Source organism: Scleropages formosus, chromosome 15, assembly GCF_900964775.1.
Source record: "Scleropages formosus chromosome 15, fSclFor1.1, whole genome shotgun sequence".
NCBI lineage: Eukaryota > Metazoa > Chordata > Actinopteri > Osteoglossiformes > Osteoglossidae > Scleropages > Scleropages formosus.
Window position 1 is genome coordinate 7,833,812 of NC_041820.1, and position 62,158 is coordinate 7,895,969.

At 42.4% G+C, this 62,158-nt stretch overlaps 5 protein-coding genes across 7 annotated transcripts; 1 reads left to right on the forward strand and 4 right to left on the reverse strand.

Annotated features, from left to right (window-relative positions):
* Window positions 1-2,617: 2,617 nt before the first annotated feature.
* On the reverse strand, window positions 2,618-18,877 carry coq8ab (coenzyme Q8A, genome duplicate b). Its single transcript, XM_018765086.2, has 15 exons — window positions 18,774-18,877; window positions 17,322-17,472; window positions 15,830-16,186; window positions 15,316-15,382; window positions 13,290-13,364; window positions 12,721-12,843; window positions 9,407-9,492; window positions 8,999-9,139; window positions 7,948-8,029; window positions 7,209-7,302; window positions 4,891-5,032; window positions 4,546-4,653; window positions 4,394-4,459; window positions 3,595-3,681; window positions 2,618-2,911 (listed from the first exon to the last, which is right to left on the reverse strand). The coding sequence occupies exons 2-15, from the start codon at window positions 17,463-17,465 to the stop codon at window positions 2,618-2,620; spliced, it is 1,866 nt and encodes a 621-aa protein (XP_018620602.1). The 5' UTR covers window positions 17,466-17,472; window positions 18,774-18,877.
* Window positions 18,878-19,631: 754 nt separating this feature from the next.
* LOC108921224 (putative deoxyribonuclease TATDN3) lies at window positions 19,632-23,811 on the reverse strand. Of its 3 annotated transcripts, none has more exons than XM_018730592.2 (10): window positions 23,554-23,811; window positions 23,327-23,359; window positions 22,671-22,744; window positions 22,483-22,567; window positions 21,622-21,684; window positions 21,404-21,510; window positions 21,155-21,210; window positions 20,948-21,060; window positions 20,704-20,784; window positions 19,632-20,312 (listed from the first exon to the last, which is right to left on the reverse strand). In XM_018730592.2, the coding sequence occupies exons 1-10, from the start codon at window positions 23,608-23,610 to the stop codon at window positions 20,175-20,177; spliced, it is 807 nt and encodes a 268-aa protein (XP_018586108.1). In that variant the 5' UTR covers window positions 23,611-23,811; the 3' UTR covers window positions 19,632-20,174. The 3 variants fall into 3 exon arrangements, with proteins under 3 accessions (XP_018586108.1, XP_018586101.1, XP_018586094.1); XM_018730585.2 differs by having other exon boundaries at window positions 20,704-20,781; window positions 21,401-21,510; XM_018730578.2 differs by having other exon boundaries at window positions 21,401-21,510.
* Window positions 23,812-25,280: 1,469 nt separating this feature from the next.
* Window positions 25,281-30,780, reverse strand: fuca2 (alpha-L-fucosidase 2). The gene is made up of 7 exons (XM_018730500.2): window positions 30,501-30,780; window positions 30,057-30,244; window positions 28,479-28,818; window positions 27,741-27,951; window positions 27,161-27,351; window positions 26,106-26,214; window positions 25,281-25,828 (listed from the first exon to the last, which is right to left on the reverse strand). The coding sequence occupies exons 1-7, from the start codon at window positions 30,695-30,697 to the stop codon at window positions 25,688-25,690; spliced, it is 1,377 nt and encodes a 458-aa protein (XP_018586016.1). The 5' UTR covers window positions 30,698-30,780; the 3' UTR covers window positions 25,281-25,687.
* A 10,172-nt stretch (window positions 30,781-40,952) lies between these two features.
* hivep2b (HIVEP zinc finger 2b) lies at window positions 40,953-58,372 on the forward strand. Its single transcript, XM_018749699.2, has 7 exons — window positions 40,953-41,128; window positions 47,776-52,801; window positions 53,016-53,167; window positions 54,197-54,372; window positions 54,490-54,591; window positions 54,985-55,817; window positions 56,398-58,372. The coding sequence occupies exons 2-7, from the start codon at window positions 48,086-48,088 to the stop codon at window positions 56,920-56,922; spliced, it is 6,504 nt and encodes a 2,167-aa protein (XP_018605215.2). The 5' UTR covers window positions 40,953-41,128; window positions 47,776-48,085; the 3' UTR covers window positions 56,923-58,372.
* An 840-nt stretch (window positions 58,373-59,212) lies between these two features.
* LOC108921719 (gap junction epsilon-1 protein) lies at window positions 59,213-60,560 on the reverse strand. Its single transcript, XM_018731362.1, has 3 exons — window positions 60,522-60,560; window positions 59,973-60,155; window positions 59,213-59,608 (listed from the first exon to the last, which is right to left on the reverse strand). The coding sequence occupies exons 1-3, from the start codon at window positions 60,558-60,560 to the stop codon at window positions 59,213-59,215; spliced, it is 618 nt and encodes a 205-aa protein (XP_018586878.1).
* Window positions 60,561-62,158: the final 1,598 nt, after the last annotated feature.

Sequence of the window (62,158 nt, forward strand, 5' to 3'; positions counted from 1 at the left end):
CAGTGGAACAGCACTCCAGCACCAAGCCAAGAGCTGAGAAAGGAGGCTGCGCAAGAACAGGCTGCAGTTCATATTCCTCTAGGTACATTGCAGCACATCATCTCCGGAGCTCTCACAGCCCCGACTGTCACACTGACACTGACACTGCAATGTCAGTCACGCATCATGGAGCATGTTCTGGGTTAACAGTTTCTGGCAGTTTAAGTTGAATTTCAGAATCCATAAACAAAAGTGATTTCACTGGGAGGCACATGGTGGAGGAAGAGACGCCCTCCCAAGACCTAGCAAAAAAGAGCTCTTTGGATTCCTTACTAGGTCTTCAACGAAGTTATTGAAACCCCACCCCCAAACATATGGTATCATTTTAATGCACAGAATATCATCTATATGCTACATTAATGCTCAGCATTGTAGGACATGCTTATTGGGAGATCTGGCTGAAAACGTGTCCACCTGGAGTGGACAGAAATAAATGGCTGGGTCTCAGGAGGACGTAACGGCAAGTGTGCTTTTGGGTCTAATTTATTAACAACTAATTCTATGAAAATCTGTTAAAAAAAATTGCATTTCAAACATGAATTCTGTTCTTTTTTGTTGTATATATGGTCAGACTTGCTGAAGGATTAAACGTACCAAATGCCAATATCCCCCTCTCTGGTATCATTACAAACACTTACGTTTTCTGATTCTTGTGCTCAATGTATTGCAGGATAAGGAGGATAAACCCTCAGGTTAATCAACAGGCATTAAATATATATTAGGGCATGTGTACTGTGACAACACTAAAATGTAAGAATACACAGCAGCATGTCCGTTATAATAGTGAGCTCTACTCTTTCTACCACATATGGAAGACAAAGAATAAACTGTAATGTTTACTTTATTAGAGCAAAGAAAACACATATGGTCAGCATAACTTGCAAAGAGAATGTACATGTTTCATAGGTGAGAACAAATCACAACGATACTGTTTTCTGTTTAGCTTTTAAAGTAATGTATAGTGTGTTTAATGTATACATAGGTGGGAGATGAAAAAGGGAAGGAGAGGTAAAATTTACTTGCGTATTAACTGCTGTTTATGACCTTTTACCTTTATTACAAGTTTACTAGCTGTTAGCTGTCCCACTCACCATCGGTAGCATGAAATCCTTGATGAGAACTCTAATCTTTCCAGAAACAGAAATGAGGTAGTTATTCCGGCCAAAAAAACTGAAAATCAGGTACATTTGCATGACAACATTTATTGATGATGCACAAACATTTCATTAAAGAAAGAATAATTTAAATGTGTCACGCATGAATGTAAAACTTTTATCATTTGGATTTCTTATTACAATTTATATAAAGAATTATAAATGAAAAGACACTGAAATAACAGGTAGTATCACTGATGGTATAAATGCATGAAAACAACTAGTATTTTCCATTTAACTGATTTAATTGCTGAAAAAAACCCAACAAAAACAGACAACCTTAACAACAGGTAATATACCTCACCATGGTCAATATCTCACTACTTTCAATCAGATTAGCAAGACTTTTCTTACAATGCAGAAAAGTTTCACCTTAAAGCTTAATGCGAACACAAAGAAAAATGGAAACGCGCAAAAAATAATGAGTTTCTTGAAAATGAAAAGAGGCGCAGGTCCTCCCTTGGCCCAAGTGACTTCACTGCTCCATCACGGCACACCTGTGACCAGTTTTATATGGAGCAAGTCGCAGGAATACTAAAATCTGCTCTCTCTCCGAACAGCCCATACTGGCGTTATACTGGCGTTTGAGCACTTTTGGTTTTCTCAAACCAAATCAGAAGCCATGCATTAGCTTTCCTTTTTTATACTCTCTATTTAATGTATTACATGATAGAACTGTCAAAAAATGCCAACTATCGAGCTCAGTATCTATATTTTGTTCTTTTCTCATTACACCGTAGAAAATATATGCAAAATGTTCTATTAAACATTAGGAAAAAGCTTGCTGTGCTTTAGTAAACTGGCATAATCATAAATAGAACTTCTCAAAAATAAACATCGTTTAGAGAGACCAAGGGGAGCATAAAACATATTCAAATGAGGTGGCGTTACAAAGCTGTCCCACTGGGGAAAAAGAACAAACACAATTATAGAAAAATTTCGAATCTTACAAAAGACCAGTCAAAAGTCATTAGTCATAACCCTCACAGCTTGCGGAAAGTTGCCGTCTTTGTTTACACCCTCTGCGTGACGCTGGAGCGGAGCCAGCGAGAAGTGGCGCACCCGCACTTCTCGGAAAAGGAAGCTGAAGTTCTCCCTCCCGCTTGGTCTGCTGTGCGTGCACGGCGTCAAACCGAAGGCTACGATACGGATTAAATTTTTTTCCCCATATGAAATTTTTTCGCCGCCAGCCATCAGGTCAGATTCCTGCAAACGTGTCATGAGCTTAAACAATCCGCAGCCCCGCTGAGTCGCATGTTTTTACACGCCAACCTCAAAATGTTCCTATGAATAAATCTGTCAGCACCGTCCTGCGAAGTCTAGCTCAGAACGTGCGTTTAGGAAGGATGGCATCCCACACAAATAAATCCCAGCAGAGAAGGCTGGGTGAGCTAGAACAATCCTTCAAGCCCCAAATGTCGGTCTCATTTGGTGAGATCTGCCTGCCGATCGCTCCAGTACTTGGCGTAGGCCTCCTGGAACATGGCTTTGCAGGAGATCTTGGCTTTAAGGCGGGAGCAGATGAGGAAGGAGCCACCCATCTTGCGGTGCAGGGAGTAAGTCTCCTCGGGCGGAGGCGTGAGGCGGTGCTTCAGCATCACGGGGATCAGGCCGTGGATGCGTTCCGTGGTACTCTGGCTGCTGAAGTCGAAGGGCTTGTCGGACGCGAAGGCCTCGCCCAGGATCATCACGGCGTCCACATGGGCGCTCTCCATGACCTGGAAGAAGAGCCCCTGATCTCAGAGCTCCTCAGCGTTACGTCTATAATACTCCACAAGCCATTTCTCCAAAATGGGTCCAGAAACATAATCTAGATTACATTCGTTTGCCAGAAGTGCTATTAATATCCGTCTTTTCAGGCCATTGAGGAGCGAATGGGATTTGGAGAACTGGTGCTCATGACCAAAGAGCCAGAGACCTTTTTATACATGACAAAAATAAGACAATGATGCATACACAGGAAAATATGAACAGCATGACCAGGTGACATGAACATGGCTGGATGACAACATGTCAGATCGAAACCAGATACATGTCAGATGGTCAACAGGTAGGAGTAATAGCAACTTCCTGGAACTGGAAAAGGTTAAAATGCTTGGAATAGCTAAAAATAATAGTGTTGTTACATTATAGTAATAATGCTTTCATTTTCCATCCATTGTCAACAACCACTTATCCTGAGCAGGGTCACGGTGAACTGGAGCCTAACCTGGCAACACAAGGTGTAAAGCTGAAGAGGGAGGGGACGCACCCAGGACAGGATGCCAGTCCATCACGAGGCACCCCAAGCAGGACTCGAACCCCAGACCAACCACAGAGCAGGCGCCAGCCAATCCCACCGTGCCACCGCACATCCCACGCTGTTCTTTCCTTCCTGCCCTAAATGCACCAGGTGTCTCACCTTTGACTCATAGCCCGTGAGGAACTTCATCTCTATTGACCGCTTCCGCACACCTTCTCTGTTTCCATCTGCAGCGGCTTTGATGATCTGAGAGAACACACACACACACACACACACACACACACACACACACACACACACACACACACAACAGGAGCAGAAACTGTATTATTCCTTATTAGTTGAGGTTCTTCTCCAACTTAATTTACAATACAAGGTTTTCATTCTGAGATTTTTACAGTTTTTGCCCATGTACACATCTGGGTAATTTGTACTGTAATTCAGGCTAAGTACCTTGCTCAATGGTACCGTAGCAGGGATTCAAACCTAGGTCTTTCAAAAGCAAGGAGACAACTCTAACCACTGCACCACCCGCTGTCCAAACTTGAACATGGTACTGGTGGTAATACATGGTAATAATTATTATTAACAATTATTTTTATGATGTCTTTGTCCAAGACACCTTACAATGTTAGGTTTTTACACTAAGTTACTTACAATGATTTACCCATTTGTACAGCTGGGTAATTTTACTTTACGAATTCAGGGTAAGTACCTTGATTGGGGGTAACCCAGAGGGCAGCATGGATCTGAACCCAGAACCCACCCAGTGCAAGCCAATCACTATGTCACCCATGTCCTCCAAAATCTCGACAAAACATATGCAAAACAAGCCATTTGAGGTTAAAAAAAAATTCAGCAAAAAAGAAATAAATAAACAGTGGATTATCCACTTTATTTCTGGTCTCTGACTGTGTCTGAAAGTGATTTCACTCATCCTCGGGATAAACTGCTTTACCTCAATATAGGTGTCTGTGAAACTCCGGTCAAAACCTCTAGTGGCACCGAAGTCCAACAGCGCAACCTAAAGGCAAAGGGAGGAAGTTAAGGGATAAGAAAAACGCAAAACACATTCAGTCCATGCGGTTATGGTCATTCCTGCAGACGTACCCTATGAGTTTGTGGGTCATAGAAGAAGTTGGACCAGTTGGGGTCTGTCTGCATGTATCTGAACTCAAAGAGCTCCCTGAGACAGAGGACCAGGATGTTCTCGCAGATCTGCAGCCATATTCAGAAATAGGACTTTTAGTCCTCAGTTTCCCTAAGGACTTAGTTCAGGACGGTTGCGAGAGTCGAGAGTTATTTTAAGTGCAGTGGAAGAAAACAGGAACAACAATAAGAGCCATAATCAAATCACAGGCAAAGCCCGAACGTGAAGACCTTCTCTTGAGGAGCACTGAGAACAGAGAAGATCAGGAATGAGTGATGAGGTGGAGCGCAGAGTTTTGCTCTTACTTCATTCTTGAGCTCCTGAGAGAGGTTGTCGGCCTTGTCCAGAGGGAACCCGGGTACCAGTACCGTGGTGAAGACGTGCTGGCTGCTGAGCTCATCGACCACGTCGGGAACGTAGAGGAAAGGGTGGCCTTTCAGGAGCTCTCTGTTGATGCAGCAGAACACAGTAGAGCTTTATAACTCCTCATAACACACAGCTGTAATATAAAACTGACACTGTGCGCTGGATCAGTGGAGTCGATCTACATGCCGAACCTCCGGGACAACAAGAGCAGTCCTGATGTCATTTTGTGTCACAATTTTTTTCTGCCCTGAGATTATCTGGTGTCCCATCCACAGTAGAACCTGCGTCACACCCCGTGCTTCCGGAATAGACTCGGGATCACCATGATCTTGCACTGGACAAGCAGTTATTTATAATGGATAGATGGGGGGATGATTGTTTTGGCTTTTATTATTATTATTATTATTATTATTATTATTATTATTATTAGCAACTTCAAATGAACTCTTATGTAGTGTTATCAGCCCACACACCTTATTCACCAAGGTGACTTACACTGCTAGATACACTACTTGCACTGGGTCACTCATCCATACATCAGTGGAACACACACACTCTCTGTCACTCACACAGTATGGGGGAACCTGAACAGCATGTCTTTGGAGTGTGGGAGGAAACCAGAGCACCTGGAGGAGACCCACGCAGACACGGGGAGAACATGCAAACTCCACATAGACTGAGCAGGGATTGAACCCACGTCCCCTAGCACCACCCAGGTGCTGTGAAACAGCAGTGCTAATTATTATTTAATTTCATAACAGAACACAGCTGAGTTACAAGAACAAAGAGAAAATCAGTATTACAAAAACAGAACCACATAGAGCTAAAAGTAAAAACAGCACAAGGGCAAGGGGTGAGGTGGTCAAATAGCACTATCTAGAAGTTCTGGAAAGGTGAACAAATCTTTGAAAATTTATTACAATTATGACACAGGTCAATTTAGATACTTGGTCCAACCATATATTTGTGGATTGACCTTCCATATCAATAGAATACATTTGCGATATATCACCAATATTTTTTGTCATAATTAAATTATTATCTCCTTTACTCATTTCTCTCCAGTGGCTTCCTATAGCTGTCAGAATCAAATTCAAAACCCTGGTTATTGTCTACAAATGCATCAACAGAACTGCTCCCAGATATTTACAGGACTTGATCAACTGCTACACCCCAACCAGACCCCTTCGCTCGTCTACTTCTGCTCGCTTGGTGGCCCCACGCACGAAAAGTAAAGCACGGAGGTTCTCGGTTCCGGCTCCGTTGCGGTTGAATGACCTTCCCTTCTCACTCAGAACTGCTGAAACTGTCTATATTCAAGAAGTGTCCGAAAACTCATCTTTTCCGGATCCACTTCGCCCGAGATCTCTCCAGCTCATTTACGGTGTAATTGTTCACACATCGTAACTTCATGAGCATCTCCGATACAACCTTTGTTCAGCCACTAGGCCGGCATTGTACTCGCTTATTTGTGTATCTTAGAATATTTAAAAAAAAGAAGAAAATTGGTGGGAGGCTATCGGGATTTGTCTACCCTGTGTCTTATGCACCTACTCGAACAATGAACCTCGGTGCAGCGAGTGGTAGGGAACAAACTAGGTTTGCTTGAGTCACATGTCTGCAGCTATGACTCTTTCTCTTAATGCAATGCATAAATTGTACTTTTGCTGAGATGTGCGTCGCTTCGGACAAAAGCGTCTGCTAAATGAATAAACGTAAATGTAAAATGTGCAAAACTTGCGCTGTTCTCATTTTGAACAGTAAATTGGCTTGAAAAGCTATACCGACACATCGCACTGACACCGATGACCATCTTCCGAAGAAAACAATCCCTGCTTTCGTATAAACCCACGGCATTTTGGAGCACTCTTCTAATTTCATCGGAAGTCGCAGGAGGTCTCTAAAGCCGCTTCGGAGCGAACAAACTCGTCCCTCTTAGCCTCCAGCTGCATCTCCTGCAAAACTAATGGAGCAGGATGGCCTCAGAGTGCAGGCATTTCATCTTCGGCGATTAAAGTTTATTTTGGGGACGACCAGCTGCGGCCGCAGAGAAAGCTATGTGATGGATGCGCTGGGAAGGCTGACCTCACGCCGCACGCCGCGCTCTCTACAAACAGCCCTTAATAACGCGGATGCCTCCGAGGGGCGACGCTCCAGGAGCAGCACAGAATCCCCTTTTCATATTCATTTCCAAGCGACCCTTTCAACACACACAAATTTTTTACCCCCCCCCCCCTTTTTCCATCACCTCACTCACTTGAATTTCTTGGCACACTGGGCCTCTCTTATATAATCGCATTCCAGCGCCAGCTCGCGGCTCATGACCTCGATCAAGTGCTCAGGAAACAGACCTGCAAACAGGAAGCAAAGATCCCATTTTTACACATTTCACCATCATACCTGCAATAAACAGAACGTGTTTTTTTTTTTTTTCTGCCAGCATAAGAAACAAAATTAAAGACGAAATCTGTAGCAGTAATTTTTACATCTGATCTCATATTACTGGCATCATTATTATTGCAGAACATATTTTCCGCATGCTTCTGGGATAGACCCTGGACCCCATGACCTCTGAATTCATGAAGCGGTTATTTGTAACTGATGAAAACATCCTCCGGTTACCTTTATACTACTTTACTTTTTCAGACTGCTAGAACTTTACTCGCTACTACCCACGTTATTATCAGTATTCGGAAGTAACTCTAATTCTAGTTAATTCTACATATGTTCTTATTGTTACTCTTGAATTAAGCTTTATTATTATTTATGATTTAGCTCCTGTGGGCACAATAAGAATTTCTCATAGGAATCCTATCATTCTAAAGGTAAATGGAGTGCTTTCAAGGTAATTTCCCAGTGTGATCATCTGCTAGTGCAGAGGAAGAGGGCGAGATACACATTTTATGATTTGGGCAAATCTGCGAGACTTTTCATTAAAACTGACAAAGGAGCAGCAGAGAAGCTCCAGTCTCCTGTTTACAGAGTGTGTCCCCTACCTTCGGGTAAGGCATTGCTCATGCTGAGGACAGTCATCAGGTTATTTACATCGCTGCTGATGCTTTGTGCCACTCCAGGATACTGGGAACAAACAAAGACAGTGAGCTGTAGTATAATGAGCCTCAGTATTAATAGCAATAACATTCCCGATCTTCAGAAACATGGCAAGCAAAGCAAACGTTTGCTTGAAACTTTTTTAGTGATTATTTATGCTTTTAAATATATAATCATACAACAAAAAAGCCAATTTTAAATGAAACTGGTGCATATTTCAAAGGAATGATCACTCAAAGTAAACTTATATAAATTAGAATTGTGTGTTATTGAAAAAACTGTTTTTGTTGCTGGTGTTATCCTAGCATGGGCTTCTATGCAATTCGTAAACACAATACACAATATAGGGGGTGTGGTGGTGCAGTGGGTTGGACCGGGTCCTGCTCTCCGGTGGGTCTGGGGTTCGAGTCCTGCTTGGGGTGCCTTTTGATGGACTGGCATCCTGTCCTGGGTGTGTCCCCTCCCCCTCCAGACTTACACCCTGTGTTGCCGGGTTAGGCTCTGGCTCCCCGCGACCCCGAATGGGACAAGTAGTTCAGACTATGTGTGTGTGAATACACAATACACACGCACCCAGTCTGAAACCGCTTGGGACAGGGGGGTTGTGGCAAGCTGGAGCCTAACCTGGCAATACAGGGCACAAGGTTGGAGGGGGAGGGGAGACACCCAGGACAGGATGCCAGTCCATCACAAGGCACCCCAAGCAGGACTCAAACCCCAGACCCACTGGAGAGCAGGTCCCGGTCAAGTCTGCTGCACCACCATGCCCCCCTTGTGAGCACAACAAATAATTAGTTTCTAGGTGTAGTTTGTTTGCCCTCAAAATGTCTCTAAGCTGAGAAATAAATTTTTGTTCTGAAAGAAATTTTCACTAAATTATCCTATTCATATTTGTGATGTCTGAGAGCTGCCCTAGGTAGGTCTGCCTTGTATATGGAATTTCATAAGAAGTTCAACCAAAACCATGTGAGCGGTGCAGTTTCCCCATCATGCCACCTGGATCTTCATGGCCACCTCCCTGCCATCCTTCATCCTGGCTAGGTGCACCTGGCCGATGGAGGCCGCGGCGAAGGGCCTCTCCTCAAAGAACTCCAGCTTGCCCCTCCAGTCTGGGCCCAGATCATTGTTTATGGTTTTCTGAAAATTATTATTATTTGGCTTAAATACTGTTAATTACTGAATCATTACAAAGTTTAACTTTGAGCCTTCAAAGATTATTTGGACATTACTGTTATTATACACTGAAACTGTACTGGACTAGAATAAATCCTAGTTGTGCTACTTTTCAAATACAATTAAATAACACTAAATTTTGGAGAATTTGTGAAAATAAATATGAAACGTGTTTGAAACAGGACAAACTAATACAGAGATACAGTTTTGGAAACAAAGACCATACCATACCATCATCTGCTTCATTGGCATGAAGTCTGCACTCTGTCTGACCCTCTCAAAGATCTTAGCAAGCTGAGGATTGATGAAGGCATCATCTAAACATGAAAATGGAAAAAGAAGGACCAAAAATTGCACAGGTGTTACGACGGGTCTTGTTTCATTATTTACAATAGTAGTTACAGCACTGATGCAGTTACCGTTCAGTGTTACTGCAGTATATTTAGGGGGCAGTAGGTGGCGTAGTGGTTAGAGATGACACCTTGCACTTGAAGGACCCAGACTTATATTCAACCTCCTGCTTTAGTACAAGGTACTAACACTGAATTTATACAGTAAAAATTACCCAGCAGCATAAAAGAATAAATCAATGTACTTCAGAGAAAAAGTGTCACTTAAATTAGAATAATGCTGTTATATGGTAAAAAATGTAATACTTACATTTTCACACAGACTCCAAAGGTCAGTGAAAATTAACTGAAAGTAAAGCTACAGTACACAGCCCATCCATTCAGCATCCACACTAGGGAAACAGTTTCTACTATACACTACAACTGACCACAACCTGGACGCATCACTTGTTCACATTCTCCATTTCTGGCTTTCAAAATCAGAGCGGAGCACAAAGAATGCACCTTTGTCAGTCAAACCTAGAGTTTCCATGGACAAATTTAAGACCTGCTGTTTTGTAATGCGACGCGACACGGCAACTTGGCAACAGAATTTGAACTTCACAGGTTACCGATCAAATGTCAGGGAGCCTATTTTTGGCACTGGCATTTCCCAAGTTGTCGCTGGTCTTCAAGGAATGGTGCTTGTTGCCTGTCACTCAGCCGGACAATGACAGTGCGGGTTCGGTGCCTGGCACTCGCAAACACGTTTAATATACGGCGTCATTCTACGCACCTTCCAAACCAGCCATTTCAGTCTGATCTGGCAAAAAACCCAGTTTCACTCAACAGGAGTAAGAGCAAATTGTCCTTGCGCGAATCCGGCTTTAAAGCACTTTGGCTCCGTCACACATCCATTCCGATCAACGTAATTCTCCGTGGAGTGAGAACGAGAGAGGGGCACGGGCGCCCGGTGTTTTACATGCCGACAGACATCTAACAGCAGTAACCCAGAGGGGGATGCCTGCTTCCAGATGGAGTCAAGGTCAAAATCAAGGGCAACTTCTGGAAGGCAGTTGGCTGGCAGGGGTGGTGAAAGCAAGCTATAAAAATGACACTTAAGAACAGCAGTGTCAGGATGATCTGCGGTGGGAAGAATATGGATGAAATGGGACATAAAATGCAATGAGTGAGGGTGAAATAAACCAATGATGGCTCACTGGTTAAGTATACCATGAAGGTCAAATGGCTGATTCCCTAGGATACACTATCATAGTACTGCTTCTGGACACTCCACTATGAGCATGATACCTGGATGTGTAACAGGAAGACAAAGAAACTTATATTTCAGGTCTTGAACTCCATAAAAACTTACATACAGTACAAAAAAGTATGAGCACACTTGCTTTTTTCTCAAGGTCTTGGGTTGATAAGGCCGCTCAGAAAATCAGGTCTATCCAGCTTCCCATGTGTTTCAAGCTTGAGTCAAGACACGATGAGCACACTGCTTTTGTACTTTGTAATCATCAGTATTATAATTATAATTCTATAATTATAATATATATAATTATAATTATAATATATATAATTATAATTTATGCAGCTGCTCGTGTGATGAAGATTGGTGCATATGGTGGAAAGAAACAAAGAGTACCTTTCATGCCCTCCACCTCCGCGCAACAGAGAACACCTGCGACTGATCACGAGACGCGCACATAAAAAGGAGCTTGGAGCCCAGCAAGATGCGGAACCTTAGTTCAGCCTTATTACTCGCCTGTTGTATCTGCTCCCTTGTTCACCCCTCTTCCCCATTCCCCATTCCCCATTCCCCTTCTCCTGGTCCTCAAACCCTTCTCCCTCGCTCTACGCCTTCCTGGATTTCCTCGACCTGCTGCCTATCTTTACGGATTACACCTTTCAGATTTCCCCTTTGCTTACGTTTGCGCCTCGGCGACACCTGCCTGTCCTTTGATGACGAGTTTTGGATTTCCCTTTAATAAAACCAGCCTGTGTTCCGCACTTGGGTCCGACGTCCGCCTTCCGGGAGGATATCATGACAGTGCTTAAGAATCACACGTCTGCAACTATGTCTCTCTTTCTCCTAATGTCATGCAGACATTGTATTTTCTACGAGATGCGTGTCGCTTTGGAGAAAAACATCTGCTAAATGAGTAAATGTATAAAGATTGTTACACAGTCAAAAGTGCTCAATAGTGCAAGATTTCACTGGCTGAGATGTAGTTTTCCTCACAAGGTATTTGGTGAACAAGTTTGATCAGGAAAATGAGCTCACATGTCTTTCAAGCTCTTCTGCTGCACTTCCAAGAGATGTAGGACACGTGTAGGACATCTGTCAAGATCACCTTTGGATTTCATATAAGACTCAATTAATTCTGTGTGCGCTTACTCATGTGATGAGCCTTGACAGAAACAGCGGTACTGGACAAACTCAGTGTGTTTGACAGTCGTGTGTCTACATCTAAAAATTGCCTGTTGGTTTGGGTTTGGAAAATGTTAAATGAATTCATGTAAACGTGAGGACGGCCAACTCCTGGAGATGTCTAGGCAACGAATCATCTGAATGAACTGGATCGAACCCAGAAACTCACTTCTCTAAGCTTTCAGTGGTGCAAGAACAGGAAAAAAAGGGCCATTCCGAGGCCACAGTTGAACAGGCTGGTTTGAAAAGACACCAGAGGGTTAAAACACAAAGTTCAAACACATGGACATGAACCTGTAACCACAAGATGACCAGTTCAACCCCAACTCCCACACATAGCAGTCTTCGACAAGGTTCTTACCCTTTATTACCCTGTAAGGATACCCCCACACATACTTTCTGAACCGCTTGTCCCAGTCGGGGGTAACGGGGAGCCAGAGCCTAACCTGACAACACAGGGTGCAAGGCTGGAGGGGGAGGGGACAGACCCAGGACAGGATGCCAGTCCATCGCAAGGCACCCCAAGCAGGACTCAAACCCCAGACCCACCAGAGAGCAGGACCTGGTCCAACCCACCGTGCCACCACACCCCATAAGGATACCCTGTTCTATAAATGGGTCAAACACTGTAGGCTGCTTTGGATATATCCAACACCCAAGAAAAAACTGAAAATAATGAAATAAAGGAAGCAACATTGTTTATATATATTTTCATATGGAGAGAAACAGAGGTGACGTGTGATGAAGAGGTGAACGTGGCTCGGTGATGTTCTTACCCTGAATGCTCAGCATCTGCCCCAGCTTGAGGGCAGCGCCTCGCACCTTGCACAGCGTCCGAACAATCCTCTCCACGTTTGCCTCCGACAGGAACGGGCTGTCCAGAACGGCCTTTCTCCCTCCTGGAACGTAAACGGATCTACTAAAGCCTCTGGCTGCAGCTCACCGACTCCAATAAAGCTGCGTTATCCTTTCCAGGGTCCAGTGAAATGGGACCATCTTTGTCTTCATTGAAACCCCGTGTAGCTCTTAAACAGAGGTTCTTAACCTTTTCTACGCAACAGACCCGTTTAAGAACGGGGTGGCAACTAAGGACCTCCTTCCAGAGAAAAATCCATAAAGTCAGAGGAAAAATGCACTCAATTTATTGCCTTGAAAATTACCTTCAGTTAGAATTATGTGACATATACAAATATCATATTAATATTATTGTTTCATTTCTACCTTCTCTCAGATGATTTCCTTTTTAGCGCAAGCTGCTGCTTCTCAGACCCCCTGAAGCCTATCCAGGGACCCCCACAGGGCCCACGAACCCCAGGTTAAGAATCACCGCTCTGAAAGAACTTACCTGTTCGGTCCTCTGACTTAAGACTCTGTTTGGCCACTTCAGCCAGTGCCCCAATGCCAAGACCCACTGCCAAACCTGAAGGACAGTTAATTTAGATCAGCTTCATATTAATGATATGCATTTTCTGTTTGCCAGAGATACGTGTTGAAGGTATTTTGAAAAATTCCACGTTTTGACCTTATTATTCCCCAACTACAACAGTGTAAAGTTGAATAAGAAAAATTAATCATGACATATTTGATCTGTAAATTAAAAAAATATATATATATTTCTTAGTTATTCACAAGGTTAACAGGGCTTAAGATTTCGAGGAAAACTGTTCTTTTTTGTTTGTTTATTTAGTATTTATTTTGTAACTTATTTATTTTTTTGTTGGTATAAGTGCACTTTCTTACGTGTTAGGAGTGGTGGCAGAGGGTAGCGTAACCGTTAGACCCTTTGGACCCACAGGTTTGAGCCTCACCTCCAGCTGTAGTACCCCTGAACAAGGTACTTATGCTAAATTGCTCCAGTAAAATTACCCAGCTGCATAAATGGGTAAATAGCTGTAAGTCACTTTGGAGAAAAGTATCCGCTAAACGTGTCACGTCCGCTATGCGTCATATTGAGCTGCTGAGAATGAATTTCCCTGCAGGGTTTGATGAAGTATTATCCTATGAAGTTAGTCTGCTATATATATATGTATAAGGAGTAGTTGACGCTCAGCATCTCTTGGTGTGGCGTGCACCACACCAAGAGATGCTGAGCGTCAACTACTCCTTATTCAGCGTCAGTTACTAGCAGTGCTGTGGACACACGGGTCCTGTTGGAGACACTGGGAAGGCAGACAGTTGACAGCCCCGTCCCCGGGAGCCCAAGAGGGCAAGCGGCGATCCTGTCTCTGTAAGGCTGTGCCGCAAACAGGTGCACATTCTGCACAGCTGACACACTGTTGTTGTGCACCAGCAATGCCGCACACATGGGTCCCCAGAGCAACAATATGCAGCGGGATGTAAATCTCTGCAGCTGACCAGCTGGCACTAGAGCTGGGGGGACACCGGAGAGATTTAGTATAAAAAAATTTGCTTGTCAGGAAAATAACCGTGTTTTTCTGCCGTAGCCCGTTTTTCTTCCAATTTACTTACAGCTGATAATCCAGTTATTAGTTCGCCACCTCGGAGGAGAACAATAACGCCGTCTAGAGAGATGCACATGCAGACACACATCTCCTCACCACATAGGGCTAATGGAATGGTTAAGATTTTAACCGCACCATCATAGGGAAAATTAAACGTTTCCAAGCTGTCACATTAACAGCTGTTTTTTTCTGTTTCACAGGTGTTACTGTTAAAAGGTTAATTATTAGAAATTTTGCTAATTCATATGTGCCATCTGTAGATAAACAGGAAGAAATCCAGTTTCCTGCCTGAAATGTTTGTGAAATATTTTTTTTTTTTTGAATAAGTGACATCCTACATGAGTTATAAACATCAGAGTCTCCTTTTCATATCTACTTTTTGATGTCGGTTTCAAGCACATAAGATCCAAAATCAAAAGCACAAAGTTTTTGGTTCTGGTTCTGATGTGGTGGATTGACTTCCCGTTTCACTCAGAACTGCTGAATCTCTCTCTACATTTAAGAAGGGTCACAAAACTCACCTTTTCCGGACTTACTTCTCCCCTGATCCCTTAATTGCTCGATAAATATGTACACATTTGTTACATTTAATAATCTTTTTAATAAAAATTTGTTAAAGAATAGAAAATCCTATATACAGCGACTTGTGTGGTATATATCGGTTTATATGGTGGAATGTGACAAGTTGACTGCATTCAGAAATCACGTCTGCATCCAAACCTTTCCTTCTGTAGATGCAATGCACTCATTGTATTGTTCTCTGAAATATACTTCGCTGTGGACAAACACATCTGCTAAATAAATAAATACGAATGTAAATGTAATATTCATTGGAACAAATAATGTGTCTTTTTTTATGTCATGTCTCACATCAGTTGTCTAATCAAAATACGTGTGTACAAACTTTACCTCCAAAATTGGCAAGCCTCCCAATCCTTGTGACTGGCACTTTTCGCTCCCGAGAGCGTTCGCTTAACTAAAACCAAAGAGAAAAATGAGAAAAGAAGGCAAAAATCAAACACATTTCCCAATTGTCGCTTTCCTGTCAATTTAATACAGGAAAACCTCCAGTCATTCATTTGTTATCAATAACTAATTGTCCAGTGGAGAGTCATAGTGGTCCAGAGCCTAGCCTGGAAAAAAAGGGTGTGAGCCAGTTCACCGCACCACAATCATACACACTCATTCACTAACAGAGATGCACTGTGGAGTTTAGCCACCAGTTCATCTGAAACACATGATTTTGGAGTGTGGGAGGAAACCAGAGCACTCGGAAAAAACCCGCACAAACGCAGGGAACACGCAAACTCTGCACGGACTGAGCCGGATTCAAACTCACGCCCGAATCCAGGAGATATGAGGCACTAGCGCTACCCATGCTGCCCCAGGAAAGCTCTGGCGAACTGAACAAAGACAGATATACCACTTGTTTGTGCTGTTTAGCGTTGCTCCCTTTGGCGTCCTGGGGTTTGTCAACTTCCTCCTCGGCAATCCCATCAACCTGCGAGTGGTCTTGGTGGAGTGAGCAGGTCTGTCTCAAAAGCGGCCCGCATGGGTCCCAGAGGCGTTCGGCAAACTTCGCTGAAGATTTCCCCAAGATGCGAGTACGTGTCCCAGGCCTCAAACCCGGAGCTCGTTCCAGGGGAAAGTTAGTGTCCCTCAGAGAGTCGCCATCGTTTCTTATTAAACCAGCACCGGCTTCGTCAGCGGTGCACAGATCGCACGGCGAGTCCCCAGCTATTCTGGAATTAGAATCGCTCCTCTTCTGGCAGCCAAAGTCCTTCCACAAACAGAAAGTACAGTTAACTCAGAATACATGAGAGGCATGAAATAACAGAACATGACGGAACAAAATTCCCATCTGCGTTTCCCCCAAAATATTTGATCCGGGGAACTTCGGACTGCAAAGTAAGAATTGCAACCCCTCCCCCGACACACACTTTGAATTTTTTCCCAGGTCATGAAACACTTCATATTCCTGAACATCATCTGCAGCAAAAAAAACAAGACCGAAAAACCACAGGCACAAAATATCTGCTCCCCTTCCCATGCCTTTGTGACTGGTATATTTATAGCAGGAATGAGTGATGATTAAACATGTCATAACACGATATCTATGCAGTTTATATTCAAAAATGGCAAAAAATGGCACAATGAATTGGCTGCAGACATTCTTTTGTACCCGTCATGCTTCAAGATAATTCAAAAATTTTACTTATGCCACAGTATGTCTGCTCAGTGAAACAGCAGCACATTTGGATTGTTTTCCCTTTTCAAGAAATTTCCTTTCCTAAAGCCAGGCATTTTTGTAGCGTTGGTCACAGGTTTAAAAAAACTTTTCTGAACAAGAACAAGAAACAAACTGGGACATTATTACATAATAATAATAATAATAATAATTTTATAAATAGGAGCAACTAATGATTTTTCTGAAACTAACATGGAGCAAAACAAGCATCTTGAATTGAATACGGCTACTGCTATTCAGTTTTCCAGTGCTTTGGTCTTCAACATGTAGCTCTTTAGGCACGCTGCACTTTAGTCACTGGCATCTGCCTACGTGGGGGACAACACGGGCGTATGAAAATTGATAATTCCACTTGACTGGATGAGTAGAAAAGGGGGATGAATGATCCTTTCAGCCACTGCCTGGAGCATGCCATAGGTCCTTGTCTCATTGACAGGGGCAGCAGGTTCCAATGTGGTCAAGATTGCAGACATGGAACTGAAAACCTGGCAACCTAGGTACTGCTGGGAACACTGCTGTTGTACCCTAAAGTGATGCTCTCAACTGAGTAGTCAACCATATAGATGAATGAAGCTGTTATGTTGCTTTAGATAAAAGCATAAGCTTAGAAATGAAGAAGTTACATAGGAAATAACAGAAAAACATGGAAAATACCATCGTCACCAACCTGTGGCTTTTGCACCGAGACGTTCAAACCGACTGCAGCTGTGCTCTGTGCACGGTGGACCCCTTTTCCATTGCACGTGATGCTGCCCCCAGATGGGATGGCAACTCCGTTAAGTGTGAGCAGCCTCCTGACTAGCAACATCATGTCCTGCCTGCGGGAACATCCTCATCAAAACGAGGTCAGGGATGGAACGGCGATTTTTCTTACTTTACCACGCAATGAAAAATGTGATAATTATTTCAGCCTGGCTCATGATCAACAATCAAGCAAAAAAATCATACACAACTGGACAAACATTCAAGTAACATAGTGGGTACAACCACTGCCCCTTGCTCCTGAGGTTGTAGGTTTGAATCACAACTTCTGCTGTAGGGCTCATAAGCAAGGTACCTTCCCATAATTGCTCCAGTAAAAATTACCCACCGGTATGTATGGGCAAATCATTATTAATACATTAACACTGTAAGACACACTGGGGAAAAGCATCAAGGAAACAAATAAAATGTAAGTGATGCATGTTCCTTTTTTTTTATTTTTGCACACTTTAGTTTAAGGAGAGCGCACCTTTCGACAAATATGACAAAAAGTAGATTAATAATGGGAGACAATGCATCATGCAAGATGCTCCAAAATAGAAGGCAGCACAGTCTTGTCACAGCACCTTGAATAGTTATGTGAGAACAGTTAACATAAGGAGGGCTGAGGGCTCCTGGTGTTGTCTCTCAGCCAAAGGCAAGTCCACAGGTGCCAGGAATTAACCGACACCTTTGAACTGGAGCAAATGATTGTTAAGAACCAAACTGCCCTGGGTAAATGTGTGCACAGTCACAGAGATATGAGATATCAATTAGACCTTGAGTCAAACATGAGCCCGGCCACAAGTAAGGAAAAACATCCGTGAAAAGGAAAATATCTTGAGACATTGGATGCTAATGAAAGTATCCTCTGGACATTTAGAACAGCTTATAATCATATTTATTACTGGGTATATAATACTAAGGTATATATTAACACTGCAAACTGTTAAGCAATATGATACTTTCTTTTGTACAAATTGGTCTTTAAAATCCGGAACAAATAAAGTGAACGTCAGGCATTAATACTACTAGTAATAGTATAATAAAACTTTTTTTAAAACATAATAGTGTTATAAGTCGGAGCTGGACCCTTGGACAAGATGTAAAAAAATCACAACCCATCTGCATCTTATCTATACATATTACACTCCGGATGTAAGGGAAAAAAGACATATATTTAAACATATGCCATATGATACGGCAAAATTTAGTGGCATCTCTACTAATTCTCTAAAAACTGTAACCTGACATTTGATTTGGACAAATAATAAGATCGCGAGGGCGGAGAAAGCGCATTTCTACTATTGCAAAGAAAAGAAAAGGTGTTTGGGCACATCACAGAGATGGAAAAAAACAAAGCGAAATGTAAACTTACCAAAAACTTTTTTTTTTTTTGCAAATTACAGACACGCCCTGCAAACAGCCCTCTTCCACGCCATGAAGTCCGACACAATATTTACAATGTAGTGAAAAGCCACATTGCCCTCGACCGCATGGCCCCGCCCCCTGCTGTTTCCAATTGGCTACTAGCGTTTCCACCCTCCTCCGACTTTAGCTTCTTATTGGCTGTTGAACTGTCAAGAAAACTAACCACGCCCACGACTCGCTCGAAGAGCATCAAGTAAAAGGCAGGTGGAGCCTTGCTTGCCCGGAACGCTGCATTCAATAGTTTCGACTGCTATGGAATTTTTCAGGTCAGAAAAACACCTTCTTGAATGTGATCGAAGGGGGAAGTTCAACGTAAACTACGAAAAAGCAACATGGAAGACTTAAACAGTATACTCTGTGCAACTCTGAGAGCTCTGAGCACAGCTGATCAAAGACAAGTCCACTGGTCCACATAAACTTGAAATAAGGCCACAAAACACTCAGAAAATGGGTTATGAAATATGACTTCCTCCACAAAAAGTGGAGCACTGGAACTGAGCTTTCAGTACTTTTCCAGCTAATTAGTATGTAAATATTAAGAGACAGCAGTGATTAGATGTAGTGATTGGAGCTGCAGCCTTGCACTTGAAAGGCTCTTGGTTGAATTCCACCTCCTGCTGTTGTATCCTTGAAAAAAAGCACTTACCTTAAATAGCTCCAGCAAAAATGATCCAGCTGTAAAAATGGGGAAATAACTGCAATAGGTTCAACAGTGTAAGTCACTCTGGAAAAATGTTTCAAGCTTAAAATATATAAAATGTATTCAATGAGAACACAAGTTCACAATAACAAGAAGCTGTGCAGAAGTAAAACAAATATTTTAATAGCACCATACCAAAGCTGATTCAGTGATATGCATCAACAGCAACTGTGCAAACTTACACATTGTGAAAAGCATGTTTACATTTGAAATACATCAAAATAATAATGTTGGTACGATGAAAACGGAAATAATCCATTGTTTTACATGAGTTGTATAACACCTTGGAGAACTGTCCCCTAAATGTAAAACTGCAAATATAAATATGTTTTTTTTTTATTACTTAGACGTCTTTGCTACCACATACAAGGAATACACATTATGTTTTCATAATTAGCAGCCGAGCGACTGTTTTAGCTTTCTCCTCCACATTGCTAGTCTTTTCCATATGCAAATAACAACAGAAACAGTTTCTTCACATGCGTTAGTAAATTAATCTTGTGGCTTCTTATGACAAACTCTTCGCAGATTTAAAAAAAAAAAAAAAAAAACTGTCTGAGAAGAATCAATATTTCAACATTTTATTTTCATACAGAAAATAATGTTTAAAACATAACAATAATTAAACCACAATCTATACTCTGGTGTTCAAAGCAACAATTTCAGCCGAGGGAATAGCTTAAGGGCATTCTGCGTAGTTGTCTCCATCACTGTCTCCAGGGGAACCCCTTTGACCTTGGCGATGTACTCTGCAGCGATGGTAATGTTCTGAGGCTCATTTCTCACCTGCAATACGTTCAAACACGGTCTGCATTAGTCTTCTCCAAAACATCAGCTGATGATGTCCAGTGGAAACTCAGTTAAAATAATTGCACCGATATACATAATTGCAAATAGTTCTTGTATGTGTGAGTTAATGAGTGTGTGTTATGGACTGGCATTCAGCCCAGGGTGTATACTACCTCACACCCTGTGCTTCCAAGACATTTTGTGGACCACTGTGAGCCAAAAAGTAGTTTTTAAAAATGGAACAAAACCTATAAATATGAACAAATCATATTCATAACAAGTACTCCACACCATGCTGTTAGATTTTTCCATTATTTATGTATTTGTTATAAATCTCAGTATCTTTTCAGGTGAGGCTTTGCTGCAGAGATCCTAAAAGCCAGGTTACCTGCTTCTCTGGACCCAGGGCTGGTGAGTCCGTCTCAAGACAAATATTCTCTAGAGGCAGCTGCTGCACCAGCTTCTGCTTCTTAGACAAAAGACATCAATCATGAGAAAGCTCAGTCTAAGCGTGATATTCAGTGATATTTGCCACCACTCAGCATAGGAAAATACTGCAATACATTTGAATGTTTCAGAGAAAACAAGTTATCATGTTGGTAGCAGTCACACCTCTGGAATCGTGTTAGTACCTGTTCACTTCTTATTATTGAAGGTGGGATGGAAAAGAAATAACCAGCCTTCACACCCTCCATTGCCACTGAAGGTTTTCCATCAAAAGCATGAAGAAGGGCCTTTTGCACCCCTGTAGGATGGCAAAGATGCTGTTAAACGTATTCTTTTAAGCAGGCCAAACTATGCTACTTCAAGCAGTTTGTTGCCCCACCCTCAGTCCATACCTTGCTCTTTCAGAAGCTGAATAGTGGGTCTTCCAGCTGACCTTGAGTGGACATTCCTAAGGAATCAACAAATTGGTTTTGTTGAGTCAGCAAAAATACCATAATGGAGATTTAGGTAAATATAGAAGGGATCACGTTAAAACTAAAAGATACAATATGTTTTTGAGAAATAAATGCAGGGAACAGGAGTTTACAGAGTCCCATAAATATTTCACATGGTAGTGGGTGTCAATTTTGGACACTCACAACGGTAAGTCCAGGCGTTTTGCTATGCCAGCCTGCTGAATAAGCACCTGTCGCTGCTCTTCCTTTCCCTTGTCAGTGTTGACAATACGAGGTGTGAAATCCAGACCCACCTGTCCATAAAAACAGTTGAGCCATGTTAATGTGGCTGGTGAACTTCAGCAGGGGGGGAGGCAGTCAGTTGGTGGGTCATGGTAAAACATGTCTTTGGGCAGCTCTCTTACCTCTCCAATAGCAACAAGGTGATCTTTGTATTTCTCTATCAGGGGTAAAGCAGCATCCAGATCCTGTAATACAAAAAATTAGTGCTTTACAGCAATATTTGGAGTATGCATATTTAAAAATATGTACTAACTTGATCATGTCATTCAGGCTTACTTTTCATTTTATAGTGACAAAACTTTGATTAGTATACGGTTTTTAAGTTTTTAACATTTAAAATTTTGAAATGAAACATTACTATGCTATTACTGTCTAAAACATAAATCTGTGCAAAGTTAATCAAGTTTTAGTGCAATAAGAGCCATATTATCTATTTGAGGAGATTTTTCTAAAAGCCGGTCTATAGCGTTCATCAGATTCTTAAAAGATGTTAGTGGCCTAGGAAAGGTTTAAGACCTCTGGATTTATATATTATTAATAATTCATAAGAGATAAAAAAAAAAAAAGGAATTTCAAATGATAAGTAGGTGATTTTATGCATACTGATAGAGCTGAATGATAGAAGAAAAAAGGTGCTTAAAATTATTTTAGACATGAACCAACCTGATTTGTGGAAAATATACAAGTAGTACAAAGTGCATACATTTTGTGTAAACCATACAGGACTCTTGCATTTTTCTCCAAAGCAACTTATAATTATTTATCCAGCTGGGTAATTTTACTGGAGTAATTCAGGGTAAATACCTTGCTCAAGGGTACTACAGTCTGAGAGGGGATTCAAAGCTGCAACCTTTAGATCCAAACGCAGCAGCTCTAACCACTGTGCTACCAGCTATGACTCCTGCATCTGTAGGTCTTGTGGCAAAGGTGAAACTTAACATTTATCTTCATCTCTTGCCTCAGAAAGCTGCTCTGTGACCCACCTGAAGCGTGGCTCCTCTCTCCTGCTGTGGGGGTGAACCCTGGACAGGATGGACGCCAAGGCAAGGAAACACAAAGCCTGGGAACCTAGCAGCGTTTTGGTGTTAACACATAAAATATGTCATGCTGAGATCTGAGATGAGCTTTTGTAGTGAATTCCGAGGTAGATGTGTCCACTTGCTTTAGTTACCTTTCGCAGATCTGTATGATCTTGTCAAACTCCCCGGCGTCCTCAGCCACAGCCACTATGGCTTTCAGCCCAATCTGTGACAAGGAACAACTTGTCAGTCTATTGTCATTGTTTTTTTTATGTATTTGTTGCTCTGTTGATGCTTTCATCTGAAGCAGTTATGTTGATGGGATGAGGAAGTACTTGATGAATTTATACAAGTTGGTAGTTTACAAATCAGGGTACATAAATACCTTGACCAAGGACACTACAGCTGGGGTTGAGACTTGAACCACTACGCCACCTACTGCCCATTTGTTCTTAAATACTGTAATGACTGCTATTGAATGGTTGCATAGCAGATGTTTTATTCAATGGCCTTACAATATGTAACCCATTTATCCAGAAGGGTTTTTTTTTTTTAAATAATTTTTACAGGAGCAGGACACCTTGAACAAGAACAATGTGGCCAAAGCAGGGAGTGGGACTCGAACCAACAACCAGGTCCATGGCATGTATTTAACACTTGGCTACATTCGAATAATAATAATAATAATAATAATAATAATAATATGTTAGCGAAGCAGTAGTTCATGTTTATTTCCCACTAGACACTGTTTGACAGTTTAAAATTAAGACATACACTTTCCAAGACCAAGTAAAACATGTTCATTTACCTTTTTAGATTTCTGTATGACGTCTTCGAGGTCCTAAAAGAAAGCAACCATTTTTTATTAATCGAACTATATAGTAGTGTCCTCGGAATTTAGAGCGCCGCGAGGACAAATCTCGGCGCGCCGCGCGGTGCCTGTCAGTTTGCACACTGCCACTGGGCAGCAGCACACATATGATATGTATATATGTATATACATTTTTAAGAAAAGTTAATCACAGGTTTCCTTACGCTGTCAAATTCTGCTGCAGAGATATGACAGTGACAGTCAATGAAGCCCTTCATCATGATGTACGTTCAAGAAGATAATTCAGTTTGAATTAAGATAATGTATCCCAAAGATAGATGTGTATAGACCTCCTTGTACTGATTTTGTACCTAATATATGGCACTTTAAACCCCATCAATCTGGTTTTGTTTTAATATTACTTTGCTCTCTCTACGTTGAAAAAACAACCACACACAACTGCCATTTCCCTCCGCGAACTGAGGAACGTTGTTGCTCTTTTCTGTTGCGCTTCCGGAATTGTTTTTATTCGCGGACATTTTTCGTCACTTCCGCTTCCTCTATTAACTTTTAAATTTTCAGTTCTTCTGAAAATGTGTGTGTGTGTGTGTGAGTTCTTTTTATTAACACAATACAATAGTACAAAAGATAGCAACAAAGAGAACAACAGTATGAAAATTCTGTATAAAAAAGAAAACAGATGAGCTAGGGAAGTACAAATACAGATTACAGTTTAAATTAAAATGTTAAATGATTTACAGAGTTGAAGTCTCAATTCTTTTTTGTCCAGGATTAGGCTGGTGTGCTGTGTGGTTTCATGCGAGCACCATAAAGTCAGGTTTCTCACTAGGAAAATTGCATTTTTGGATACGAAAGTTGCTTATTATTAATAATAATAATAAATTACATAAAATGGGGGTGCAGTGGCACAGTGAGTTTGGCCTGTACCTGCTCCCTGGTGGTTCTGGGGTTCGAGTCCCTCTTGAGGTGTCCTGTCACGGATTGGTGCCCTGTCTTGAGTGTGTCCCGTCCCCCTCTCGCCTTACGCCCTGTGTAGCTGGGTTAGGCTCTGGTTTGCTGTAACCCCCCTGGGGGCAAGCAGTTTCAGTCAGTGTGTGTGTTTGTGATTACATAAAATTGTTTGTTGTCCCCCTTGCAGCAGTCAGAGAAACCAAACAGCACATTTCCCCACAACACAACAGTGACAATACTGGTTTCCGATGATGAGCACTGACATTTATGTCATTTTGCACTTTTAGCCAGAGTGTTGCAGTATATGAGCACTGCCAGAATTAGTGCAGAAGTTTCAGATTGCTTTTCACAGAATAATACACCATGTGCCAATGTCAATTTTTAAAAATGCAGTGGTAATGACTTGCTGAGTAAATTCTCTAGATCAGTGTAAATGATACTTATTTAAGAGCAGATACTTGGTACTGAGGTAACAACCATACAGGCCTGTAACTCATGTAGGATATGGAAGTTGTGTCTTGTTGAAATGAGCACCGAATGGCTTTTTTCTTTTTTAAATTGTTTGTTGAACTTAGAGAAAAGCAAGTCTTGCCAATTGATGGCTCTTTTAGATGAACTGGTGGCAGTTCAGTTGGGAAAGGTCTGAGGAGACTCTAGAAGGAATAGCCTTAATGACAGTCCAGAATGCACTTGGTTGATATGGGGAGCTGAAAATGATGAATGAATTCCTCCTAAGAAAATAAAACTTCTTTGGAATTGTAAAATTGGGGCCACCAATAACATGTTTAAAAATTCCAGTTTCATCCCTATTTCCTTTGGAATAAAGACTGCAACACAAGACAATAGTTTCAAAAATGTTCAATAAACACACAAATCAATGTTGCACTTACAAAGAATTTGTAATAGTTACAAAAATCTTAAAAAAAAAAAAAAAAAACACACCATCTCCTTTTACTATTATAAAATAAAACTCATCAGTTATATGAGTTATAATATTTGCTTGTTTCCTTATCCCTTTAACTATTCACCTTAAGAATTTATAGTAATTCATACTGAACATCCTTTGTTATTGCAAGAAAATATTCTAAAAAACTGGTTAAGTAGCATTTCCTGATCAGTAATGATTTACTTACTATTTTGCAGTCATGTTAAGTTTTGCAGCAGTAACATCATGCAGCATTGCAACTGGCCCCTCTAGGATTCTTCTGGAACTTCAGAATGCTTGGCTTAACATGTTATCCCTTTACATTATACAATATGCTTCTTATTCTACTGTAAAATAGTTTAATTACAATCACAGTGATACTTGATTCTTAAAATCATTAAAACAATGCCCCTGAAAATGTTAATGAAAATTAAAAATTGCTGTGCATTTCTTTTCCTGCATCAACCTGCTCCCGTCAGTTTGAGTGTCCATGCCCAATAACATGGCATCTGACCGATGGAAAATGAAGGCAGGAAGACCGTCAGCCCAGTTGGTTTCACGGATGTCCACTTCAGAGGCTGAGCGTAACCAAGCAGAGTCACCTTGAAGACAGTACAGATCACATCCGATCAGGAGATTCTGGTATGACAACGTTAAATATACCCAGCCACACAAATCAACACAGAAACAAAAGCCCTTAATTTTCTGATTCAGTCACGTTGTTGGTCATAGAAGTTCTTTGCTGTGTTTCTTTCACAAAAAGCTGATCAAAATGTAATTTCTCGTGCACAGCTGCAGCTTCTGAAAAAATTGTGGTTTAGAGGGACGAATCAAAAATGCAAAAATTATTAATAATCATTGGAACATCTGGGCCCTTACCTGAGTCTTTCCCTCAGAAACCACAGGAACATTGAGAGTCACATTTCCACCGGTGGGCCATTGCAAGAACACTGCATAGATTGTTTTCTCCTGTGGTTTCCATGTATACCTATTTGAAAACATTAATTAAATACATTTATTGCATTATTTCAGTTCTTACTGAAACTAAAAGAAATTATTCTCTTGACATCCTGCCATTCATTTTTGTCCACTCTAGAGGACATTTATTTTTACGTGCACCTCCCACTCTATACATGCTACAACGCTAAGTCCTAATACACCTTACAGAGGACAGTCAGTACTTTTAATTAATACCACATTTGGGGACAGGGCTTGAAGGAATTCCTAGAAAATCTAAAAATATATCAGTAATAATACATAATATTCAGGTGCACATAATTCATGAATACATAATATTCATGTTAATTCATTAATTAATTTTCATGTTCATTAATATTCAAATGTCCTGTTAGCTCCGCAATACAGAGAAGCAAGGAAGTGCCTTGTGACTTTAGTCGTTCCACTTGTTTAATTACGAAGGGTAAGTTTAATTTGTAACTATTTTGTTTGTGTTACCATGTGTGTCATGTGTACCTTGCTATTTACATATCATGTGTGAAACTGCTGTCTGTGAATTTACCAGCAGGGGTGAATAAAGTACTATCCTATCCTATGATGTGATTTTGCTCAGGAGGATAAATATCTGCTATCTGTGGCCAACTTTTACACAGATAACATTTACCTGATGCTTTTCTCCAAAGCAACATGCAGTGTTAAGGTTACCATTATTTACCCATTTGTACAGCTGGGTAATTTTACTGGAGCAGTTTAGGGTTAGTACCTTGCTCAGTGGTGTTACAGCTGGAGGTGGGAATTGAACCTGCGAACTTTTGGTCCAAAGGCAGTAGGTCTATCTGCCCCCCTTGTTTACATTTTACATTTACATTTCATAAAAACTGCTTTACTGTTTGACCAGTAAGCTTTAATTGTGGACTATAGTAAAAATCCTGAAGCTGTGCCAGTGCAGTAGAGAACTGGGAAAGGTGGAGACTCACCAGATTCCTGGAGTGGCAGTGTCATTCTGGGCTCTCCATGCACTCGTGTTGTAGATGGCCTCCCCGTTGACCCCCAGCCACTGGCCCATCTGCCGCAGGCGCTCCTCGAAGATTGGGACGATGCGTCCATCATGTGTGGGTCCCACGTTCATCAGCAGGTTCCCCCCACAGGAAACGGTCTCTACCAGAGTCTGCGGCACACAGAATTTTGCTGCAGTTCATCTTATAGTACTTCTGAATTTACACAGAGTAAAATGGCCAGACTCACTGTATATTTCATCCAAAACTACTTTGATTATTAAAATACTTGCTGTGATTTGCTCATTTATGTAACGTGGTAGTTTCTACTGGAGAAATTTACAGTAAGTAAATGATCACAGGTACTACAGCAACAGTTGGGATTCAATCCTGCAATCTCCAGGTCTAGAGGTAGCAGCTCTATCACTACGCCATTGATTTACCCATTTTACCCATCTTCCATTTTAGCTGGAACAGCATGAAACAGAACTAGTGTATATTTCTGCTACTGTATATTAAACTACGGTATATTTCATCAGATGAACCAGACCGAGACACTTACAGCCACTAGATGTTCGATGGTGAGGAAGTCACTGAGCTGGGCGTCCCTCCTGAACCCCCAGGACTTCTGGTCAATGGTCATGCAGTTCTCCCACTTGTGCTTGAGTAGGTGCCCAGGGTTATAGCGGTCAGTACAGGTGTAGAAGCCACCGTGTTGACACATGGTGCCAACTCCCCAGCGGTCATTTGTCACAACGGTCTCTCGTACAGGGCTGAAACACACATTGGCTACTTAGCCACATCTTCACTGCTTCTTGCATATTCATTTGTGTGCAAACATCACTGTACTGTATTGAATTTACTAAGTTAATCATTCTACACCAATCAATTTTTTTATGCATCCATCATCAATAACCACTTGACTGAATGCAAGGTGGTCCGTAGCTTATCCTGGAAACACTGAGCATGAGGCAGGGTACACCTTGGATCAAACACCAGTCTGTCTCAAGGCAACGACACACTCTCAGTCGTTCTCACAGACGTAGCACAAATCAGTCACCAGTTCATTTGACACATGTCTTTGAATGGTGGGAGGAAACCAGGGCATTTGGAGGCAACCCACACAAATCCAGAGGAAACATGTGAAGTCCACCAAGACTGACCAGGATCTAAACCCATGTCCAAACCCATAGCCTAGGTGATGTGACGCACCAGCGCTACCTGCTGTGCCACCACACCACCCCAACAGTGAGGTGAAAAGACAAGTCAGTGTATTTCACTTGCTGTGTCATGGAGGTACCTTTCATTGTAGAGCCAAGCCAGGAAGCTTGTGCTGTTCCAGTACTGGTAGGGGGCGTCTCCATCCCCGTCGGACCACAGCACCTCCGGCTTGTACTTGTTCACGATCTCATAGAGCTCAGGGAGGGACTTGCTAGTGGGGAACAGGTTGGTTTTGAACACGTTGGCAGCGTCCTGAAGGAAGAGCGGATGGAACCACTCAAAGAGGGAGTGGTAGAGCCCGAGCCGGAGGTTCCCATTGGCCCTCACTGCTGTGGCCACCTCATCCACCAGATCCCGCTTTGGACCTGTGTCCACTGCGTTCCAGTTCCAGGAGTATTTGGAGCCCCACAAAGTGAAGCCTGAGAAAACACAGCGTGCACACACACACGCACATACACACACACACAAGACTTGCAGGACTGGTTGTAGAACAGAAACTGAGAGTTTGATCAGCACGGTGCCGGTGCTTCCTATTTCTAGCTACAGGCCATTTTTACATTATGTACTAGCTCAAAGACAGATCCCTAACTAGCCAATGCCTCCATCAAAACTACAAAAAAATTCAAAAGAGCACCACAGATATGCATTTTATATTATCATCATCATCATCATCATCAATAATAATTTATTTAGCTGAAGATTTGACTCAATGGACTCACCCTAGCCCCACCCTTTTCCTTTACTTACAGTACTAGGATTGTGTACTATGTGTCTTACAATGATTTACCCATTCATACAGCAGCTATATATACTTAAAAAGTTACTTACATTTATTCCTTTAGCTGACACTTCTCTCCAAAGCCACTTAAAACATCAATCTGCTTATAGCTATTTACCCATTTATAAAGCCAGGTAATTTTTTCTGCTGGAGCAATTCAGGGTAAATACCTTGCTCATGGGTACTACAGCAAGAGGTGAAATTCAAACTTGCGACATTCGGTCCAAAGGCAGCGGCTGTAACCACTACGCTACCAGCTGTCCCTACTTAGAATTTAATAAATTTTTTAACCATTTAATTTTCATCAGTTTTCAGCTAGTGTTTCCACTTTCTTTATATTTAATATGTAGCCCATACAGGCAGACTATCCTCCACTTACGACAGAATTCCATTTGAAAGAACCTGTCATAAGCAGAGTGTATAATTAGCCAAAATTCACATACTGTATAACATGAATCATAAGGATATATAAACATGCACAAATGCTACACTGTACCATAGGGCTTTGTGATTTTCTTCCACTATTCTCACGTGTTAAAGTAGAGGTAATTATTTATGAACGCTGTAACTAATACTGTACAGTACTCATGGAAGAATAATGAATACTTACCTTTTCACTTGCTAGACATGTTAAATTGAAAGTAAGTGGAAGGGGATCACAAATGAAAAGATCGGTGAATAAGACGCAAAAATGATATACACTACTGTGATAAGAGCAATGGGGCGACCGTCGTAAGTGGAGGCAGTCGGAAGTCGAATGTGTTGTAACTCGAACACCACCATGTACAGTGCAGAGCGGGGTTTTTTTTTTTTTTTTTTGTTTAAACGTTCACTTATAGGGAGGTGTAAGACAAGAAGAGCGCGACGCCTTTCACGGACCTTCATGGTGTTTTGTGGTGAGAACCACGTACTTGGCTCCGGACGCGGCGAAGATATCGGCCCATCGTTTAGCATCGAAGAACTCTGCGGTGAAGAGCGGTGCGAAGTCCTGGTACTGGAAGTCGGGGGGGTAGTTCTTCTTCATGAAATCAACATAGGACGGCTGCTGCTGCTTCTGCCAGTACCACCTGGAGACCGATCGGACACGGGTATCAACAGGTATCAACAGGTATTGCCGTTTGTCAGTCCAGTCGATAACGGACCGCTTAAGTTACGAATAGACAAACGCGACTGGTATCGTTCGCTTTAGTTTTACCATCTGATCTGTTATGACACAGCAGTCCATTCAATACCTACGAGCGGCAGTTTGTGCTGCTCTTTGTTTTTGCCATTTCTATCTATTCTCGTTTATTTTATGAATGAAATCATCATGCACTGACTCACCAAAACCACTCGCTGCCGTAACTGGGCACAGAAAACACCCCCCAGTGCACGAAAATGCCGAATTTGGCTTGGTCGTACCACCCCGGCAGGGGTCGGGAGTCGAGCGAGTCCCACGTGGGCTCGTACTGACAGCTGCAGCCCGCGAGCGCGAGCGCGAGCGCGAAGAGCGGCGACAGGAGCGCGCGCTTCGGAAACATGCTTCAAGCGTCTGACACACCGACAGTTATCTTGTCGCTTCAGCTCCGGCTCTCGCTGGGTTTCAATCACATGATTGCCGCTTCCTGGTGCGATCACGTGACACGTGACTTGCGGACAGTGTCGCCTGTTTGACTCGTTCGGTCACTTAAGAAACGACAACATTATCATGGCATTATGGTCTGGTTGTGGCGCCACAATCACGAATCAGCAGCGCGCGCAGAGCAGTGTGAGGGGTAAAAACGCCATAAGCACAGTATACTGGTCTCACATCGGGCAGGTAGCGTGGTAATAAGGACATGGATGGATTTATAATCTGAAGGTTGTGGGTTTGAGTCTTACAGTCCGGCTTAATGAAGGAACATGTCCTGAAGCGTAAAACGGTGTAAACTGCTTTAGTATGAAAAAAGCGGAGCAACGCAGAAATAGGGTGTGGTGGAGGTTTCAACCAGTACACCTTCCGGTTTACCAAATTCGTCATCTTAATTACGGCGCCACCTATCCCTAAAATTCAGAGACCTGATTATAATCAGGTATATAGTCAGGTTTCATATTATAATCATAATTATGAGCGGCCGCAGATATAGTATATCAATAGTAAGGAAATGGACGGCGATCGCTTTTTCCTCCTTAGATGTATATGTACTGTGTCACGTGCTTTCGCACGAGACAACCCACCCAGGATCTGTGACACATTCAAAAGTAAGTCAGCGCGCGACCCTGATCGCGAGCGCCGGCACGTGAGCGGCGTGTGGCCCCGCGGATGGGAACGCTCGCTCGCGCGGCGAAAGTTCCGTTCCGTGACGCGCACGCGCTGATAAGAGGGGGTTATCAGGGGGTTCTCATCCCTCAGATCGCAGCTCGTCGAAACCTTCGCTGTCGAATCTGTCGAACGGGCCGAACGCGTTAATAAAATATGATTTGATATGGGATATAATAATAACATGAGGGCAATGCTTTTTAATCGTCCCCCTCGACAAAGTGTTTGTTATACTGAACACGTCAATTAATCATTTTTATACACAGAGTGTGTGGCAGAGGACGCACGTGCAGTGCCTTCGCTTGTTGTTCTCGTGCCTCTCACATGACGGTCCCTCCCACACACACTGGTCCATGTTGTGGTGAAAAGCACCGCGCTGTGCGGTACACTGTGCTTCAGTGTCACTGTTGCCGTGTCTCTGCTGAGTGTAATTAATTTGTAGTTGACTGCTCTGGGGTGGCTTATTAATAATGCCATATTTGGGTTTGCTTGATCTGTAGTAACGCTGCTGTCTCACAGCGCCTGGGTGGTACGAGAGGACATAGGTTCGATCCTCGCTCAATCCGTCCGTGTGGCGTTTGCATGTTCTCCCCGTCCGCGTGGGTTTCCTCCGGGTACTCCGGTTTCCTCCCACACTCCCAAGAAATGCTGTTCAGAAGCATTCAAATGTTTGAGCACACTTGTTTGGAGGAGCTGGAGCGAAGACTGAAAGGGAAGCGACACGTGTGTCCTACCTCTGCTGCAGAAGAGATGGGAAGACATGATATAATTTGATAAATATCTGAGGATCATAAACAAGGCGGTGGCAAACAATCTTATGTATCGCAGCACAGTGAGTACCAGTAAACAACGTTTTTCTAGGCCACATTTTTCTAAACGAATTTATGTGAAGAATTACAGCACGACTAACTGGGGAACAACAGGCGTTGCAATGATTGCAGTCCTTGGAACACAGGCACACACAGCGAGAGGCCACTCTCGCGACCACTCCCACGACTGTCGCGACTAATGTCGCGGCTATCACGAGCACTGTCGCGACTATCGCGCGCCTGTAGCGACTAACGCAATCACCGCAACAGTTGCGCGATAGTCCAACACACGCGCGCTCCCTCACTTTGAAGTTGCTCCCGCGCAAACGAAAAAAAAAACCCGTAGAAGGCAGAGACAAAATATGTGAGGAATAAACTTGAGATTTCTTGAATACATAATACATGGGCAGCGTTTCAGCAGAAGTCCATCTATTTTTTTTTCCCATAGTAATGAAGCTGTGATAAACCATAGTGGAAACAAATTCGCAAATATTAAGACTCGGAACATACTGAAGCCAACATTTTCTGTCTTATTTTTATCATCTCGAAAAGAAGCTTGAGGTTTTCTCCTTTTTTCGAGAAAACAAGACAGAAAAAAACATGTATCCCTGTGTCATGTGCATAACATTATTAATTATATTTCTTATTAATTACGTGTCATTCATATGTATTTAATATAGTGATAGAATGTCAAACTATATAATATATATAACTATATATAATACAATATACTATATATAGGTATATATTTTTAATGGAGCCTCCCTTTTTCAGTTCAGTTTCAGCAATACACTAACCCAACAAATATTATTCACATACTAAATGTAGATGGATTGTACACAATGAAATTGAGATAAAATGCAAAATAATTGTGTTGCATTAACTAATGTTAATTAAGTAAATTGAACAAGCAGTAAAAATCATGTTGAGTGAACACCGTCTGTTAGAAGTCTAAATAGCTTGGAACATTTTATTGCAGTGTGATCATATCACTTTCTGATGACTGTTGAATTTCACTTGGACTTTATGTTCTCATCTCAAACATACATGTATTAGTTGATTGTAAATGTATTGTTTTAGTATTTTCAGTAGAGCTACTTTCCATTTTTATTCGGTGTTGTTGTTGCAAATTAAAAGACCTGGGATCGAATCCCAGTCCTGCTGTAGTACTTGTGATCGAGGTACTTACCCTGAATTGCTCCATTACCCTTCTGTATGAATAGGTAAAAAACTGTATGTAGCTTAATATACAAGCCTGACATTGAAAGATTCCTTTTATTTTAATAATAAATGTAGACAAATCAATGACAGCTTAAGTTTCTCATCTGCGAACATGGATGGATGTCCAGCTTTCCCGCTATTTTGTGTAATGAAAATCTGGTGTAGTCTGTCATAAAGATGGGCATATTAAAAGGTGTATTACTTCTGGAATAGGGTGTTAGGCGTGGTTTTTCAGGCTATATATAGTGCTTTATTCCTGCAATACTGACAGTGTTACAATACACTTTCTACTCTAACCAGTTACCTGCATCAAAATGAATTTTTTCTTGCTTAATTCCTTACTGTGTCCAATAGATGGCGCTACACACCATGAACTAACTGGGTATCAGTTTTCTTTTTTTTTTTTTTTTTTTTTTTTTGGAATATTGTTTTTTTAATGAAAAAAAAAAGAAGAAATTACAGGTGCTATTCCACAACTGGAATTTTATTGCGTAAATTTCTCATCATTGCTTTGACTCTTTAAGATGTGTAGTACATATCTTAACTGCTACAGTCACTTATATAAAAAATAAAATAACCCAAAAGCATTTTCGTGTATATAAAAAAAAAAGATACTCACCATAGCAACAGATGTTTGACCTGCTGTTTTTCAGCGTGGATTATTTTTATCACACTATTTCAGGCAAATTATCTTTTCTTCTCCCAGCCTTTAACATTAGGAACTGAAGCAAACATAATGACACAGCCTCATCCCTTTCAGACGGTTGTTCATAATAAGCGTATAGACTAGTACTGATGAATATGTAATGCAGTCCAATGTGTGGTGGCAGCCGAGCAAAGACCCCCAGGCAGATTTTACAAATGGCCGCAAAGGGAGGATCAAGGGCTGAAATGCAGCAAAGTTGTATCAAACCACTCACCTAGTTGGAAGGAGCCTCGTATGAATGTGTCAGAATGGGTTAGCACATGTGAGTGAGATGTACAGGCGTATCGCTCTTTATTTAGAAGCTGTAAAGTGATCGGGAGCCCGATTGTTGACATGTTGATATTTTGCGAGGTGAATTAGACCGTCTGGCCATGTGTGCGCGGCGGAGTGCTCATCTCATCCCCACCGGTTATCCAGTGCTCCCCTCTGCTGCCAGCTGCTTGATTGCGCTGAAGGTTCACTTGGCAGGCCGACGCGGTGCCTTCCAGCACCAGGTCTGGATCGGTTTGCGGCTCAGGTCACTGCAGGGCACGGCCCGCTGCTGGGTCAGTAAATCTCTTTAGGCTCGTTGCATAACTCGTCAAGTCTCTGCTTGCTGCCATGTGGAGAGAGCGAGAGGCATCTGGTTTGTCATGGACACCTGGGGTAAACACTTGTAGAATTTGGCGGGGGGCGGAGGGTGTGGCAAGCTCACGTTGCGGGGGCTTTGTTGCTCTGCTGAACACAAACTGCTCTGGTATTTACTGCACCTGGCTGCTGGGCAGCCTCTGGCTGTCTCTGAACACTGCCGTGGTCCTGACTGGACAGCAGGTGGCGTAGTGGTTAGAGCGATCACCTCAACAAGCAGAAGGTCCAGATTTGAGTCCTGCCTCCTGCTCCCCCCCCCCCCGCTCAATGTACTCTGTACACTGTAACTGACAAAGTAAAAATTACCCAGAGGTATATATTAATAAATAGTTGGGAGTAACTTGGTGTTTAAACCTAACACTGCTTTAGAGAAAAGTATCATCTAAATAAATAAATCAATATAAAGACTGTCCTCAGCTTGCTGACAGCACGCTCGTGTCTCTTTTGCCCCAGCTGGAGGCTAAGAAAATCAAGGATACAGGCAAAAATATGAAGTATAGTGCCTTGCCTCCTTAGGTCATCCCTAAGGATGACCCACTGTGTAAGTGGGAGACAAACCTGAAACCAGTACACTACCTGATCCCCCCCGATGTACACCTCAGGGTCAGGATGGTCCACATCTTATCCCAGAAGCACAGGGCACGAGGCAGGGCACACACATGAACTCATTCACTGGCACACTAAGGTAACCTTGAAGCCAATAATTCACCTGAAACATGTGTCTTCGGACTGTGGGGGGAAACCAGAGCACTCAGAATACACCCACACAAACACAGAGAACATGGAAACTACACATGGACCGAGCCAGAGTGGAGCCCTCTCCCAAAACCCACAGCTCTGCTTCTCCACCAGCGCTGCTCACCATGCCACCGAGCCACATGCTGCTTTCCAATTTGTATATTATATTTAAAATATGTACATGTCGTAAGGAGCCCAAGAGAGATGTCACTTTATAGTGGGCAATGTAAAGAAACGTAACACAACTGATTACATTTACATGCATTTACATTTATTTATCTAGCAGACACTTTTCTCCAAAGCGACTTTCAATGACTCTGTGTAGAGTGTTATCAGCCCACACACCTTATTCACCGCGGTGACTTACACTGCTAGATACACTACTTACAATGGGTCACTCATCCATACATCATTATAGCCAATCAGCTGTCAGAATTTGATTGAGTATAAAAGACATATGGGTGGATATGTGTCCCTTCCACTGTCCCGTGTGTGACTGCATCATCTAGTCTTTTGTATTAGTCAGTGTCTCTGAATCCCTGCCAGGTCTCTTGAAGACAACATGGACATGTCAGGAAGCGTCACGCATCCAAAGCACCGTAATGGTGTGTTGTGACCATCAGCTGAGTCGCACGCTGCCTCTTGTCTCTCGGGGACAATAACAGTGAAGGCACTGAGCTTGCCAGCGATGTCCTGGTGCTTGCAGTAGCTGTGCTGTGAAGTGGTGATAATAATAATAATAATGAGTTAACTGACACAGGATCCTACAGTTCACATTAACGTGAAATCTCACAAATGCACTGTTTTCTTCTATTTTAATGACACTTATTCAGTGACAGTGGCACAGCACAGCAGCACTGGTGCCTCACTGCTCCTGGGCTGTGGGTTAGGACATGAGTTCAAGTCCTGATCAGTCTGTATGGAGTTTGCATGTTCTCTTTATGTTCCTTTGGGTTTTCCCCTACAGTCCAGACACGTGTGTGTGTGATTGTCCTGTGATGGACTGGTATCCCATCCAGGGCATACCTTTTCACACCCTATCATTGTGGGCTGGGCTCCAGACCTTCGCGACCCTGCACTGGACAAATGCTCATGGACAATGGATTGTACGAACGAATGTTGGGATGGGACTCGACACACAGATGAAATGTTCCTCTTTGCTCTTTCTAGATACTCAGGGCCAGCAGTGTAAGTTGAAAGGAGGCTCTGGAGCAAAGTGACGGGACAAGGGAGAGCGCGGCGCCATGGCCTGCTTCACCAGCGGGGGCCACAGGTGCCCCATCAACATTAGATCCCGAGGAATGACAAGGCCGGACAGGGCCTTTGGGGACCGACCCCGAGACACGCCTGTAACTCCAGTCCCGTCAACAAAGCTTTTAATAGGGGGACTTAAGGGATTATTAACGGAAAACATATCGACTGCACGGCACCCTGCTGCACGCAGGTTATTTGCTTAGGTTATGACACGTTGAGAAATTTGCATGGTTGGGGGGGGATTTTTTTCCTTAACCTACTGCGGCAATTTATTTTCTTCACAACTGTTAGTGTTAAGTAAAAAAACAGCCAGAAATTAATTTTTCCGCTGTCACCACCAGCATTGGCAGTAGGAACGCTAGAGAGCTCGTGAGTTTTATCCTGGATTTGAACATGTTCACGGTTTGTTGCGTGGTGATGGGGGGGCCTTTGCAAATTGATCGCAGTTTGCTGTTCACAGCTGATCTACACACCTTTAATTTTCAAACCATTTTAGAAATTAAGTTTTAATTGATCGCAAGTAAATAGACTGTGCGAGAGTTAACTGTTCAAAGCATTTCTCTTTTTCGGTTTCTGCTATAAGGGGTGTGGGGGCATGACGGGTTCACCCGGTACCTGCTGTGTGGTGGGTCTGGGGTTCGAGCCCTGCTTGGGATGCCTGGCGATGGACTGGCCTCCTGTCAGGATGTGTCCCCTGCGTTTTTGGCCTCGTGCCCTGTGTTGCCGGGTAAGGCTCCGGCTTGCTGTGACGCCCCCCGTCGGGATGAATAGTTGTTGACGATGGATGGGTGAATTTCTGCGGTATGGTGTGAACACAGCAGCAGTAGCTGTTTGCACCTATAAGCTGAGGTGGTGACTTCATTCACACTAAATGACTGAACTGGCACAACGTGAGGAAAATAGCTCAGACCTGCGGTCAGCAGTGTGTGGCCTTACTGAAGGATATTATTAAATACTACAGAAAACAGAAATCCTCATCTTTGTTGTCTGATGGCACTTTTTTTTTTGTGTCGTCCAAGAGACGCAAACTTCCTAAGCGTAGCAGGTGACCAATGAAAATAACACCAAATGTTCAAGCAAATGACAAAAAATAAGGGAATAAATTAAGATAAATCGCATTGGTTGACGCAGCAAAACAACCTGATGGTAGATCAATATAACACAGAACACACTTTTGGTTCTTTAATGGTCATTTTGTGTTTTTTCATTATGCGCAATTTTAACAGAGCGGTTTGCAGCTTATAGAAATGACCGTGGACGTAACGTTTTCGTTTTCGTTCTTTCTGATGATCCGGGTCATTGGTTAAGAACAGGCCCATCTCAAAGGGTCATTCCTGCAATGCAATAACTGGACTTACGTTGCAACTCAACACGTGTACATTTATTCATTTAGCAGACGCTTTTCTCCAAAGCGACGTACATCTCAGCGAAAGTACAGATTTGTGCATTACATTAGGAGAAAGAGACATAGCTGAAGGCATGTGATTCTATTTGTCCTATAAATATTGCGCCAATATGGGTAATATTTCACAGAGCATTTTTTAGAGCACACACTTGCATTCTCAGGCAATTATGTTTAAATTCTTGGAGGGCACTACCATTTGTTCCACTCATTTTGGTCTATAGTTATGTGATTATCCATCCCTTCATCCATTATGCGCAGGGTTTCTTTGCATCCTGGAAGAGCTTGAAGTTGTGTGATTAGTTTTTTGTATTTAAAAATAATAGCACATTTTACGCTCTGTTTACAATTAATTAGTGCCTGGGTGGTGTGAGAGGACATGGGTTCGACCCCCGCTCAGTCTGTGTGGAGTTTGCATGTGTCTGTGTGGGTTTCCTCTAGGTGCTCTGGTTTCCTCCCACAGTCCAACGACATGCTTTTCAGGTTCACCCCTAGTGTGTGAGTGACGGAAGGAGTGTGTTACACTGATGTATGAATGAGTGACCCATTGAAAGTAGTGCATCTAGCAGTGTAAGTTACCTTGGCGAATAAGGCGTGTGGGCTGGTCACACTACAGAGAGTTCATTGGCAGTCGTTGGAAGTCACTAAGCGTCTGCTAAATGACTAAATGTAAATTATTAATCAATATTAGTATGGTAAGCTACCTACAACAATTGGGTAATTTTACAGAAGGTGCCTTGCTCAATGGTATTATAGCTAGAGGTGGGATTTAAACCTGCAACCTTCAGGTCCAAAGGAAGCCACTCTAACCACTACATTACCAGCTCTTCTTTGAGCTAGAGTTGCAGTTGTGAGGGGTGTGTCTCAAGTGTGTCCAGTTGTTTTGTGTTCTCAGCGCCTTGATGTCAATGAGCTCAGCACACAAAGCCTTTCTGTTCACAGCAGCTCAGGCAGTGTGGCACAAGTGACAGCGGGAAGGCCTGCGTCGCTCCCGCTTAAAGCACCCTTTGCCAGAAGGGAGAGATTTTCCTCATGCTTTGACGATGCCAGAGAGAACCTGGAATTTCGCAAAATGCCGCTGCTAGTATATTTTCACCCTTGTAACCAGCAAGGCAGAGTTTTAAATGGATCAGAATGAAAGGACAGCAAGTGCACAGGGGTCATTTACCCTGGCACCACGAGAGACATTTTTAGTAAAAGTTATGGTATGAACAGCACCTTTAAATGTTTTCAGTACTTAGCTTTTAATTGGACTTTTTTTTTCATTGTATTCTCCTCCAGCATTTGAAATCGGAATTGTGCCCTTCTGTCCTTCAGAATTAATTCCTTCTGTTGATGTAATGCCGTCTTTGTATTTTTTCTCTGAGCTGTACATTACTTTGGAGAAAAGCATCAGCTAAATGAATAAATGTAAATGTCCCTGAGCTGGAGTGCCAGTAACAATATGGAAAAAATAAAAGAAACATCATATTGGGGATTTTCAGATATTTTGAAGTCACATTCCTGTGCAATCAGGAGAGAAGATGCAGTGCAGAACAAGTGTGTTTTGAGTTTTATAGAATCTAAATTTTTTCTTTAAATTTAACAACGCATTTCACAATGTTAGAACCACGAAATGTGCAAAAACATACCAGCGTGACCTCAGACATCTACCATCTTTCAGATGTTGCAGGATTTACATTTACATTTATTCATTTAGCAGATGCTTTTCTCCAAAGCGACGTACATCTCATAGACTATACATGTCATCAAGTACCGTTTTCTTTCCACCATATGAACTAATGTTCGTCACACGAGTAGCTGCATAAAACTCAGAATATCGATGATTCCTGATCACCTTCGATTATATACACCTCCGATTTGATTACATTCTGTAAAATCTGTAGCTTCATCATTTCTTAGTGGACGACGCATTTTTGCATATTTACAATCCCAGCGAGAACACATTTTTGTACACTCACATTTATTGCATTTGCGTGTTTTATGAACTGCAATTGCAGTGAAACAGGCCTTTGTTTTAAACAACTCACTGACAGATGTGCAGGAATTACAACTGCCTGGGAATGCTATTAAAGAGTACTGCATTCCCTCCAAGAGCTCTGTAAAATAAATAGTACAAGATATTTTAATGTCTTTTACCCTACCCAGCAGAGATTTTTTTTTATTTGCCTGTCTTGAAATAATTTAGTTTAAATTTATACTTGTTCTATCTTTAAAGCACTTTGCCTGTGACAAAAAAAAAAAAGAGAAAAAAAAAAAAACTACAGCCCCCAGTTTATGGAAGTGAATAAATGTGTTATACACCTGAGGTAAAGGATCTCAAGAGCATCTGTTTCTGATTTGACTATTTTTAAGGGGCAAAGGTGGGATGGCATGTTGTTGTCCCTTGGTCTGAGTGAATCAGCCCTCAGCGCAAAGGCAGTGAGGCTTGTTTCCTGGCCAGACAGCGGTTAGCGCTTGGCTTGGTGAGGAGATGTATCAAAATACGTATAGTTGGCTGCAATTTCTGTTAAGTACGGCCCGTCACTCAGGCCTGCATTTTATGGTCATGTCTGGCTAGTAAAATATAACGTTTGTAAAACCCGACTAAATCACAGCAGAGAGCACTGTGAATTGTCTGGCTGAGTGGGCTGCTGAAAGTGTCTCTAAATGTGGGCTGTTGTATAATCCCTTCAGGGGCCCCATTGCTATTTTTGTTCCTGGGCTTGCGTCAAGACTGGGTATTTTCTCTGGTGACCATCTACATGAGTAGGTCTCCTAATGCATGCTCTATCACTGACCGACCTGTGATTGATGGGAATTTCGTCTGTCGTTTGGCTTCGTTGGCGACCTCAGACAATGGACAGCGGGAATCTCGGGTCTGAGGACCGATCCGAGTAACAGCCTGTGCAGGACCGGGGAGCTGATGTAAGCCAGGTTGGTTGACGGACACGTTTTCTTCCATGGTGTTTGTGGCAACAGAAAGGTGATTTCTTTGTCAGGAAGAAGGGAGGTGGGTAGGATTCTTTCTTGCCTGCTTTTTTTTCACGAACGCACGAATGCTGATGCTCTCGAGCTTCCGTGTCGGATAATGATAATGGCTCTTCTGCTTCTGATTGCGGCTTGCGGCGCCGTGATGCAACAGATCCCCTCCTCGTCTCGGCGGGTAGCGTGCATGCAGGTGATGTGGAGCGAAGCGGCGATGTAACCGTCACCTCGTCGAGCATCGGTGCCCAGTGAGAGAGCCGAGCCGTTGTCACGTTTTGGACAGCTGCGATGACATCTGCAGGAAGCCAGTTATTGCCTCCCCCGGGCAATGTAGGAATGCTGACTTTAAATCCGAATATCGACACATTTCTTTCCCTTTCATTTCTTTCCTTGAGATTGTACTCATTCTGGTACACCCCACACCGAGCATTCTTACACGAGTATAGCATCATCTTCGAACGGAGAGTCGCTCGGAGGTTCTTATCGCCTCGACTGCAGTACTTTCCCTGCAGCGATGTGCACGGTGTCTCCGAAGAAATATTGTTCTGCGTTTGTAACTCTCCACTTGCAAGGGAAGAGATGCCAGCCGCGAATCCGAATGACCTTGAAGTGAGTTCAGAGATCCTTGCCATCCATCACTCCCTGTCCTGTAGCCGATCCAGGACCATGGTAGGTGACCATGAGGTACGCTAAGGTCCAGTGTAGTAAGGTCCCCTCTCTGAGTCCCCGAAACAGGGCGGACCCCTTTTGGAGAGACTTTGTACAAACTTCGCAATTCTGAACGCCAGGCTGGGACTGAAATTTCTGCAGAAATGCTTTCAGCGTTTCTTCCCTTTACTTTGAGATCGGACCGAATTTCAGATATTCTGATGGATCTCTGTCCCAAGTCAGCCTTCAGTTACATTAGTGAAAGAATGGAGTTGTGTGACTCCTTGCTTCTCACAACCTTTGGGAGCAGCCAGTGATGCTAGTGCTGTAGTAAAGAGAGAGCTGCTGGAGGGACTGGGTTTCGGGTGAGATGGGCTCTGGGGAGCAAAGACACCGCAAGCACAAGCTCCGGGAAGAGCCTTGCTCTCGGGGACAGCGGTCCTCGTTGTGGTCAAAGAGGAATGAAGGCTGACCTCAGAGCTTTCTTCTGCGATTTTGCCAAACTCCTTCGCGTGGTTTGCGGCGCTGCATCGTCACTAAATCTGCCAGGGGGAAGCGGATCAGTCAAAGTCATTACGCCCCTGGGCCCGATGTCGCCTGCAAATGATGACCAGCTAATAAAAGTCAGTGCCTGGTACCTCCCTTCAACACCTGAGGCCAAAGTGCCGCTGCTCTCTTACACATGTGCCTGAGCTCATGCTAACGTGCTAACGTCCTAGCGCACTCACATACTTGCAATTGGATTGCTTTCCACGAATTTCTCAGCCAGATAAGAAGAGATAAAATGGAGGCATCCCTTCTCCTGTGCCCACGTTGCTTATGATCAGGCCATTTGTTTTTTTTTTTTTTTTTTTTTTTTTTTTTTTTTTGCGCCAAAGCCTGTTTGTGCTCTAAATTGTACGGGTCCTAGCTGTTACAGTTTCCAGGACTACAAGTATCATGCTCCACTTGCTGTTACTTAAAATAATTTACCAGAGGCTTCTGCAGGCTGGAAGGCTCCTTAACTAAGAAAACCTGTTAGTCACGTGGGGGTGTACATTAGTGCCCAATATTTACCATGGTGCCATTTGTAAGCAGGGCAAACAGGGATTCCACTATGTGCCTAAATGTCACGGTCAGTATGGAAAAAATGACTTTTAGGTTCTTGCTGAAAAACACTTATGCGGTGTTGCTATGTAGCTTCTTGGCATTGTGAGGTAGTAGTTTTAATCTCAAGGAGAAATTGAGTGAACTGGGATCTTGGAAATCTGTAAATGTCAACTTTTTTTTTTTTTTTCAATCTGCAGGATTGCGGTCTCACGCTCAAATCTCAGTGTGACACCGAAAATGAAACGTACATATTCATACCGTTTCCTGTGTGAAAATACGAGTGTGGCTATTTCATTCCAAGCAGAGGCAAACAAAACAAGGGACAATTCCCCTTTCTTAACATATTAACTCATTCTGCAGGTCTGAACAGTTCTCTTCCTGCAGGCATTGTAATGCTGAGCAGGCTTTTAATTAATGTCAATTGCTCAAGTTTATGCTTGGCTCTGTAAAAGGATAAAATGGTAACAATAATGTGTAATGCTGTGTAACAGTAATAATGGGAAAAGTGCAAGTGACGGCCAGCACCAGCCATCCGTAACAGGTCAGGATGGAGGAGCTGAAATCAGCGTACGATTCGTTCCCCCTGCATCCGTCACCAATGGAAACAGCCGAGCGAAGCCAGAGAGGATGTGAAAAGCAATTGCTTCAGACAGGATTAAGGTATTTGCTAATCATAATAAATGAATAAACTACGGCAAATTATGGTGCAACAGATGGCTCATTTTCCTTGCGGAAAGGCCGACAGTTGAAATAAGGAGAAAACCGTATGATTACGGAACGCTTTCTTAGAAATGTGCATGTTTTATTGTCGTGTTTGAAAAAAAGTTGAACACAATGAAAAAGTATTGTAGTCACGCTCAGATCTCGGCAGTGCGTTAATTATGCACGCACATACACAGGAACATTCAAAAGCATTTTTGTGGCGAAAACTACGGAGTGGAGCCAGTGACCAGACAACAGAAAGAAAACTTGCTGGAAACGTGGAAATGAATGAGAGAGAAAGTAAGGCAAAAAAAAAAAAAAAAAAAAACACAGTCACTTCAGTTCCCTTCTTCAGCAGTTTCCGCTCTTGGGACCCCAAGGTGAAGAATTGTTTTGCATCATATTTTTGCTATAAATGTGATATACATGACAATCTCAGCACCAGCTGAGTATGAAATAGAATAAATTCTCAAATGCTACAAATGCCTGGAAAATATTGTGTAATATATATATAGTATATGTACAGTATATATACAGCACATTTTAATGCAGTATTTCCAGTGCCCAAAAATATTCTTCCTTTTGATCTGCACCAGATGCTTGGCAAAAGGACTGTACTTCCTTCAGATGCAATACATCTGGCTATATGATATTTGTCGTGTGCAGATTTTTTTAGATAACAAGAAAATCATAACCTTAACATGTGGATATTGCCCGTCTTATGTATTCCGGTTCAAAATTTATTAGTCATACTACATGTCAAGAGTTTCGGTTTTTTCATTTTCTTCATTTCGCTGGGAAAAAAATCTCATAATTTTCATAATAAATTCCTAATGTGACTCTAAATAGGATTAAAAGGATAGTGTTCAGTTGTTTGACTAGTTACAATTTCTATCACTCATAAATATCCAGAAGTATAACAATGAGAAGATGCAATTTTATTATTGCGATGTTAGTCATACCGCTATGCTTTGCTTTGATTGTAGTAAAACATGGTATTGCTGCTTTTTCAAGGCTATGTCTCACTCCTTTTTAGCAGTACCCACTTCAGTGATGTCCTTTCTTTGGTTAGTACCTAACACCTAATAAAGACTCACCTCATGATTTACAGCCAGATGCAAGAAGGCTTTAAAAATAGGCTGCTTTTTGCAATGATGTATTGTACCATAATTCAGTGACAACAGTTCCATTCATACCGTCAACCAGCCATCAGGGGAGATAAATCTCTTTTCAAATTCTGCCAATTCCTATGGCACAGAATTTGTCTCTCTAACAGAAATTTGGGTGAGAAGAAAGAATTGATTTTGCTTACTTCTGCTACTTAAACTTTTGTATAACTTCTGCTTGTTTCATATTGGTTTGCAGTTTCAAGACCCCATAGCTGAGATTTCTAGAATGCTGCCGTCGAAACGGGACTCACAGCCATTATGAAACTCAAGTCATTCTCTAGCAAAGCTGTAACTCTCTTCTCACTTGAGAGAATTGCTTCGAAGGCCAAAATATTTGTAATGTAAAGTCATGCAGAGGAGGCTGTGGAGTTGGCGGTAGAGGGTGTATTAGTAACACGAGGAAATTCAGCAGATGGGCTTTGAAACATTTCGCAGTCTGACTCACAGTCCGTGAGACAACTGGTCCACTTTTTTGTACAATAGCACTTGTAAAGATGAAGACGAGACTCAGCTTAAGAAAATGAAGTATAAAGGCAATTCGATACTGGTTATACGGCGACTCTGAAAGTAGAAATATGAGTGACGTGTGACGTAATAACCTGCCGAAATAAACAAGTAATACCTGTGTTTAGGCGAGTAAGCACTGGGTCAGTGGTACACATAAAACAGAATCGGAAACTGCCAGAGAGGCCCGCTGCTTCTGAGCAATATTTCTGCATGCGGAGATCTCTGCCACCTCTCTGTCCCCTTGAACTATTTTTAGACAAGGGGAGCTGTACTTTCCGTCACTTGGGGCCTTTTATGTTCTTAATTGCTCTACGCCGGCCAGTTGGATTTGTGTGACAAGTACGGACGGCTTGAGGGGCCGGCCACGCCGGGGGGGGCAGCGGTGTCGTGTTCGGCAAATGCTTTGTGACAAAACACTAAGTGTTACAAACAGCAGGAGGGCCTTATGGCGCTTTGGCTGCGTAGGTGTCGAGCCGGCAAAGGTGGGCATGACAGGATGGTCCGTTCCCATGGTTTCCACGTCTCAGAGAGAGCAGAAAGCCGGGCTGTTAACAGCCTTGACCTAATTGCCCTTCGCAAAGTGATGCTTGCCAGTGACACTTCTCGTGATTTTTCAGTTGTATGGCTTTGCATGAAAACCCATAAATGCCCTGGGGGGGGGGAAAACATATCTAAGCTCAGGGACACAGAGCCTTGAGGTACTGGAAGCGTGAGGTCTAAGCAGAGGTGTCCAAGCATTATTTACTTTTATTCATTCAGCTAATGCTTTTCTCCACAGTGACTTACAGTGTTTATCTACTTACAGTTTTTTACCCCTTTATACAGTTGGGTAATTTTGCTAGTGCGATTTAGGATAAGTGCCTCACTCAAGGGTACTACAGCTGAAGTTGAGATGCAAACCTACAACCTTTTGATCTAAAGGGAGGAGCTTTAACTGCTATGCTACCAGCCACCCCATTATTAAACATTAATAGCACACAATGAAATAGAGGGCCTTATTCCTTATCTTAAGCCTTTTTACTAAACCTAAACTGAGCGACTGAAAGGAATTAATCATTCCACTGCATGAAATTGTGAAATTTCATTTAGCTCTTTTTATTTTGCTTGTGTGATGACTTCATCAAGGGAGTAGATTACCTGATGTGTGAGAGGCACATGTCTGACGTCTTCCCAGAAACATAAACTAATTGCCCCCAGATGGCTTCCAAAGTTTCACATTTTCATTACACTATATTTTAATGGTCACATATTTTATTTTCTCTCTTTGCATTGGCTGAAAGTGTTGTATAATAAAAATCACTTCAAAAGAACTTCAGCATTATACAAGGTGGAACTTGGCTTTTGGATTAATAGATTTTATCTAGGCCAAAATGTGAGGTAAAACATCATCCAAGACACAGTAGAAATTACCTTAGAAAGCAATCTTTTCCCAAGGTTATGGGATGATTTAAACGATTACAATTTGTCAGCATCCTCAGACTTATGGAGTTGGAACACTGCTGAACTTATTTAAAAGGTGATTTAAATGGAAAAAGAACTGCTTTATTCCAGGGTTCTATTGCCATTTTAAAATGAAATTATTCAGTACCTCTTCCATTGCTTCTTGGAAATCTTGAAAAACATTTTGGAAAATTTAATGAAGGCTAACCCAGTAATGCTTTCAAGCTCAACAGCTGGAAAATACGACAATTCACTCCATTAACAAGGGACTGTTTGGTTCCCTTTCTTTTCAGAAAATCCCAACAGTGATACATGAAAAAAATCCATAAGCAATAGTAAAAAAACAACATCATTCCTGCACACATGCATCTAAAATGGCAGCATTAATCCACCAAGGATGCAGATACTTTAATTTTTTTCAGGTTTCTTAGGAAGCAAAGAGCAGAGCAGTATTTTGTATGCATAAAAAGAACTCTGAATATATACGGCATTTAAGTATTTGCATGCATAGATTGTACTAAGGGTTTCTTTTCTGGTCTAACAACAAGGCTTATTTAAATTCCAGAAATTTAAATGACCCTGAGAACTGTTAACTAGTTGTCTAAGAGGCCACATCATGTTGCAGATGCTAACACTTCCAAACTCCTTTAGATTTGAATTTTTCAGAATTGTCTGAATTTGTCTTACACAAAGGTAATGAAATGATAATGTCCAGCTCTCAAAAATATTTTAACTTGCAACACATGAGCTTTCCCAACATGGATTGTTTGCTGTACCGATTTTATATTACCTACTAAAAATTCACTATGGAACAATTTCATATTATTTACATTTGTGTTTCAAATTCTGGTCTTTCATCTATTACTGTAGAATAATCCTAGGAATATAGTGATTGGAAAACTGAGACCTAGGAAATAATTTAGGTGGAAGATAATGTGATTTAAAGTAAAAACTTCTTTGAGAAGCCACTGGAGAAAAAGTTTTTTTTTTTCTTTTGAATGGATTTTGTCATTTTCTTACAGCTTACTTTTTCTTTTTCAGATACCCTATTAATTGTACGCAGCAAATGAACTGGATCATCTGGTGGGAAGGACCTAGAAGTGAACTTACATTGGTTTTGAAAACAAAGACAGTATGATCAGTGTGATCATAATGCATTTAACATTAAAGGAATATGCTGCAAAGAAAGAAAGTGTTTACAGTTATAAGAATAATATCTCCTAGCTGGAATCAAAATGCACGAGCCAGGTGTTGAGGAGCACCCTTCCAAAGACTACAGTTAATATGTCAGCCAACTCAGGAGATAGCTTGCCAACATTACCTTGGATAACCCCTGTCGAATAGCTGGAAAATGGAGCCGCCTGAATCTGCTGTTGGCCTAAAATATTCAATGGAGGCCCAAGAGAAGAAAGCACTTCAAAGTGTGTCTGATTCTGAGCCCAACATTAGCTCCAAAAGAAGCACATTTGCTGATTCCAAGCGGAAGGGTCATTTGCAAAGTGAAGAGCTGCAAAGATGCATAGAAGAGGAGCCTTCTGGAAAAAAGTTATCCTCTGCAGTTAGCCGGTCATGTCAAGAAAAACAGGGCTCACAGCGAATCCCCCGCACCTGCTCCTACCGATTACGACACTCAAATCCACTAGAAGCAGAAGAAGAGGCCAAGTCGCATGCTGAACCAGAAGCGTTGCAGCCTGCCACCCCGGAGCCCCGCAGGGTTTTCCCTCGTAGGAACTCTTCAAGCGTGTCTAGCTCTTTCAGCCAGAGTTCTCAGGTAGGAACAGAAAAGCCAGAGGATGTGCTCAGAAAGGAGTCAAAATCAAAAAAACCCGGAAAGTACATCTGCCACTACTGCGGCAGGGCATGTGCTAAGCCCAGTGTGCTGAAGAAACACATTCGCTCGCACACTGGCGAACGCCCCTACCCCTGTGTCCCCTGTGGCTTTTCTTTCAAAACTAAGAGCAACTTGTACAAACACAAAAAATCCCATGCTCACAACATTAAAGCGGGCCTGGCCCCTTTTTCAGAACTAGCGTCGGCATGTAAAAGTATTGATCAGGGTTCCTTAGGGGGAGAAGCAGAGATAAATTCTGATTATGAGCAGAGCACAGACACCGATGAAGAGACTGCAGTGTTATTGGACAAAAACAATCCTGTGCAACACATACAGCTCAGAGCAAACAAAATCATGCCGGGAGGAGAACTTGCATGTACACATCCAGCTGCTGAACTGAGAATTGCCCCCAAGGAAGTGCCTACTGTTTTTGCCTCGGAACAGATTATTCCATCCACAGCAGCTGACTGCCCCTTGTACACAGATATTAAGATGTCCCCGATGAGCTCTCTCAAAAGCAGTGGGGAGGAGTTTCCCACTATTAAGCAGAAACTGGCTCTGAGGCTCACTGGTAAGAATGGGCAGGACTCCGAACCGTCTATGAACCTCCTGAGTCCGCATAGCAAAGGCAGCACAGACTCAGGCTACTTCTCCCGCTCGGAAAGTGCAGAGCAACAAATCAGTCCACCAAACACGAGCGCCAAATCTTATGAGGAAATTATGTTTGGAAAGTTTTACAGACTTGGCCCTAGGTCTAGGCAAGCCATTGCAGCTGAGATGCCGGTGGCCACTGGCACAGACATAAATATAATTAACTTAAAGGACAAACCAAACAGAATGCCTGAATCAGGCATGGGTGAGATTTCCGAGTGTCATAAATCCCATCATTACACAAAAGACAGTATGCTGAAGCACCCTATTTATCAAAATGTTAACACATGTATAAGAGATGATGTAGAATCACAGACGAAAATATACTGTGACCCAAAACAGTATCCTGCAAATTCTGGCAAAACCAACGTTGACTTAGTGGAGAGTGTTCTTGATACCGGGTTGCTTGTAAGAAGCAACTCAGTGCCAACCTCACCCACAGCGAACCTCGACACCCCTCTGGCATTACAAGCGAGCCATTCCTTTGACGAAAGAATGACCTCTGATGGTGTTTTTTATCGGAGTTCTGCAGGTCTGAGGAGGCTTAGGAGACAAGCTGCGTTTGAACTTGTGGCCCAAGAGGGGAATATTGAATCTGGAAGCATTTCCAAAAACGTTTCGCTCTCTGCTGGGAGTGCACAGTTAGATGAAAGCTGTCCTTCGGTGTCATACTCTGTTGGAGTCGAGGGTTTCCATGATGCTCAGGTGCAGGCGATGCATCAGAAGCAGGTCACAGAAACTGCCACCAGAAAGCGCAGGAAGAAGAAGAGCATTGGTGACGAAGAGGACATTACTAACCAGCACGGTGCTGACTTTGATGGCTCTACAGAAATGCAAGGATCTGACTATGATTCAAAGGAAAACCAGGACACTTTTAGAAGTGCTCCAACTGGAAAAGGACAACTGTACAGTATGCACAGAGAATCAGATAGTTCGGTTATGGGTACAAGCATGGCTTCAGACATTACAGTGTTTGTTCCAGACTCCGAGAGGAAGGTCGGAGGAAACGTAATCTCAGTCATCCAGCATACTAACTCTCTAAGCAGGCCTGGGTCTTTTGAAAAGTCAGACTCAGTTGACCAGCCAAGCTACGCGTACAGCCGACTCACCAGTCAGTATTCTGAGCAGTCTGACTCAGACAAACCTGAGGAGGTGCAAATCTTGAATCAGAGATGGTCTGGAAGCCTGGAGCAAACACACCTGCGGACTGGCTACGAATTTGGAGAGCAGCAGGGTCGGATGCTGCATAAACTGGTTCGTCAAGCTAATATCCAAGTGCCTGAGATCAGGGTGACAGAAGAGCCAGACAAACCAGAACGGGGGCCAGATGCACCGATGAGGGAACCTGAGAGGGTTGTGGAGGAGTTCCAGTGGCCGCAGAGAAGCGAAACCCTGTCTCAGCTTCCTGCAGAGAAATTGCCTCCGAAAAAGAAGCGCCTGCGCCTGGCTGAAATGGAACACTCCTCTGGGGAATCCAGCTTCGAATCGACCTGCACCAGCCTTTCCCGGAGCCCCAGCCAAGAAAGCAATTTGTCTTACAGTTCCAGCTTCTCAATGTCATTTGACAGGGAGGAAAGCAGTAAGTCGGCCTCCCCAGCCAGGCAGGACGACTTTGGCAAGCAGCCCGAGTTCCTGGCTGTGCCGGGCAGTGGACGCTCCCCCTCTGCACGTGCCCAGCCCCGGCAGAAAGAGGTGCGGCGTTCATCTTCAGAGCAGGGAGCTTGCTCACTGACTCCTGTGATCCCGGAGATCCGCAGCAAGTCGCTCGACTATGGAGGTCTTTCTGTTTCACCAAGCCCAGGGGACATCTATACCAGTGCTTTGACTATGAAAGAGCGGAGACGAGGTTACCTTATAAGGCAAGCACCCTTAAACGTTCACCCTGAATATATAACGCAACACAAAGGCTTTGATATAAACGATAAGGAGAGGCAACTGGAAAATAGCGGTTCCTGTCAACCGCAATCTACTTGGCGTGCAAATCCTTCAGCTTTGACAGAAAAACCTCGTAGTGCTCAAGCTCATGATTCGGATCCATCCAAAAAAGGTGAGGACAGCCACCAAATTGGCCTTTGGTTAATGCAAAAAACATCTCACTTATTTGTCCAACAAGGTTTAGAAAGTGAGCGACTCTTACATGAATTCCCAAGCCAAGCCGTAACATGGTACCCATCGCTTTGCAGCAACGTAGTGCAATCCTCTCTTCTGTCACCACCAGTCTGGCAGCCTAGTTCACAGAAGGGCCACCAAGCATCACATGCTCAGCAGCAGTCAGCACAGGGGCACAGTGAAAAGGCATTTGGTTCAGTAACTACTAAGAGTCACCACTCATTACCAAGGGTTTCCCCATGGAATCTTAGTGATCTCCTATCCAAAGCGTTTTCAACAAACACAGGACATTTAGAACCAGTTCAGACTATCTTTGCCAGCCATAATGCAGGTTCCCAACCACCGTTTCCAAGTACATCCGTTCCTGTCCGAACTCAAACGCCCGTGCCATCTTGCAGCAGTGTTATGTATACTACTGTATCACAAATAGTTGTCACTCACTCTGAGAGTATCAGTTCAACTATGGTCATATGTAAAGTCACAGATAATCATTCTCAGAGTTCACTCATGATTACGGGTACAAAAGATGACATCGGCTTCTGTTTACCTCACATATTAGACAGTTCTAGAGAACACATATACTGTCCATCATGGAATGTTCCAGAGCCTGTGCCAGGGGGAATGAAAACAGGAATTCCTCTGACTCTAACTTCTAGAACTATCTCAACTACTGATGCCTCAAGTACTGGAGGAAATAAGCGCATACTGTCACCAGCGAACAGCCTGGAGCTCATTATAGAAACCAAACAGCAAAAACGAGTCAAGGAAGAGAAAATGTATGGTCAAATTGTGGAAGAGCTGAGCGCTGTTGAACTTAGTAACTCCGGTGCAACAAAAGGAAACGGGAAGTTCCATAAACTTGAGCCTAAGCATATCAGTGATGTAGGTGATGGCCAGGAGGTTACGCCATCATCTTCTCTGTTAGCCTCCTCTGGAGCTCCTTTACATCTATCTGAACCTTATTTTCAAGAGATGGTAGATACAACTATGCGTGCAGAATCTCCTGAGAATCTGGAAGTTGATGAAATCAGCCCAGCGAGCACACTCTCTGCAAGTGAAACGCAGGAAGAGATTAATGACAACATGGACAGTAAGACTCCACTAGACATGCTAGTTGAGATAGCAGCCAATCGGGCTAGGACCATTATCGGTAGCACTATTCTGCTTACTCACTCTGGAAACAATAAGCAGTTCACTCAGTTCCCAAGTCTTCGTACATCCACCAGTGTGAGTTGGTGTTTCCTGAATTACACCAAACCAAATATTGCTCAGATGACATCTGTTGCGTCGGTCTATGGCTCATGGTTTGTGAGCTCTCATAACCCAAACCCACCTGACCTCAACACCAAGACCACTCTAGCATTGCTTTGTTCCAAGCAGAGGAAGACCACAGAGTCATACACAACAGCCTCCATGTATGATCCTGGGAGCGGAAAAGTAGTATCATCACTTTTGTGGAAACATGCCTTTGATCAGGTGAGAAAAATTCCCCAAATGTGCCTCAATTCTCAGTCACCCAGGTCATGATACAAATGATTTAGATGTAGTGGTATTTTAAACAGTGTCTTGTTCTTCATATCATGAAACATTACTTAAATACATAAAAATACTTAACTTAATACTCACTTAATTACATAAAAATTTTACACAAATGCACACAACAATTTTTTTTGTTGTTTTGATTTGCAAGGGGAAGCCAGAGCTCAAGGAACCAGAAGTGAGCAAGTCTGAGAAGAAATTGAAAGAGAGTGGTGGCAGAGACAGAACGACCGAGGTTCACAAGCACAAAGAGGTCTCATCAAAGCAAGCTGAACCAAGTCGCATCAAAATTTTTGAAGGAGGGTAAGTGAAGCAAAGTGAAAAATGCTCCTGTGTATGAGTTATATATGAAAATCCTTACAAAGTTGTGAATTATAAATGACTTCTCGAACAGTATGTAGTATTTAATGAAATATCTTGGTTGCATGTTTATCTTTGATGTGTAATATATTCACTGTCATGTTTTAACTGCTGTTTTAGTTATATAAATGATTGTAAAGACAAAGCACACACGCACACACACACACACACACACACTTTCTGAACCGCTTGTCCCATATGGGGTCGCGGGGAACCGGAGCCTAACCCAGCAACTCAGGGTGTAAGGCTGGAGGGGGAAGGGACACACCCAGGATGGGATGCCAGTCCGTCACAAGGCACCCCAAGTGGGACTCAAACCCCAGACCCACCGGAGAGCAGGACCCGGTCCAACCCACTGCGCCACTGCGCCACTGCACCACCGTGCCACCGCACCCCCCAAAGGCAAAGTATTCTGATTGAATGTTTTGGGATCATGCAACTTTCCAGAGGTTTCTGTTTCAGTACAGATTACCTACCCTGCATATTTTTGTCATACAAATAATGAATTTGATATGAGTTCCTCCTATTTATGGATGAATTATGAATGTTTTATGCGAAGTAGTGCGTTATTTTAATCCTTGCAAAATGGAACCATAGGGGATTTATTTAATAATATTTCAACAAGTCTACAGAGAAAATGTCTCCTAAAAGGAAAATAACTCATAAAAATTGTGGAAAAACACATAAATTTTTTATAGATCCAACCAAGAGAACCTGTTTGAGAAGTCTGAAAATTTATAAGACTGTGTGCACTAGAATTTGTTTAATGATAATTCAGCAAGTCCAGATTGGCAAAAAAGGGAACAATGTTGAAAACTTGGCTCAAAAAAAAATTATAATATCAAATGGGTCTGATTTTGAAAGTAATCTGAGGACTTTTGAAAAGCGCTGTGTGTTGTTTTACTGTGTGTTTGTGGGGTATACCTCCATTTTAGCATTATCACATGTGGAATTTGGGCCCTTTCGTTTCAGGTACAAATCCAACGAAGACTATGTTTACGTGCGGGGCCGAGGTAGAGGGAAATACATCTGCGAGGAATGTGGAATTCGCTGCAAGAAACCGAGCATGCTGAAGAAACACATCCGCACGCACACGGATGTGCGGCCCTACGTTTGCAAGTTCTGCAATTTTGCCTTTAAAACTAAAGGTTGGTGATCTGTATCATGTTTGCCTTTCGAACGGTTGCATAATAGCCGCCTTTTACACAGTAGGCATTCTTGTTCACCGCTAGGAATAAATTTAAATTAATTCATTTTGCTTTCAGGCAACCTGACAAAGCACATGAAGTCAAAGGCCCACATGAAGAAATGCATGGAGCTCGGCGTGTCTCTGTCGTCCGTGGAAACCGTGGAAGTTGAAGAAGCTGGTATGAAGTAGACCTTTTGTACATTGCATTTTTATTTATAAACTTCATATGGCTTCCCCTGAGGTATGAAGAACGAATTGGAGTTTGTTCCTTAGGAACACTTTTTTGTTTTTCCAGAAATATTTGCTTTACTTCATTACAACACTTCAAAAGAAGTTGTAAAGTGTTAATCTGAAACAGTTTTTTCCATGGTATTTATTCTGAACTGGTCATGTAAAATTTTACCCAGCAGTATAAATGGGTAAATCATTGTTGGTCACTTTGGAGAAAAGCTAAAATAATACATTTAAATGTTGTGTCATGTGACATGTAACAGAAGACTATCCTTCTGTAAACATTAGAGGGTAAATCTTTACGGGTAGAAGGTTTACATACTGTCTTTCCTCTTTGAAGACAATACTGACGATGGACAGACGGTCTCTTGGAAGATGCGTTCGACTGCCGTCATCGCAGAGCACCAGTTCTCTGACGCCGACGACTCTGATGGGGCGGAGGAGGAAGGCGATGAAAACGATGAGGACGACGACGAGGACGACGAGTACGATGGCGACTCCACGCCCAGGACCCGTTCCAGAAGCACCAGCCCGCAGCCCTGCGGTACCCCCTGTGCGCCCGTCACAGCTTCTGCTGCGTCCCAGAGGCCTGCTCCTGATCTTCCGGGCCCTGCTTCAAAGAAGGCATCGTTCTTCAGCCTACCGAGCATCGAGGCTCAACAGAAAAGTGAGACTCGTGCTGTGGAGTGTCAGAGGACTCTGCAGGGGGCGCTGAGCGATGAGTCCTGGAGAAATACCACCAGTTCCTCAGATAAACTCCACGCATCGTCTGTGGAATTCTCACCTGGTCTGCCCTCTCCTGGCTGTGATTCCTCACCCCAGCGGGAGTCCTCTCCTGCTCCTCAGAGGTGCCTGTGTCCCTCGAGAGAACTGCCACACCAGGGGACACTGAGGGTGCATGTTTCTCCCAAAAAGAACACCTGCACTAGGAGGGGCCTCTCTCCACGAGGACATCCCTCATGCGCCTCGCTCCCAAGGCCTGTGTCACCTGGTAAGGACATCACCTACAGACGAGAGCTGTCTCCCAGGAGCCGGCACAAAGGAGCCATCAGGCCTGTATCTCCTCGTAGAGGAACACATCACCACAGCGCCCCCTGGGGATCAGGACAGCATCTACACTCTGAATTGCCCCCATATGGAAAGACCAGTGAAAGTTCCCCTGAAGTGGATATGGTATGTATTTTCACTTCAATAATAATAATAATAATACTAATAATAATAATAATAATAATAATAATAAATTAAACTAATTAAAGCATTGCTTTTACCATAATTTTATGTTTTCAAGATGCCAGTATTTATAGCATGTCTACGCTGCCTATAAAAAACATGAACCCCTTTGGACTTTTTCACATTTTCTTGTGTTACCACATAAAACCATGACGAATCTGAACGAGAATGTTTGCCACTCATCAATATAAAGAATTCTATAATGTCAAAGTGAAGAAGTCCTTACTGAAGGACATGTTACTAAATTAATTAAAAATAAAAAACATGAAATAATTGAATGCATAATTCATTCACTCCCTTTCTTTGACACACTTCAATTGCCAAAGTAACCAAATCTCTTCTCCAAGTCACATTATTGCTTAGTTGGAGTCCATCTGTTTCAGGCATTTCACATGATTTTTAGAAATTAATACCCCTATGTCTAGGAGCTGCATAACGGAGGGGTTGTAACTTTAATTCTGGCTAACTGTAGATGACTGAGGGACGGCAATAATAAACTTTTCAATTTGGAAATTTTTCGCAGGATCCAAAGAAGAACTCACAAACCCTGCAGCCTCCTGTGGAAAGTTACCGTGGTCAGGAATGCCCGGGGATCCAGCAAGGCCTCTTTAGCCACCTTCCCCCACACTCCCGGCTGCAGGTACATACGCTGGTTCCTGTCGTTCCCATTGGGGGGATCCAGATCGTGCACGCTGTCCCTCCTTCTGCAGCGAGTCCACTTGGAGGTGTGCCATCAGAACCCAGCCCCTCCAGAGCTTCCTCACACCTTTCTTGTGAGGCTGGCAGTAAAGCCCTAGGAGACACTTCCAGGGAGCCAGAGGAGGCTGGTGCCGGGCGGTCACGGTCCCCCCAAGAGTCCCAGGAGGACATGGGAGACACTGCGGAGAAGGCTGATACCCCAGATGAATCTGTACAGAGCTGTGTGAAAGCCATCGCCTCCCTCAGGATCAGCTCGGGGGAGTCCCCAGCGCAGCCCCCAAGTGAGCTGAGCTCTCATCCTCATCCAGCCTCCCCAGAAACTGAACAGGTCAAAGGTTCAAGACTCTAGTGGTTCCAACATCATGGAGTCACTGACTCCACTCTCAGTATCTGAGAAAGACTGGCTGCACCCCACTAGACCTGCTGCCTTCTGCGGTAAAACTTTTGGGAATTAAATACTCCGAAATGACCGTAGGTCATTGCTAATAAGCACAAGAATAAGATTACAGATTGAAAAAAAAAAAAAAAAAAAAACTGAAAAAGGTGGATATGAAGCCAGGAAATCCATATATAATATAGACAATGCAGGTAAGAAGAATTCTCTGCATAAACACAAAGACGAATTTTGTAGTTTTAATGTAAGTACTGTAATGCATGTCTTTCTAAGCATTTGATTCCACTAATTTAAATTTGAAAAGTGATTGTATAAGGGTATACTGTATATACATGTAGGTCACTTGGCCAAAAGAGTCATGGAGCTGTTTGTCTTCTCTGCTACTTCAAAATGTAAAGATTTCTGTGCCTCTTGTCTTTGTTCTGTCAAGTCTATATTCCAAATGGAAGGCTGTAAATATATCAGGTCTGTGTATCCTCTTTGTAATAAATGTAATTTACCTTCTTTGTTGGACATGAGTTTGAATGATGCTAAGTGTCAATACACATAAGGTTGCACTAAAACATATTTTTACATGAATGATGTCAAAGTATTTTTGTGTACAGCTCCAACACCGAAATAATATTTGCTAAATGTAAGATACTTACAGTAATTGTACATTATCCTTAATGTTGACCCTTTGTTATGTATGTTCTCCAGGCTTGAACAGAATAACAAATATGTATAGTGTAAAATTGCTTTATGTATCATAAATGTATTGTATGTATAATGGGTAGAACTTTTTAATGTTTTCTGGGTTGGTTACAAGTAATTTGTAGAACACAGGAGAAGCGTATATGTACTGTACATGACACTTTATTGGGAAAGCCGATTGCTTAAGGTATGTCCAGGTATTTGCACTTATTAATGTAATATGTAATGGAATGTAAGTGGTAGCATTTTCAATGCTTGTTGTTAAATGCCTTTAAAAATGCAAAGTAAAGGAAGTGTCTTTTCCTGACTACAATGGCATGATCTTTAAAGGCATGAATTGCTGTAAGTGAGGAAAAGACATTGTTTCAAAGTGTGTTAGCCTTAATTAGCCCCCACCCACACCACCCTGCTTTCCATCATGCGGTTGCACTCACTGATACGTTTTTATTTATTTGTATATAATTACGTCCTTGTATTTGTAACCTGGAATTTACATTGGTTAAATATTTGAAGATTTCAGAGGTCAGTCACAGAGACAAACAGGACACTACCAATACCCTCAGAATATCAGATTTAAGTTCAACTGAAACATATATATTTTCCTGACTTGCTTATTTCTCTATTATATATAGAATTTTGTGGCTCTTGCTTTGTAACCTGACTGTGCATTACTTCTGTATCGCTGTATTAATAAATGGAAAGAAGATAAACCAAAGGCACATGAAGACTGAGTTGTATAATTGTCCAAGAATTGCTTTCTGCCGTTTTTGTCCTTTTTGGGGGTTTTTGACATTCAGCTTTAGATAACTTGATGACAAAATAATTATGCACCAAAGACACTGGATGCATACTTTTAATATTTTTCTAATAACATCTTTCAGGCAACAAGACAAAGGTAAACTTAAAAGTGACACTGCATAAACATTACAGGCATTTTTAAGTTCTAATTTTGTGAAAACAAATCAACATGTATGTATATATATAATATGTATAGCAATAAAATTATAGATTGTTTTATTTGTATATGTTGCTGAGAAATTTCTATAACAATATATAATGGAAATATTTTTCAAAAACTAAAAGTACATTGTTCACAAACATCCACACACCTGACCATACTTGGTGTAACTATGTATGGACAATAGAATGCAATGCATTTTTACAAATTATATTGGTAAATATACTCCTGGTCACATACACTGACAGGGAAGCTAGAAATTCTTAAGATGTCTGTCATCTACAGTAACATTGATGTATGGTGTTAGGCACAGTAGTAAAATAATTTTTTTAAATAAATATAGTATGATTACACTAACATAGTACTTCTTATGTACCTGAGAGCTGAGGTTTTTATAAAGTGGATGGATGCCTGATTAGGACAAAAAAAAAAACACTAAATAAAAAGATGCAATATTTCACCATTTACATCACATACAGCAGCCAATATTATCTCAAATAACCTTTTGAAAGTCATGTTTTTTTTTGTACAATTTAAAATAGTTCATTTTATTAATACGTTTAATCAGACTATTAAGATGTAAATAAAACGAGGTTAGCGACTGCTCAAGTAACCAAACTTTCTGCAGAGAATTTCAAAAATCTCAGCTACACACAAGACTACAGTAATGACGGTGAAGGTGTACATTGCGCCGAGGAAGATTGTCTTCTCAAAATGCTCAGGCACCATGCACTTAGTGAAGCTAAAGATTTTATCCAGGGCGCTCATGTCACACATGTAAAGGGGATGAACTCGGAATCCGAAAAGGTGACTTTGCAACCAGAAGGCTGCAACCTCAAGGGCGATCCTCAGCAGGACAGAGATGATGTAACAGATCATGTAGCTGGACTGTAGGAGAATGTCTTCTTGGTCAATGTTCTTACAAGCAGCATAGAGATGGAATATAGCTCCTGGAACCAAAACTGTCACTAGTTGTAATGCCCAATATACCTGCAGCAAAAAACATAAATCTCACTGTTCAGACAACATTGCAGGATATTCCACTAATAATACTGTAGTATATTAACAACAATGCTCAGAGTTGTTGCTAGTGGGTTGACTGGTGGTGATTGTTCTAGGGACCCACACCCGGAGAGGGGCCATCAAAATTCCAGTAGGAATTAACTTATTATTGGGGGGGGACGACAATATTCTTTAAAGGAACCCAGAATACATAGCCATTCCACTGCTGACACTGAGACAAGAAACTTAACTTTTGAAGGGAAAGGTATGGAAATTTTACTAAAATCCAAGTAGACTTGTTATTTAATATTTCACTTTAAATAACATGCCTGCAGCTCTGTGCTTCATTTACCTGCGGTGTTATTGGCCGAAACTGGTTGTAACAGAACACGTTGACCTCCCTCCGGTCCCGATCACAACTGAAGTGTAGAGCTTCATTGCCATAAACTGCGAATCCCAAGACCCCAAGGAAGAACATTCGCACCGAGCCAAAGAAGAGGGTGTGGAACTGACCGAATACCGTTGGAGGCCTGAGCTAAGATATAAATAAATAAAGATGAGATGAACTTCATGATACAGCTTCTCGTAAACTCTGCAATCCAATAAACCCTGGAAGACAACTGATTTCAAGTGCCAGTGTTTACATATACAAAATACATCTCTACTTTATTTTAAGAAGTCGCTCCCTACTACATCATGTCACTATGCTCTCCACATTGATGCTTTGATTTAGCTCAAAGCTCTCGCATACAGCACAGCTTCATGAAACCCTCACTGACCCAACAGCACATCCCTCATACTTCTGCAACAGCACATGGTTCAGAAAAGCAATTTTTCTGAATCCACAGCGATTACCGTGTTTACTCGTGTTACTGTGGTTAGCCTGTGATGCCGTACTTACACATCCTTCATAAAAGTTTCTGATGTAGTTCAGAGACATGACCCGGCCGCAGGCTCCGCAGCTACAGTGGCAGTGTGTTGCGTGTCCGTCATTGTCAGCCCGTTTGCTCTGTGCAGCCTCTAGCTGTGATTCCTCTGCTGCTGAAAGCCCTTGCCGATGCACATTTCCCTTTCATATGCAGCGCCTTTATCAATTTACCCGCCCCCTCCGCCAAAAAAAAGAAAAAAAAAAACAAAAGCATGCGGCCCCACAATAATCCCTTACTGGACCCCGTCAGCAAAAACACAAGGGACAATAGAGCACAACAGTGAGTGAACAGACATGCAGCAAAATGCAGTGGAATGGCTGCACTTGAGCGCAAATATTATTGAGTCATCTGTTCGTAAAATCCAAAACAAATGTAAATGTCATAAAGCTGGCGGCATCTTTGATACACCACGTTCTTGAATTCCGTTAAATATTTCATCAAAAACAGAATGTCATGACCAATATTTCTGTATGACAGAACAAAAAAAAAAAAAAAAAAAAATTGAGTAGTTAACTGATAATGTCTGAGTTTCACTGTTACACCTTCTGGGCAAAAACCCTGGATTCTTGTTAGTAAAATCACACTACATACCATGTCTGTCCTCCTTCAAAGCTGTGAGCAAAGATCACCACTGGGTTGTAAACTGATTTATTTACTGACTCATTACTCAAATAAAGTCCAAAAAGTGTCAAATGAAGGGGGAATCTCCTGGGCCCCTGTGAACAGATGGAAAGGAACAACACTTTTGTACCGAACTGACAGCAGCTGTCATATTTTGATGAGCCCTGCTGACAAGAAATTAGTTCTAAGTGTAATTTTATGCTCAACTGACCCTGTTATAACTGTATCCTGTCCAGGGCCTACACTGCTTCATGCCCAGTACTTCTGAAATAGGCTCTGAAGTGCTGAATCCCTGGAAAGGATAGGTGGTTAATGATAATGGATGGATGGATGGATGGATGGATGGATGGCTGGGTCATTTTTTTAAGCAAGGCAACTTACGATGTACAGGGGGGTGCGGTGGCACAGTGGGTTGAATTGGGTCCTGCTCTCCGGTGGGTCTGGGGTTCGAGTCCTGCTTGGGTTGACCTGCGACGGACTGCCGTCCCGTGCTGGAGGGGGAAGGGACACACCTGGCTCCCCGTGACCCCGTTTGGGACAAGCGGTTTCAGACAACTTACAATGTAACCTTTTTATTACATGTGGCTGGATGGTTTACTGGAGCAGTTTTAGGTAAATTATGTTGCACATTCAAGTTACACAAATTTAGGAAAAAATCATTTGATGTTTTAAATATCAGACTTCTCACTATTTATAGAGATGGCTTATTAATTAGTGTGTTGTGAATGTTATGTTTTTGGCTTCTCTTTCTTGGCCGGAACAACAGAACAGGAAAATTGTATTTTTAAAATGCTTTTATTATTATCACGTAAAATTGCTCTGGCTAAACTATGACTAAACAAATAAGGCCAGAAATAATACAGCCCTTTAAATGACAGAAATAGCAGCCAACTTTAATTTTTTTTAAAAATGTCAGCGTACCAGCACTTCTCGCCCATTACGTGAATGTTTCAGTAAGCACGTCTGTCATATTCCTGTCCCTTTTTTC

What these genes read in the sequence shown, in the direction of transcription:
- fuca2 (XM_018730500.2), bottom strand. Translation starts at nt 30,697, where the DNA reads ATGTTTCCGAAGCGCGCGCTCCTGTCGCCGCTCTTCGCGCTCGCGCTC. An exon ending in CACCACAAAACACCATGAAG is followed by an intron (nt 28,819 to 30,056) that starts GTCCGTGAAAGG and finishes GTGTTTTCTCAG; the next exon opens with GCTTCACTTTGTGGGGCTCC. An exon ending in ACTGCCACTCCAGGAATCTG is followed by an intron (nt 26,215 to 27,160) that starts GTGAGTCTCCAC and finishes GTTTTCAAATAG; the next exon opens with GTATACATGGAAACCACAGG.
- coq8ab (XM_018765086.2), bottom strand. Translation starts at nt 17,465, where the DNA reads ATGATGTTGCTAGTCAGGAGGCTGCTCACACTTAACGGAGTTGCCATC. An exon ending in CAGTGTGCCAAGAAATTCAA is followed by an intron (nt 5,033 to 7,208) that starts GTGAGTGAGGTG and finishes CTGCATCAACAG; the next exon opens with AGAGCTCCTGAAAGGCCACC. An exon ending in ATGACCCACAAACTCATAGG is followed by an intron (nt 4,460 to 4,545) that starts GTACGTCTGCAG and finishes CTTTGCCTTTAG; the next exon opens with GTTGCGCTGTTGGACTTCGG.
- LOC108921224 (XM_018730578.2), bottom strand. Translation starts at nt 23,610, where the DNA reads ATGATGAAGGGCTTCATTGACTGTCACTGTCATATCTCTGCAGCAGAA. An exon ending in CTGCAGCAGAATTTGACAGC is followed by an intron (nt 23,360 to 23,553) that starts GTAAGGAAACCT and finishes GCTTTCTTTTAG; the next exon opens with GACCTCGAAGACGTCATACA. An exon ending in CAATAATAAGAAGTGAACAG is followed by an intron (nt 20,785 to 20,947) that starts GTACTAACACGA and finishes CTTTTGTCTAAG; the next exon opens with AAGCAGAAGCTGGTGCAGCA.
- LOC108921719 (XM_018731362.1), bottom strand. Translation starts at nt 60,560, where the DNA reads ATGTCTCTGAACTACATCAGAAACTTTTATGAAGGATGT. An exon ending in GAAACTTTTATGAAGGATGT is followed by an intron (nt 60,156 to 60,521) that starts GTAAGTACGGCA and finishes TTTATATCTTAG; the next exon opens with CTCAGGCCTCCAACGGTATT. An exon ending in TTCGGCCAATAACACCGCAG is followed by an intron (nt 59,609 to 59,972) that starts GTAAATGAAGCA and finishes TTTTTGCTGCAG; the next exon opens with GTATATTGGGCATTACAACT.
- hivep2b (XM_018749699.2), top strand. Translation starts at nt 48,086, where the DNA reads ATGGAGCCGCCTGAATCTGCTGTTGGCCTAAAATATTCAATGGAGGCC. An exon ending in TTTTGCCTTTAAAACTAAAG is followed by an intron (nt 54,373 to 54,489) that starts GTTGGTGATCTG and finishes TTTTGCTTTCAG; the next exon opens with GCAACCTGACAAAGCACATG. An exon ending in CGTGGAAGTTGAAGAAGCTG is followed by an intron (nt 54,592 to 54,984) that starts GTATGAAGTAGA and finishes TCCTCTTTGAAG; the next exon opens with ACAATACTGACGATGGACAG.